Raw genomic sequence first — 72,089 nt, forward strand, 5'->3', positions numbered from 1 at the left:
TTGGTGTAAAATGCTGTAATTTGAAACTCCTGTGTTAAATGTTACTACAGGTTTGAACAGTTGCTACAGTGAGCAAATGTATCGTATGCAGGAGAATCTTTTGAATTAGTACGTTTTTTTAATTGTTCCTAGGACTGAATTTGTTCATTAACTGAAAATGCTGAAACTTATGTATAAATGTTACTGCAGATTTAAGTTTGTGAAGAAAACTGAAAGTTCAGTCTGCAGAAATACTGGAAGGTTATTGCATCATTTTTAATACAGTCGAACAATTAAGCAATGACAATGGTGTAATGTTTTTATTTTTTATCATTTACTGAGGCAATACAGTATTTTAGAGTGCAGCTTTACTGTAAGACAAATGGACAATGAATTACAAATATTTTTTTTTTTAAAGAAATACATTACTGGAGAAAATAATGTCATAATAGTGTTTTACAGTTAAAAATACTTTACTGTAAATACATTTACAGTAATATAAACTGGTACTGTAAATATTAATACAGCATTCTTGCTGTATGTTTAATTTACAGTAAGTTACTGGCGAACTGCTGCCAGTAAATTACTGTAAATTCTACAGGAAATTTTTAACAGTGTATGCCTACTAATCAAGGGCGTAGATTTGCTCTGGACATTGGTGGGGACCTATGACTCCACCCCCCCCCCCCCATCCCCTTCCCCACCCACCAACCCCACCACCCCAACTCCGTCCACGGAATGCATGTTTTTTTAATATGCTGCAAAATGCAAAATCACTTTACATTAATACTAGCAATGCTTCGATTGATATTAATCCACTTGAAATGCAATTCATTAAGTTAAATTAAGGAATAGTGTAATGTCAAAGGAATGGAACCACTTAAGGAGTAAATAGTGAGTAAAGTTTTTTTGGTGGCTGGACAATGCCTTTAATAGGCCTCACCTTTGACCCTAACTCTTCCCCTCTGACTGCACTAGTACCTGACAGGATTGCCACCTGATGAAATAGCGTGACAAAAAAGTGAGACATGTGAGTTCAAAACTTTTGCCAAAAACACTAATGAATCACTTACATCCTCAGCCTATCACTCCTCATAATGTTAAATATTAGTATAATCAACATGTATAATACACACACACATATTATAATGTTATATATAATCAACATTCAGATTCACCTCCTGTGACCTTGCCTCTTCACCTAAACTACAACATGGCTGATCTGCTTCTGTCCCCTAATAAAAAAACATTGAGGGATTCCTTATGAGCATTGACAGAGAACGCCTCAGCTTATTATTGGTAACATTGTTAAATCTCAGGACAACTAGGTATAATAATATCAAGTCATCGTTCAACATCACCTGTGACCCCTTCTCTCCATCACTGTCTGATGCACAGCACAGTTGTTTAGGTTCTGTCACCTGACAAAACAGGATAAACACATGCCATTTAAACAGCAATCATTTTATTTCACTTTTTCTGAGTCTTTGCGTGCAAATCTCGAATCAAATCATTAATGTTTGCCAAGTCAGTGAATGCATTATAAAAACTATTTGTGCGAAGTGGATTGTCTATTGGTGAACTGTCAATAAAATTCTAGCCATGGCAATATTAGTATGTAGCATATCAATTTCTTTCACAAGACTGATTTCTGACAAATAGTCGTCATTAGATTAGGAGAACTGACAGGGATCATATTTATACTTTTACATTTAGCTGTTTAATCTGCTGTTAGTTTTAAGTCCGTATTCACAGACTATAGCCTGCCCTGCTATAATGAATGTGCGTCAAAGCGGTAAAAAAAAACCCTACTAGCATTAACGTTAACTGTTGTCGTTACTTTGATGGACTTTGATGGATTCATTAGCGAACTTGAAGTGACTTACACTTTTCTTTGAAAAAAAGCTCCTTATGTCCAGCTTCTTTTTTTTTTGCTGCCGCCATCCTCACATGTGTCACCCAACACACCTTCTTGCACGGGGAAAAAAATCCACTGCATTTGGCGCTGCTTGTATCTGAACGCAGCCACAGCCTCTCAGATGATAGCAGGGAAATGCACAGCCAATCAAAATGTTCATATGTGTTTTGGGGGCGGGAGGACTCAAGGAGAGAACGTGATTTATCCCTTTCTGCGTGTCTAGGTTAATGTTGACAGCACGGTTGTTTTTTTTTTTTAAGTGGATTAAATTATTTGTGGGGACATTTCAATGGTCGGAGGATATTGGTGGGGACACATCCCCTCCGTCCACCCTAAATCTACGCCCCTGCTACTAATATTGACACTCATGTTTTGTTCGGTTGCGTTAAAACAGATTATGTTTTCTACTTTAATTGGTTTGCTGATTTGTTCACCTCACCGAGTTCAAGTAACATTTTTTGATATTACTGACACCTATATATTGTATTTACTGTACCTGTGTATCATAGTGTATTATTATAATTAACGATAATGACCGAAGGAAAAATATTGTCATGTCGCATGAATTCATGTCGCTTCACCTCTGTCGCGACCATAAACACGGACTGTATAATTCACCCTTAATGCCAAAGAAACAGTTTGGAGCATAAAAAAAATGGAAAATGAGTTCATGGTGTTACTTAATTGTTGACTCTCCAGTTTGATTTGTTTAGACGTTGAGACATAGTTTTGGTAGACATAGTTTTCATATTACTCTCGGCCTCAAACACAGAGTAAATTATCTTGTGCGCACAGAATAACTTGAGCACAAGAAAATAACTTGTGCCACACGATTTAAAAAAAAAAATCACCCTATGGGACTTCGAGGGCTCCGTATTAAAGTGAGAATTTCACACGTACCGAAATAATAAAAATAACATGCTATTAACATCCCTTCTTGTAGAATTAAAATACATTATTAACGTCCGTTTCCAATGTTAATAATATAATTTTAATCGATCACCAAAATAATAAGTATATACTTTAAAAGACTCGATTTCTGTTCGGTCGAGTTAAAGTCCGGGCTGTGTGTGACAATTATGTGATATCTCGTACCATCTCCATGCATGTTTGCATAACATCATGTTCGGATCGCTTGTGGAGATCACGTGTTTCCGTCCCTCTAGTGGAGATCCTCCTGGTGGAAGTCTGCAGCCAGACCCTTCTCCATTTTCTGGCACTTCTTTATTACTCATGCGTAATGTACACTTCCACAGGCTCGATACTGCGCATGTATTCACATTTTACTGCAGACCGTAATTGCGTGATTCAGGACGTGGATGTACTGTATCATCATTCATTGGTCACGTATTGTGAGATGGGTCATTGATGTTTATATTTGTAGTTCAGCCGTCACTTTATTGTGGTATTTAAACCATTTTGCTTTGCAGATTGTAATATTTGCATCTGTGTGCGCGTTGCTTTTAGTGCCTGACAGTAATCTTACATATAGTTTTTCCCAATGGTATTGCTGAATAGATGCCTTTTCTTTAGAAAACGTAATAAAATTGGGGTGTATATCAATCTTGTGTACCCATATTTTAATCCTTTTTTTAAAAAAAAAAAAAGTCTTAACCTGTGTACTTCAATTCTTAACCTGTCCGTTGTTCCTTGTGTTTCAAGAGGGAATTCATTTTCCTTTGCCTGCTGGGCTAAAATGAAGGGAAAGGAAGCTAAAAAAAATGTTAGTTAAAAATCTTAGTTATGGACATGGGCATTATTTACCCTACTTCCTGCACATTTGGTTAATGTTTTTTTTTATTATACATTAGGTCATTTTATAGCTTACTTTACTTATCAAGGGGTTGTGATATATGTACAGCATTTTCTAAAAAACATCACACCAAAATAATACTTAAGAACTTTTATTTGCACAACATAAACAACCAAATGCATCCCAGATAGCAAAAATGACTCCGCGCCGGATCCGCGCCAGACGTATCACGAGCTCCGGAACAGATCCGCACAACAGGTCCGGAACAGAGTCCACTTGCACAACGGGACGGATCCGGAACAGCTAAAAATCACGGATTCAAACCGGATCCGGTACAGACTCGCCCCATATCCGCCAATATATTGATTCATTTAAAAAATGAGACTTCAAATTGTACAAACATAATTTATTTAAGAATCAGAACTTCATATTTAAACATATATAACATAGCTTTATTTTAACAACAAAAACCATCACTGGGCACTCAGACATTTTGAGGCACAGGCACAGTCTTCCTATTCATTTTATCTAAAAGAAATATACAACACAAAAGACATGTTCATGTTGTACGTCAAGGAATGCTGGCAGCACCGTTTGATATATTTCAGGCTAATGTGCTAAATCACGACCAGTTTACCACACTGTACGTAAATTAACTTACATTTTTAAACAAATTTTAAATCAAAAAGTCGCGTTCAGTTGTTTAATTATTACCGCCACAATCTGTGGCTGATCCCATGCAGTTTCGGAGCGGTCACGATACCCAATTCCTCCTCACAGAGATTCAGCTACCCCCCCCTTAGCCAATTATGTTAGCGTTAACGTACCTGTCTGATAATGTAGCGGCCCGTTTACCAATTTGAGCTTTAAAAATGTATTTTAATGAAGTTGATGTTACGTTTAGTTAAGTTATTTAAGTAATAATTAAGTAACTTTAAGTATATTTAACGGCATTTACTTCACTGCGTTTGTGCCTGCAGATGAATCTTCAGCGAAGCTTCAAAATGAAAAACGCGCGTTAAGGTGCTTTCAGACCGAACGCGGCATGCGCTGCGCTCGCCGCGAGGTTTGCGCCTCCTCTCAAAAAACAGCGAGTTGCGCTCAACGCGCCGCGCTTGCCGCGGAGCTCAGCGCAAAAAGTAGGCGTGGTTTTCTAAACTCTCCTGTTTTGTTGTCCCGGCCATGTTGTCAGTCACGACAATGTATAGAAGAAAAGCACTAGCACTAGCTCTATTAGCACGTAGGAAGAATAGGATGTGGGTCCATGAGACCCTCCTATCCAGAGAGCAGCTTGGGGAATTCAGGCTGGTAAAGGAGCTCCGTTTTCACAGCGACCGGTTCCAGGTCTACTTTCGGCTCAGCGTGGAGCAGTTCGACAGCCTGCTAAGCAGAGTGGGACCTAGCATCACGAAGATGCAGACAAATTACCGAGAGCCAATTCCTCCAACGGAGCGTCTGGCAATTTGCTTGAGGTTGGTATTTTAGTTGAAAAAAAAAAAGATATCAGTACAGTATCTAATTGAATTGCATTAATAATGCTTTGAATTAAATTGGCGGCATTCAGATTTCCCGCCGAAATACTGTCCACTTTTGTTTATGGGTATGCTATATATGTTAGCATAAAGTGATCTAAATGTAGTAATGGTTTTCACTACAGACATGCCTATAGCTTGCAACAAAGGTCGTGGGTTTAAATCCCAGGAAGCACACATTAAAATGGAAAAATAGTAAACCTCTGCTGTAAGTCACTTTGGATAAAAGCCTCAGCTAAATGACATGTAATAATAAATATGTAAAGATGAAAAAATGCTCCATGCAATTTAAAAAATCGTTTGGATGCATAGCTAAATTATCTGACGTCATTCATTTCAGATACCTTGCAACCGGTGACTCCTACACCACCATTGCCTCCAGTTACCGGGTGGGCATCTCCACTGTGGCAGAGATTGTGCCAGATGTGTCCAAAGCCATTTGGGACAGCCTGGTACATGAATATCTGCCAGTACCATCTGCTTCTGATTGGCAGGAGATTGCTCATGGCTTCAAGGAGAGGTGGAACTTCCCCAATTGTGTGGGGGCAATGGATGGGAAGCATGTGGTAGTACAAGCACCACATAATTCTGGTTCCCAGTATTTTAATTACAAGGGAACATACTCGATTGTACTTCTGGCGGTTGTGGATGCAAGGTATCTTTTTAGGGTGGTGGATGTTGGAGCTTTTGGTCGGAGCAGTGATGGAGGGACCCTTGCTGCCTCCACCTTTGGAGAAGCCCTACGTGAAGGGAGGCTGGATTTGCCTGAGGATTCTCCTCTCCCAGGTGCTGACCACCTAGGACCCATGCCTCATGTTTTTGTGGGAGATGAGGCTTTTCCCCTCAGGTAATTGTTGGTCATGACCTGTACTCATGCACTTTCTTGATGGTGTATATTGTTAAATTTTAATCTGTCCTTCTTATTCTCATTTTATTACAAGGAGGAATGTTTTGAGGCCCTATCCCGGAAGAAACCTCCCCGAGCCAAAGAGGATTTTCAACTACCGCCTCTCACGTGCCAGGAGAGTTGTTGAAAATGCCTTTGGCATTCTTGCTGCACAGTGGAGGATCTACCACCGGGTAATTGGAGTGGGCCCTGTAAATGTGGATGCCATTGTGAAAGCAACTGTGGCCCTTCAAAACTTCCAGAGGTGGAATTGTGTAACAGAAGCTCGCATCTCACAAGAAGAAGAGAAGATCCCTTCACTTCAACCTGTGAGAAGAGTGGGCACCAACAACTCCACCCAAGAGGCCATAGCTGTACGGGAGGCCTTCAAGGGCTACTTCTCCTCAGCCGCTGGAGGGGTGCCCTGGCAAAACACTACAGCCTGATATGCAACCCCCACTTGCTGCTGCTGCTCATCCTCTTCACAATAAAACAAAGGCTCTTTTAAGAGCCACTTACTTACTCATATAAAGGGCTGGTCAAGAAGACTATCTTTTGCATTCATAGTTAAAGGAAGTTCATCCCTACTGTATGTAATCTCATTTTGATCTCAACTAAGTTAGTAAAAATCACCTCACCAGAAGAATGCAACATGGATTGTCTGCTACACCACCTTTTAATAATAACCATAATAATAATGTTGCTGATGCACATTACATCTAAATAATCAAAATATATAAAAAAAAATAATGAACTCATTTCTTTCAACAATTAACATGAACATCAATCATGAACATGAATAAATAACAATAACAATGATAAACACTCAAGAACAAATTTACTTTAGGAACTCACTTTGAAAACTCTGCCCTGTGTAAAATTGTAAGGAACTCTATTTTTACTTCACTTCTCCTTTCTGGTGGCAGGTTTCTCAAACGAGGGGCTAGGCTTAAAAGAAATAGCTCGTCCTCATCTGTGGGCTGTTCAATAGCTTTCAAAAGTTTGTCCTCAAACTCATCCCTCTTCCTTTTCATTCTTTGCCTTGACCCCAAAATAGAGGGTGCTGTGGAAGCCCTTGGGGTGCAGGGGGATGGGCCAGGCTTCTGGGATGCAGCAGGGGCCAGAAATAAAGGCTCAGGTGCCAACTCAGCCAGAGGTGAAGAGGTAGTCTGGGTGGTGGGGAGCACTTCAGTCAAATAAAGACTGAAAGGTTCATCAGAAGGGGTACCATCTGATGATGCTGGCAAAGGAGCTGAGGTGGCCTGGGGACTGGAGGGTCTACTTTCTGAGGGTGGGGACATATTGGAGGAGGTGGCCCTCTCCCTAACATAAGGCTCCAGGAAGCTCATGATCAGGAAGAACTTCCAGGTTGTTTTATGTTCTGCCCCTGCACCACTCTTCTTCTCCCTGACTTTCTTCCTCTCCTTTATATACCTGTCCCTGAGATTCTTCCAAGTCTTTTTACATTTGTCCTCTATTAAAGTGGAGAAAATATGTCAAGTTTAAAGATAAAATATGTTTTAAGACATTTCAAACAGCAAAGGGTCATTTCAAGGAGGTAAGCCCTATACCTATGAAAACCATACCTCATTATTTCAATTAATAAACCTAAATTAGCCTGTAGACATCACATGCTATTTCAGTCATATATACTGCTAACAATAAGCAACAAAACACACCTGGCATGCCTATATCTAGAGAAATCTTTCTCCAACATATTATCTTCCTCCCCACATCCCGGTAAGACGAGAGTGTGGTATCGTATATTTCTGGACACTCAGACACTGGTAAAATCAGTTTTTCCTCCATCGTGTGTGTATGTGTGTGTGTGTGTGCTTCGAAGGGGCAGACCGAACACTAGCCCGCGTTTAAAACAATAAAAAAAAAAAAAAACTAGCCCACGTTTATGCTTTGATTCTATTGGTCGCGCGAAAATGCGCCACGGCGCGCAGCGGTCAAAGTTCAACAAATTTCAACTTTGACCGCGGTGCGCGCACAAGGGCGCCGAGTGGCGCGCAGCGGCGCGCTGCGCCACGCTTGCGCTTTGCTCGGCGCAGCGCCGCGCCGCTCTTGCGCCGCGCAAGCCATAGAAAATAATGGGTTTCAGAGCAAAGCGCAGCGCATGCCGCGTTCGGTCTGAAAGCACCTTTAGGCGTGTGGATCCGCCCAGCCTCTGTAACGAGTCCGTGTTTGGACTGGGTGTTTTCTGTGGGCGGGGCCTCACTCTGGCAGGTTAATAAAATTGAATGCGACTGTCAGGCGGATCTGCCGACTTGAGGGCGGATCCGCCCCGCAGTCCGCTGCTATCTGGGATTCATGAACAAATTCAGTCATAAGAACAATATTTAAAACTTGAACATTCAAAAAAAGTTGAGTTTTGCCATACAGAGACAAATGAGGATTTCTGGATTGAGGGTTCAGGCCAGGAGGTTCAAGCACATGAGGGTTTAGTTCTTTCTTCGTACTTCAAAAAAAATCTTGCCTGAATAGAATGTATTTGCTCTTTGTAGCTTAATAGTTCTGCCAGCTGAAATCCAAGAACTCCTTAATGAAGGAGGACACATGAGGGTTCAGGCCTGAGTTCTTTCTTTGAACAATCCTCCCACTTCTTTTGCTGACTTGGAACCTTGAGGAGCACTTGCTGTTGTCTGGGTTTATCCTCACAAAGAACCTTCACATTAAAGAAATAAGTAATTACATCATTTGATATGTTATCATCAAGAAGAAGAAAAAAAAAATATATTTTCTCTTTTCTTTTTTCATCTATCCATCCATTCAAACCAAATTCTTAAGTGTTAGAAGCATAAAAGTCATCCTTATGATTTGAGAGGTTTAAAGGCCAAAGTATACTTCACTTTTTATGCATACGCGAGGGACTGCGCACTGTGCGCATGATGCAAATTTCGTCATTATTTATCATACTAGTGTGCTTGAATACTTAACCAGTAAGTGTGTTTGTGGTCAAAAATGACCAACCCTCCCCCTCCTCAGTCATTTTTGAGCAATATAAGCTCAGAGGCCTATGATCAGTTTGTTTAAAAAAAAAAAAAAACCTTTGGACAAAGAAAAGAAAAGAAAAAAAGATTAAATCCTGTATTACGCCCTATGGCACATTTTGAACTGCGAGAGGCATTAAACATTCTTCCGAAGCCAAATACAGAACGCAGTCCAGCAGAGGCTGGATGTTTTCTTTTAAACATGGATATTTTTCTTTAACTCATTGCACAGATATGACTGTGATTGGCTACAATTACCAGCGCTTCATGCTTCTCACTGAGCTCTCACACAGCAGCACAACTGGAGCACTTGAAAGCCACGTCTGTCAGTGGATCCATCTATATGCAGATGTATTAGGGATCCTCTGACAGATGCTGCTTTCAAACGCTGTCATTGTGCTCCTGTGTGAGCGCTTGGTCAGGAGTGTGAAGCTCTGCTCATTGTAGCCAATTACAGACCTATCTATTGCGCATGTGAACACTATGGCCAATCAGCAATGTTTAAGAATCGGTTCAACAGCATTCAAATGTGAGTGGGAAATGGACGTTTTTAAAAATTCTGTATTGTGTGGTACCGAATCAGTACTTTTGATAACATTACTGAAGTATAACCAAATGTTATAGAATACTATAAGATGTACTTACCTCTGTATAAACTCCAAAGTAGTGGCTGCTTCCACTTGGTACTCAAGGTTAAGCACATAATAGGAACCAAAAAGAACAGCAAACGCAGAAGACAAATCTGGTAGGTCAGACTCAGGAATAAAGACTTTGCCTTCAACTGACAGCATCCATTTTTTGCTGCATAGAACCGAACCCCCTACCAAAAACAAAACAAATGTAATAATAAAAAAATATTATTATTATTATTATTATTATATATAAACATTTTACATTTGATTTCATTACAGTAACAATATGTTGGAGCTTTTCATTAATTTAAAGCAGGGATGTGGAACCTTAATCCTGGTGGAACGTTTAGCTCCATACCTAATACTGTTATAATAAAAAAAATATTATAATTATTTATTACAATTTAAAAAAAAAATGAAATAATAATAATAATACCTACCTGTTTCTTGAAAACCTTAATTAGATTGTTTAGGTGTGTTGGATTAGGGTTGGAGCTAAAATCAATGTTCCCAGCCCCTGATTTAATGGGATAGTTCTCACAAAAATTAAAATTAACCCATGATTTATTCACCCTCAAGCATCTTAAGATATGTATTTAATAATGTATCTTAAGAATGTATTTGACTTTCTTCTTTCAGACAAATACAATTAGAGTTAATATGAAATTTTAAGTGGCTCTTCCAAGCATTATAATGGGAGTGAATGAAAGATCAGATTTTGAAGCTCAGAAAGCAAAAGTGCTTCCATCTATCCATCCATCCATCATAAAACTACTCTACATAGCTCTGGGGGTTACTAACATTTTGTAAGAGAAATTTCCAAATCTAAAACTTAAAACAAAACATCCAGCTTCTGGCAGATTCCAACTTACAAAAAATGCGTAACGCCTCTCTGAGTTCAAAACCAATGCAACGCATGACGCTGGACATGGCGTAAGCATTTTGAACTGTGAGAGACGTTACACAATCTTTGTAAGTTACGGTCCGCCAGAAGCTGGATGTTTTGCTTTATAATTTTAAATATGGATATTTTTTTTCCCCATCGATTCACTTCAGAAGACCTTTAGTAAGGAGCCGTGTAGAGCTGTTTTATGGTGAATGGATAGACTTTTTTTTTGAGCTTCAAAATATCATCTTCCATTCACTCCCATTATAAAGCTTGGAAGAGCCGGGATACATTTTATTATAACTCAGACTGTGTTCATCTGAAAGAATAAAGTCATATACATCTAGGATGGCTTGAAGTAAATCATGGGGTAATTTTCATTTTTGGGAGAATTATCCCTTTAAGGGTACGTTTACCAAAGAAATGACAATCATTTACTTATCCTTGTTTTTTAAAACTTTTTGATGAGATGTTAAGCAAAATGTTACACATGGAGAGCTATGGACCATCCCTTAAATGTTGCTAAATCATGAATTAAAGTATCTTACCAAGCATGATCAACCTTGGAGCATAAGGAAGTGAAAGCCTGGTCTCTGCATCTGCTGGAGTTGTTGTGACCTAAACACACAGAAACACAGTTTTTGTAACTGTCAGTTATTTCAATTATATACATGAAAAACAACAACGAAAAAACACAATAATAATAAAAATAATAATAATAATATACTTACATCAGCTGAAAGGAACAGCGATTCCTCCTTTTCTTTGAAGTGGGCCATCATCAACAGTACAGCTGCCAGGCCTTGGTCAACATCTCTGCCTTCTCTGTCAATCTCTCTGAGGACAGTTCGAACTTCTTTTCCCCACCTGGAACTTTGATTTTTGAAGAAGCACAGAATCCTTTCCCCTTTGGTACAAAGGGATTCCTTTAATCTGAGGTCAAGATCAATCCCAGTCAGTTCCTTGAAATGAGCGCATAAGAATCTCTTCATGAAGAGAAAAGGCCACCTTGCCTGAAGATCTGAAATACTGGATGGAGGGCTGGCATTAATGCTGTGGCGTTGTGCAACAAATGTCAATTTCATTAATTCTTGGACCTTGTTGCGCTCAGCTGCACGAGGTCCTTCTTGGGAAAAGAGACTAAGCATCTCATTTCTCTTTAACTCTAAAGACTCAAGATGTTCTCCTTCAGGAAATTCAGCAGGGTTCCAGTTCACACAACCATAGCTATCCAGTTTAGCCGATTTAGATGTTGAGGGCTGGCTATCATCCATTTCACCTTCTGTTCGTTTAGGTTTTCTAAGTCGAGCCATTGTATTGTTCCGGTTAAGATGTTCCACCCTTGTCTTCAGCTGACACAGCAAAGAGTAGTAACCACACCCGATTAACTCCCCCTCTTCTGTTTTGTCACTAAAACTGTGTGGATACTTTTGGATGACTGACTGTGCAATTTGTGAACATTGCTGCTTGCTTGGATTTAAACACACCTCTCTGATAGAATCCACAATCACCCTAACCATGTGTCTTCTATCTGAGGCTTCAGGTCGCTTTCCTTGAGCAAGACATGTCTGTAAATTTGGTGTCATCTTACCCCAGGGTATCTGAAAATCTGACAACCATGTTGCACTTTGAACTGGGACTGGAATGAATGTGGGACTCTGACTGGTAACTGAACTGGATCCATGACACTGCACAGTGAATGTTGAAGGGTTGGGAGTAGCTAGAACATTTTCGTTACCTAAATGAAATATTGAACAAAAATATTGATTAACAGAAAAAAAAAAAAAATGACAAAGTATTTAATAACAGCACATTAATGATTTGAAAAATGTACATATTTCTTCTTCATTGATCATGGGCATGCCTTAAAGCCCACATAATCTATTTTTAATACTGTTTGTTACATATATAAAATACTAACACCTGCATTTGAACAAATTAATTATTCTCCTGCAATCTATAGGTATTTTACATATATACAAATGACTAACCTCTGTTTCTGAAGTAATTAATTACTTTCCTGCAATCTATTGGTATATTACATATATAGTTGTGCTCATAAGTTTACATATTCCATGCAGACTATAAAAACTGTTAATCATTAAAAAAATAAATAAATAAAAGGGATCACAGAAATTGCATATTTTTATTCAGTACTGTCCCAAATAAGCCATTTCACATAACAAACGTTTATATAGATTCCACAAGACAACAGGACTTGATTTTACAAAAACTACCCCATTCAAAAGTTTACATACCCTTGAATCATAATATAGTGTGTTGTTTTCTGGATGATCTATGATTATTTTTGTGATTGTTGTTCATCGTGACTCCCTTAAGCAGTTCATCTGCCTGCTCTTCTTTAGAAAAATCCCCCAGAACCTGCAAATTCTTTGGTTTTCCAGCATTTGCATATTTGAACCCTTTCCAAAAGTGAATGTATGATTTTGAATTCTATCTTTTCACAATGAGAACAAATGAGGGACACATATATAACTAATACAAAAGATGAAAACATTCACTGATGGTCATGAAAGGAACACAAACTTTTTGAATTGAATGATCATTGTAAATTGTACTTATATTGTCTACTGGCAGACATGTTAATATATATGTAGTTTCTGAAGTGCAATACTAAATGAGGAACATAATCTGTAAACATAATGAGAAAAACTGCTTTTAATGCATTGTGTTGCCTTCTTAAGAATCTGTAAATGTTTTCATGTTTTGTAATACTTATGTACGAGTTCCTCAATTTTTCTCAGTGTTAAAAGATGGATCTAAAAATCATACATTCGCTTTTGGAAAGTGTTCACATATGCAGAAGATGCTGGAAAACCAAATAATGTGCAGGAGCTGAAGGATTTTTCTGAAGAACAGCAGGCAGATGACCTGCCCAGGACAAACAAGCGACTCATGAACAATACACAAAAGACAAAAACAGTTGTGGATCATTCAGGAAACGACACACAGTATTAAGATTCAAAAGTATGTGAACTTTTGAATGGGGTCATTTATATAAATTCAGTTAAAATTTTGTCTTGTGGAGAATATATGAACATCTCTGATGTTAAATAGTTTATTCAGGACAGTACTAAATAAATAAAAATACATACAGCTTTCGAGTTTCCTTTTTATTTTGTTAAAATTATTAACATTTAGTATATTATGCAAGGGTACGTAAACTTATGGGCACAACTGTATACAAATGACTAACCTCTGCTTTTGAAGAAATTAATTAGTTTCCTGCAATCTATTGGTGAAAGGAAGTCTTTGACGTCATCTAATGTGACATATTGGAGGTCATCATCTGTTTTCACACCAATTCTTCTTAATTCTGATGTCAAGTCATTCAGTTGATCTTTATCCAGCATTGGGAGGGCACTTCTAATGACAGCTTCCATCTTTTACCTTTTTACCCTAGACAAACAGAATGGTGAAGTGCAACAAAATTAGCATCAAATCGTTTGTACACTGGCAGGGGGTAATAGTCAGCTAGATTCTCTACGTTTACACACAAATATTCAGGATTTGACTCTTGCTGCAGACAATGCAGACCCAGCTCAATAACTGTTACTGATTTACACTTTTCAACAACAAAGAATAAGTCTGAGAAGTGTATCAGAATCATTTCAATTTTCCCAAATGTGTACACATCATCTGTGTGATCTACCACAACAACCGTCGACGTTTTGTATGTGGTTCCTTTGTATGTAGCAGTTGATGTGACAAATGTGGAGTCAAGAAGGCCTTGCATCCTTACAGCTGCTTGAATGCAGGTGTTGTATACATGACTGTGAAACTCATCTGCTTCACCTACTTGCATATTTGGGGAAAAGATGGAGCTAGCACTCAAATAGGCTTGCAATAATTGATGTCCGTCAGCTAGCGAACTCCCTAGGTTTTTAAAATTTCGCAATTTTCTGGCACACTGTTTAAAATAGCTGTGCTTGCTTTCGAATCGTAAACTCCATAGCCTAACCAGTGGTCCGAGTTCAGCGTAGTGAAGCAAATAATGATGCTTTGGTTTAAGTGGTGCATCTGGAAACAAAGCAGCTCTTAAGTGCACATATTCTTCAATTAGACATTTCATATAGGCTATTTGATCATGATGGATTTTCGGTGCACATATGATTTCAACAAGCTCTCTCAACTTCAAGCACAACTGCCAAATTTCATCATCAAGTGGATTTTTAATTCGATCCCCAATTAATAATGGAAGTAATCGAAGCAGACACCAGTTCTGGGCTGCATGTCCTGACAACTTTGAACCATCAGGTTTTACTTCACATGGCTTATTGTTCATGTCACTTCCACTGTACTTGAAGCTCGATATGTTCCTGTTTAGCTGGACATAGCTAAAATGCTTACCTACAGTGACAAGTTGTTTTATATATAAAGCCAGATCTGATGACACGACCCCCTCAAAAAGATTGTGTGCCAAGCATGGAGGAAGCCCAGGATCACACACATGAAAGTGTTTTAGGCAGTTGAACGCAGAGTCAAACTTGACACCATCACAAATTTCTTGTCCTTCAGACACTGACAAACTGTCTTTGTAACTCTGTTTTGTTCTTGTTGGACGTAATTCTGTGCCTTTGCTTTTAAACATGTCTCTGTTTACAAGACAGTAACGACAGAAATGTGTACTTTTACTAAAATTTTCAGTGAAACCACCGATGCAGTGCGACCCCAAGTTATCGCCAACGATGATTTTGAATTCTATCACTGTTCCCCTGACTGTCTCTCCATCCTCCAGTACAACTCCAAATTCCTCCATGTCCTTGAGATCACTCAAAAGAGGACTGAAAACTTGTTGCTGCCCAAAAAACTTAAAATCTTCCTCTCTGCAAAGCATGACCAACTGCATAGGATCAATAGACGATCTATTATGAGGACAGATTTCTGAAAGTGTCATGTACATAGCAACCAGCTTGTGCTTTTTTCTTCCAGAGCCAAGGGGATTAACTACCTCAAATGCGTCTTGATATAAAATCAGAGACACAACTGATGAATACTCTTTGTAAAGAGTATTTTCTTGAAATTTTCTCCCATCCCTTATATCCTGCAGTAAATGAGGATTTTGTGGTGTGTGCCCCTTGGCCTCATCATACTGTTCTTTAACAGATCCATTGTTCAGAAATGCCTTCAGAGTTTTATTTACTGGTACGTACTGGAAATAGCGCTCCTTCCCAGATGCATCACAGCCTAGGTACACTTGCACAGGCTCTACATAATTGAAATGTTTTTTGAAAAAGGACTTCCGTGTCTGATCTGATTTAAAATATCCCTCATTATACATCTTAAGTAAGTTTTCTTTAGATAACCCACTTATTATTTCATTTATTTGAGAGTCTGGAATTTTTAGCTTTGCCAATTCTACATGAACTTTGGACAAGACGTGTGTCATGCTATTTGTATGCACCTCCATGAACTCATCAATTAAAATCTGAATTGTTGTGGCTGGCAGAATCATTTTTGATTGCATCCTCAAATAAAATAAAGCCAAATTAGTCAGAAATGTGTCTTTGTCAAGCTGAATGGCTGGACCATCTTGAAATTCCACATCATCAAAGCCTTCCCTAAGATCATTCACATCTGGCACAGCAACAGAGATCTCAGTAATATTTGCACAGACGGATTTCTGAAAATCACATTTATGCTTTCTACTGAGGTGTGCTGAAAATGATGACTTGACTCTAAAATACTTTTTACAGCCAATCATCGGACATTCAACTTTTTTACCATCTCGAATGTGCCACTTCAGGTGTTCACAAAGCCTGGCGAATTTAGTCGTCACGAATGTACAACCTTCAACGCTGCATTGAGAATTTAAATCATGTTGTTCAGATCTGTTCTTTATTTTTGCGGCCTTTCTGTGTTTGCGGTACATATGCGACTGAAGTGCAGAGAGGCTTTGAAACGTGCATGGGCATTCAGAAACTGCACACGAAAACCTGAAGTTCGCCATGTTTTTGTGCCCTTTTGCATGATTAATAAAGGCGTATAATGTCTCCACAGAGACGCCACAGTGTTTGCATAAGAACATCGCGGGTTTTATGCTAGCAATAAATGCATGCTGTACATTTGTATGGGGAAATAAGTTAACAAGCGATCATATCACAAACTAAACCCACAAAAGCTTGGTCTGTCAGCTAAAGTTAATAACGTTAGATGAACACTCACCTGCACCCAACGTGGTCAAACGTAGGACAGAGACCGTTTATGCTTATATTTCAATGCTGATTTATTCCTTAAAAAGGAAAAAAAATAAAGAAATGTTCATTTATTTCACAGAAGTTAAGTTTTCTTCAATTTAAATCGCGTTTCCGCCACAAAGTTGTTTAACGTTAGCTCTCTGAGCTCGCCTCTACACCATAGTCTGAGGTAACGTTACTGTGCGTCATTAAGTGACGCACAGACGCAAGTTTTGATCTGTTTTAATTTACTTTTTAATTAATTAAACCCAAAAATATAGACGAAATCTAGAAGAAACACAGGAATATTTCTGCACACCTTTGCAGCTGTCAGGTCCTTGCATCTGTGTCTTGGTGTTCTTCTTCCAGGCAGTAATAAAGGCCTTTCTGTGATTGGTCAGGTTTCGCGCTCTTTTGGTCAGGTTTCGCGCTCTTTTTACAGTAAATAAAAAAATACTGTATTTTAATGGTGCCAAGGGGATATTTCCCATAATGCAACTTTAAAATACAGTAGCATACTGTATAGCTGTCCTACAGTAAAATACAGTTCATTTTACAGTTAAATACTGTGAAATTTACAGAAATCGCTAACAGTGTAACCCTATATTCCGTCAATTTGCGAATCATATTCAAATAATCAAAAGTACTACATAATAACTTATATAACTTGGTCACAATTTATTGCACGCAGGCTATATTTTGTGCATCTTTAATATTGATGTTTGGTTCGGTTGCATCAAGACATAGCCTACTATGTTTACCACTTTACTCGGTTTGTTGATTTGTTCGCCTCACCAAGTTCCCCTAACATTTCTTGTCATTACTGACACCTATTTATTGTATTTATTTTACCTGTTTATACCTGTTTTATTATTGACTACCGATAATGAAAGAAAAAAATATTGTTCATATCGCTTCACCTCTGTCACGACCATTCATATGGACTGTATACCTCTGCCTTAATGTCAAAGTAGTACGCGGCAGCATTATATTTACTCTTTCCAGTAATATTAATTACAAGGCTGTTGTAAGAACATAAGAACATAAGAAATTTACAAACGAGAGGAGGCCATTCGGCCCATCAAGCTCGTTTGGGGAGAACTTAACTAATAGCTCAGAGTTGTTAAAATCTTATCTAGCTCTGATTTAAAGGAAGCCATGGTTTTAGCTTCCACTACACTAGCAGGAAGACTATTCCATACTCTAACTACACGCTGTGTAAAGAAGTGCTTCCTCAAATTTGTTTTAAAATGTTCTCCCGCTAATTTCCACTTATGGCCACGAGTTCTAGTATTTAGACTAATATTGAAATAGTCATTTGGCTGAACAGCATCCAGACCCGTTAGAATCTTATAGACCTGAATCATATCCCCCCTTAGTCTCCTTTGCTCAAGGCTAAACAGATTCAGTTCCGCTAACCTCTCCTCATAAGACATTCCTCTAAGACCAGGAATCATTCTCGTAGCTCTTCGTTGCACCTTTTCTAAAGCAGCAATGTCCTTCTTGAGGTATGGTGACCAAACCTGCACACAGTATTCTAGGTGGGGTCTTACCAAGGAATTATATAAGTGTAATATCACCTCCCTTGACTTAAACTCCACACACCTAGAGATATAACCCAACATTCTATTGGCCTTTTTTATTGCTTCCCCACACTGGCGAGAGTGGGACATGGAAGCATCAACATACATACCTAGATCTTTCTCGTAATCAGCTACCTTTATTTCAGTGGAACCCATAAAATATTTGTACTTTATATTTCTGCTCCCTGCATGGATTACCTTACATTTATCTGTGTTAAATTTCATCTGCCAAGTATCAGCCCATTCGCTAATTAAATCCAGATCCCTTTGAAGCCTCTCTGCTGCTAGATCAGTATCTGCTACACCGCCCACCTTGGTGTCGTCTGCAAATTTAACCAATTTACTGTATGTATTTGTGTCAATATCATTAATGCCAGGTCTAGCAAACGTAGTACGGCGTCCTGAAATAAACCTCTTATAACATGACAGCTATACGCAGCTAATCTATTCCTTGAAAAAAAATAACTTGTGCGCACAAGACAAATATTTATAAATTTATTTATAATTTTATAAATATTTTTTCTTTTTCAGTAGACAGTCAGTCTTACCTTAAGTAACCAATTTAAAGCTAAATTTGGAGAAAAAAAACATAACGTCGTGCATAACGTCATGTCCGTAATCACTTGTGGAGATCCTCCTGGTGGAGATCTGCAGCCAGATGCTCTTGGGGCCAGATGCTCCTGCGGAAAATGTGGTTTCGTGGACGCATGCGTGATGAATGTGCGCATGCGTAGTAGCGTAAGTTACATTTTCGGTAGGTTTGGGCCCAATCCCAAACTATACCCTCGATACTCCGCCTTCATTTCGAGTCACACTCCCGCCGAGTCACCCTCACAACACGCCCTATGCACTTAAACTGAAGGAAACTGTCACAAGAAAGATTTGAGACAGACTTGCCCTCGCAGCGCGTTTTTACAGTCTTCTTTACCGGAAAGAGGAAATGCATTACGTAGTGATTTGACGAAATGGATCCGTCAAGAAGCTGTATTGTATTTTCTTTAATGACATATCAGTTATTTTAAAAAAGCACAAAGTTTATCTAATGCGAGAAGACGACGGCTACATCGTCTTATTGCAACGAGCAATTTTAAGTATGTACACATGTCATATTGACGATTGTACAATTTCTACCATGAGTGTAAACTTAATTAGTTTACACGCATAAAACATTACGCATTACTTCTGTACCAAATACCAGATCCAGAGCTGTAGAGGAAAAAACAGGCAAATATGAAACATAAATTGTTATTGCTGGTGTGATGTTGATCGAGTTTGCGTACGAATGTTTCTTCGCGTGGTTTCTAGTTTGATAAGTACACAAAATCTCTCGTAATCGGATCACGATAAAATCTATCTGTACTGACCAGCTATAAATAACTGCTTTCCTAATTTTTTTTCTGCAGCGATGAATTATAACATGTAACATAGACTTTCTATATGTTTTTCACAGTGCTGTTAGAATCCAATTATTAAATTATCGCGCTGTTCTGTTTCCTGTGCGCTAGGAATTGTGGGATATGGAAGTGGTAGTGGAATCGCGCGAGCCACCATCGTTGCTGACTCGCTAAAGGAGGGCATAATCGACCACTCCCCCATAGCCCTTGATGCTTTGAGACACACTTCAACATGGCGACGGGTCTCGGGAACGCGCAAACGAAGGCGGAGTGGTGAGGCGGAGTGTGTAGGGACCAGTTTGGGATTGGGCCGTACAGTCACAGTTTCGAAGCCAGAAGTGACGACATGCGCGCTCCCGTTTCTCGGACAGCACAGAGCATCCCGACTCCCCGAGTTCAGAATCCAAGATGGCTGCGCCCTTTATCAACAGACGGGAAAGTTGTAGTTTTATGCTGTTTAAGCACTACTTCTCATTTGTGGCTCATTAAGTCGGTCGCACACACTATACCGTCCTACTTATCTGTGGAAGTGTTGCTACGGAGTTTTATACGTGAAGCACCGCGCGTAATGTGCTATCAAGTGATATGGTGCGTTCCATTTGCCCTGGGAACTCGGATTCCGAGTTGGATTCCGAGTTTCAAAGCCGGAAGTGACGACATGCGCGCTCCCGTTTCTCGGAGATCCGAGAATGATCTCGGATAACGCAGAGGATCCCGAGTTCAGAATCGAAGATGGCTGCGCCCTTTATCAACAGAAGGGAAAGTTGTAGTTTTATCCTGTTTAAGCACTACTTCTCATTTCTGGCTCATTAAATCGGTCGCACACACTATACCGTCCAACTTATCTGTGGACGTGTTGCTACGGAGTTTTATACGTGAAGCACCGCGCGTAATGTGTTATCAATTGATATGGCTAACAATGGCTACCAATTAACCGGTCTAGAATTTGATTTCATGATTAGTCGGATTATTTGTCGGATTTAAGGTAGTTCGGGCTAATTGTAAGTGAACGAAAATAAAGGCCATTTAAACTGAGGTACCTTAAATCCGACAAGTTGTCCGGCTAAGCAAAAAATCTTGCTTTTTCATATGGGTCGATGGTATTGCTACTTCTTTGGCAAATGGAACGTATCCAACTCGGTTTTTCCGAGTTTTTACCGGATGTGACGTAATCTCGGATTCCGAAAATCGGAATCCGAGGCAAATGGAATGCACGAATAGACTGCTGTGGCGGAGTACGCTATTGCAGAATCGTAAATGATCAGATTCTAAGCGGGAAATAAGCCGCGGGAACGGAAAAGAACTACCATGTAATATTGCGCAATATTGGAATAAGACTTTTCTGGCAGTTGACTCATTTGTCTTATTTCATTTATTTTATTTACTCTATTTTTGCGTTATTTGTTCGTATTTTACAGTTGTTGCTCCTATCTTGTTTGATGTTTTTTGTTTATTTCTGTTATATGTGCTATTAAGCTTTTTAGTTTTTGTTTTTATTTGATTCTGTACAGCACTTTGGTCCAGTGTGGGTTTGTAAAGTGCTTTATAAATAAAGTTGGTATGGTATGGTATGGTATGGTATAGTAGTCTCAGGGCTGTCAACTTTTGTCTGCCGGCTGGCGTGAGATTTTCGATTTCAGACAAGTCCGCACACGCATTTACACCTATGTGACAGTTTTATTACCTTGTAAATAGTCTGTAGGGTTTGCAAACTACCCCACCGTTTTTGATGCAGCTAATTTTAGGTTTATAATGTAATAATATAAATTTGCCGTAAGATTTCTTGCGCGAGCGTGAGAGTCCGAAAGCGTGACTGTCACGCCAGATGCGTGAGAGTTGGCAGTCCTGTAATCTTGATGGAATATCCACCTAATCACGAAAAGACATATTTCCGGTTTGCACTACACTCTGCACTAAAACATCGCATGCGCAGTATAGCATTACCCGCCATGATGTTAAGGATTTTACGCATGCGCATTTTTTAGTGGGCTGGGTTAGCATATTAGCTGTTGATAATGCTTGATGTTTTTAATAGGTGTTTTATGCACCTTATTTTACTTAAACGTTTTGCACAATCTGAGTAGTTTTTTATTGCACCAGTTCTACCTTTTTCTATCTGTAAAGTAACGAAAAGCGACAGTTTGCACTCTTAGAAGCAGATCGAAGTTGCATTCACCTGCGGCTTTTAACATGAAACTGAAGACTGGAAAAAGAGGGAGTCAGTGTCTCAGCACTGGATGGAAAATATCTCGCCATTTCTCAACCCGAGACTAAAGAAGGGGGCGTTTACCTTCCCTGTCGTCTATAGTAACTGGCTGTCGGGTGATTCGATGAGGGTGGTGCCAAGCAGGCAGAAGACGTACGATAAGCCTCCATAGGGACTTTGTTGCATTAGCCAACCTCTGTTTGCCGGGTATAACCGAGAGTAATAAAGCACCAGTCTGAAAGATTCCCTCACACTCATTCCCTCTCGTTAAAGTGATGTTATAACTACACCCGCCTCGTCTCTTGCATGCCACAGCGGAGCACAGTTTTCAGAAATACAAAGACGAGGAGAAACCGCAGTATGGAAACGGAGATCCACGTGCCTGTTGGTTCGCCGGCAATCAGAAAAATCCCAGTTTTTGTTGATGAGCATAACGTTACAAATGGAGCAATGAAATTGATTCAGCAGCTTCGACCATCATGGGACATCAGTTTCATCAGAACCAAGGTAGGCTCATAATTTTGTGGCTTCACACTGATGCGTCGGTATGCCAACATTCGAAGCCGGCATGTCGTTTCTACTGCATTCATGTAATTTTCAGCCCAGCTAAAGTAATACAGTTTATTTATCCTCATGTATTCGAATATCATCCTCTAAAACATAGTTAATGTCGCAGCCTGCCGCCTTGTGCCAGTTATGGAAACCATGAACAGTACCTTTATTACAGCATTTTGTTTCCTTTTATTTGTACTTAATGTCAATATAAATATCGTTTATACGTTTGCCCACCAAGCAAAATGTAGTTTAATCGGAAAAATATTTTCTGTTAAATCAGCCTCTTACAGATACCTTGCCTTTCGGCAGCATCTACGTCAGAACTCAAATGGTAACGATGTGATGTTAGGGTTCAGAGGTGATACATATAGGTAATCGAATTATATATATATATATATATATATATATAGTCTATTCGCATAAGAAGTAAGCTAACGTGTTTAAACTACGCCCTAAAGAAAATAATGTCTTCAAAATTTGTGCGTTTCTTTTTTTATTATCGGTCCGGTGCATTTTTACAAATAGATGTGATAACTACTGTAAATAGAGAATTTATGTATTTATTTTTCACTATTGTCATCTTATATTATTTGATTATTTATTCACGTATTTTGTTATTTCTTTACCCTAACCAGTTTCATTAGCGTGCACCGAATTATCACGTTACTGGCCTGCATATTGAATGTCCTACTTGTGTTACTTGTAGAATGATGTCTGCAGTAGGCTAATTTGGCTAAATATGTGAACATGCCCTGTCCTGAACCTGTGCTTTACTTGTAAAAAAATATATATTGTATTCTAGACTGACCTAGCTAGATACAATTCGTCTGTTGTGAGATGCAATTTCAGTAGTTACTGAAAATGGTTAACATCTAGCCTAATATTCTGACCTTTTAAGTGTAAACTCTCTCAAATATACATTTTTGTTATATTTTCTATTATTCATTTCTATTTTGCCATCATTATTCACTTCCCTATACCTCTAACTCAGGGGTACCCAATCTTATCCGCAAAGGGCCGGTGTGTATGCGGGATTTCGCTGCAACTCCCTGATTAGATTACTAATTAGAGGACCGATTGGCTGAAAAAGTCTTCACACCTGGGTTTGAACAGCTGTCCTACAGGTTATTCCAAAAACCTGCATACACACCGGCCCTTTGCGGATAAGATTGAGTACCCCTGCTCTAACTGAAGAGGTAAGTTCCCAAAATTTCTTGCAAAGACTTTTAATTCACACAATTAAAAATTAATTTTAAATTCACATGAGCAATCATTAAATGAATAATAAGTATGAATTTTGCAGTGCAGATGTAAATAGCTCAGGTTTCTTAAAGTGGCATTTGTATGTATAAACAGTACTGCTTTTGTCTGTCACGTTAGTGTTTAGAGCCTTTGCTTGATCAGCTTCCATGATTCCTGTGCTGTAAATGGGGGCTGAGCCACTGTTGCAGAGCGCGGCCAGTCTACATTAGAGCTCTGTGTCATATTACAATAGGACTATCTGTATTTCAGCAGGATTAAAGTTACCTGCATGAGAGACAGGGACAGTCTGTTACACCACAGCTCAAGAAGGTGTGATTCGGCAAAGGAAAAAGCCACTGTAAATGCTAAGCTTAGATAGTACCATTCCAAAATAGTTTCTCCTGGAAGGTCACACTCCCATCCCTCTCTGTCTCAGCTTTGATTTTAGAAATGTTTTAAAAATATATAAATGATGAAACATACCAGCTTGGCTGAAAAATACCTGTTGTTGAATATTTTTCCAACATTTTTTCCATATGATTTAAATGATGAAGGAAAATGTAATATTTATTGTCATCTTGAGAATACTGTACTTGTTAATTGAGTAAAATTGTTTTGAATACATAAAGAGTTGTTCAAAGATTACATGTAATATCTACTTTTCTGAATAAATGTGTGAAAAGCTTAACCATATTGTATTTGTTCAGTTTTAGTATTAAAATTATAAATAAAAAGCCAACAAAGAAGGTATTGTCTAATTGAGGCTGGGTTCGTGGACCTGCCTACATGGTGACTGCCTCATTTTTGCATTCTTGGCATGAAAATATTTGTGTTCCTTACAAGAAATAGTTTATTGGTTTGAGTATATGGGAGTTATTATCCCATTTGGAGGAAGTCTCAGATTGCAGTTAAAATACAATTGTTTTTTGGGAGGGGGAAGGGTGTTTATAAGGAACAGCAAGCTTTTGCATGCATGGAATTTTATGTTGACCCTAACCACCTATTTCAGTGCCTTATGATGAAATCTAAGGCATTTTTGTTAATCAGCAGTTTGTTTATATAAACATTAGCTGATCTAAACACAATACATAGGTAAGATTTTATTGAGAACAGGTGTGGACTTTTGCCCTTTTTTGAATTTAGTCTGGTGATAAAGTCTAAGTATCTAGGAAAATGGCACTCGCTACCAATTAGTGGTAAAATATGGCTAGGCAAGTCTGTTACAGATATTAGTACACCCAAGCCTCCTCTGGAAGTAACCTGACCTGTCCTTTCTTATAGAGTGCTTCTGTGGTTTTTGCTCTGTCCAGTTTATTATTGAGATCCACTTCTAGGTATTTGTAGATAGGCACCACCTCTCCATCTTCTCCCTGTATTATTATTGGACAGAGGGCCTTACCAGTACAATGGATCTTCTTTGTCTTCCTGATGTTATGTCCAGCTTATTGTTCACAGCAACAAAGTCCTTCATCATGTTCTTAGAGAGTGAACAGGCAGGGTGAAGCAATAGTTTTTTCGGGCTAGCCATATGCTGCTGACAGCCATCTTTGATGCAGACTTGTAGTCTCACCGACTGTGATCAGCCAGTCTGGTAGTGATGGATGAGGGCACAGGTGAGGGGGGAAGGGGAGAAGTAGTTTGCACATCAGCTAAATGTGAGGATGAAGGGAGTGAAACTCATCATGCTGGTGATAAGATGTGCTGGATGGGGAGGCAGTCAAGAGGCTATCGTTTGAAGGCTGTCAGAATTGAATTGGAATTTGAAATAAAACACTGGCCTTAACTCATTAGCTCTATTCAGTGTTCCCCCTAGTTCAAGACCACGTGTAAACTGTGATTGTCATGCTTTGCAGCTCCCTGGTATTGTTCTGATGGCATTTTTGATGCAGATTTGTGTTTTGCTCAATTACGCCCAGACTACTATTGTTTTCCAGCTCTTTACCGATGGGACCACCAATAAGCTTGTTGGCTGCTTCTTGGAAGAATCCCCAGAGGACATGGTCCTCGTACGGGTCTATGGCAACAAGACTGAGCTTATAGTGGACAGAGACAATGAACTGAAGAGTTTCCAGGTGCTTCATGCCAATGGCTGTGCTCCCCGCCTATACTGCACTTTCCAGAATGGCATTTGTTATGAATTCATGGAGGGAGATGCGCTGGGGACGCAGGATGTGAGGGACCCTGTGCTACTCCGGTAAGACGGCAGGGTACAGAGGTACCATTAAACTTCTTGGCTTTTGAATAGGGGGATTACATCCTAAAATGAACACTCTGATATTGTTAAATCCTGATGTACAGCTGACTTTTTACTGTTTTTCTCTTTTTATGTTTTTGTGATAGCATTATGGAAGCATGGGGTGTATAGTTTTCAATTTTCCACTTCTTGCACATATGAGCAAAAATAATTTTGATTTAAAAAAAAAAAAATTGCACACTCTGCACATTTTATATGTAGAACTGAAACTAAAATAGTATTATTAATAATGGGTGTGAGGTGGTTGTAACTAGGGATGTCCCAGTCCACTTTTCTGGTGCCTTTATCCAGTCCGATCTATTCAATATTTATATCTGCCGACTCAGAATACTGATTCCATCTTATAAATATTTTAAACTACATGCACATACAGTAGGTGTCAGTACCTTCATCTGAATAAGCCTTGTGATTTCGCAATATTCTTCCCTATGATGTTTATGCAAGTATTTCATTAGATTTGTCATATGAAACAACAGTCTGTTGCTACCTCCTCTCGAAAGGATGGCATTGCAAACTTTGCAGGTAGCTGTTGGGCTACTTTGACTTTCCAGTTTAATGAATTTCCACATGACTTGCATCTCGATAGTTTGTAGTTTCCAGCCATGTGCCTCAGGCTATGGGAAGTATTTTCTGCAAAAAAAAAAGAAAAGAAAATTAAAGCAATTAAATGTGAAAGTACAGTCTCCACTTTGCCGTTTTCAAATTCTATGCACAACAAATCCTGCCAAAATGAAAATTAAATTGAAATAACACCATTTGTGTTTTAATTTTCCACTCATGTATGAGTTAGATGTGAAAAATTAAAAAATAAATTTGAAAAACCTTTTTGTCTTTTCATTTTCCAGTTCACAACATGCAAATGTACACTCACCTAAAGGATTATTAGGAACACCTGTTCAATTTCTCATTAATGCAATTATCTAATCAACCAATCACATGGCAGTTGCTTCAATGCATTTAGGGGTGTGGTCCTGGTCAAGACAATCTCCTGAACTCCAAACTTAATGTCAGAATGGGAAAGAGAGGTGATTTAAGCAATTTTGAGCATGGCATGGTTGTTGGCGCCAGACGGGCCGGTCTGAGTATTTCACAATCTGCTCAGTTACTGGGATTTTCATGCACAACCATTTCTAGGGTTTACAAAGAATGGTGTGCAAAGGGAAAAACATCCAGTATGCGGCAGTCCTGTGGGCAAAAATGCCTTGTTGATGCTAGAGGTCAGAGGAGAATGGGCCGACTGATTCAAGCTGATAGAAGAGCAACTTTGACTGAAATAACCACTCGTTACAACCGAGGTATGCAGCAAAGCATTTGTGAAGCCACAACAGGCACAACCTTGAGGCGGATGGGCTACAACAGCAGAAGACCCCACTGGGTACCACTCATCTCCACTACAAATAGGAAAAAGAGGCTACAATTTGCACGAGCTCACCAAAATTGGACAGTTGAAGACTGGAAAAATGTTGCCTGGTTTGATGAGTCTCGATTTCTGTTGAGACATTCAAATGGTAGAGTCAGAATTTGGCATAAACAGAATGAGAACATGGATCCATCATGCCTTGTTACCACTGTGCAGGCTGGTGGTGGTGGTGTAATGGTGTGGGGGATGTTTCCTTGGCACACTTTAGGCCCCTTAGTGCCAATTGGGCATCGTTTAAATGCCATGGCCTACCTGAGCATTGTTTCTGACCATGTCCATCCCTTTATGACCACCATGTACCCATCCTCTGATGGCTACTTCCAGCAGAATAATGCACCATGTCACAAAGCTCGAATCATTTCAAATTGGTTTCTTGAACATGATAATGAGTTCACTGTACTAAAATGGCCCCCACAGTCACCAGATCTCAACCCAATAGAGCATCTTTGGGATGTGGTGGAACGGGAGCTTCGTGCCCTGGATGTGCATCCCACAAATCTCCATCAACTGCAAGATGCTATCCTATCAATATGGGCCAACATTTCTAAAGAATGCTTTCAGCACCTTGTTGAATCAATGCCACGTAGAATTAAGGCAGTTCTGAAGGCGAAAGGGGGTCAAGTGCCGTATTAGTATGGTGTTCCTAATAATCCTTTAGGTGAGTGTATGTTAATTGGAATGGAGCAGTGGGCAGAGTTATAGATCACTGTTGCGCTTTCTCGGTGCGTTTGCCAATTCTGTTGTCCTGGTGTTCCTTACACATGATCGCCCATGTTATCCGAACTAAAGTCACATGTGACCTTAGTTAGCTACTCATCTAGCTTCTTATTCATAGCTTCTTATTTTATGGCTTAAGTTATTCCCAACTTTCTTAGAGTGTTCACAGTGGCACATGCTACACAGTTTATGATTGACATTTTGAAAATATGAATTGAATTTTTAAACTGTAGCTCACAGTTATGCAGGTATGCCATTGTAAGGAATCACTGAAATTAGCCTCATGCAGACTGCCATGTTTCCAGTTAGGTAGCCTATAAGACCTGGCCCAGGCTAATTTCTGGAGAGTGGCGTCCCTGCTGTGTACTATGCATTTCATATTTGCCTTACCCAAGATGAATAAGACCTCCACGTTTCATTTGGAAATGTGGCTTCTTATTCAATCAATGTCTACAATTGCTCAAAGTTTCATGCATTCATTTTTGTCCATAGACTTTGAAAACTAAATGGCAAAGTGGAGATTGTATTTTCATTTTATGATTTGCATTTTTCTTTTATTTTTTTCGCAGAACATACGTCCCAGTCAGGCTCTTGCAGTCCATCTGCACAACTAATGTAAATTATACGGATGTGGGAAAGTAAATAGATCCAGATTTGGATCAGGTTTTGGTAGCTTATATGGATCAATTAAAAAAAGTCCTGGATTGGCCCTGATTCTGATATTTGACAAGGCTTGGGACATCACTTGTTGTAGCCCAGAGTGTTTTCACTCAGCCCAAGAAAGAGGTGAACCTGGGTTATGGCTAAAAAAGTGTGCTTCTTCAGGATGATGATTCAGCTGATATGTTGGGCATAATGATACATTACAGGTGAAGGTAGGGGTTAAGCATTATGTACCTCCTTTACCTCTTGATAGGTTGATTGCAGCAGAGATGGCTCGCATCCATGCCATTCATGCCCACAATGGCTGCATCCCAAAACCTAACCTATGGATAAAGATGCGCAAGTATTTCTCCCTCGTGGCTACTGAGTTCATAGAGCACACTTCAAACACCAGGTAACTATTATTATGTGCCAAAATGTTTCCAATTTTTCAGCTGCACTTTCAAAATGTGTCATCAAATCTGAAGAGATATTTTAATAAAAAATACTTGGTCACATGCAGCTTTAGTCATTTCAGTGTCCTCTATGCTCAAGACCACAATGGGTCCCTTTGCACAGGGGATTCTGCAGGTATTAAATTCATATACAGCACAAAATTTATAACACTATAGAACATAGATTTGTTTCTGTTGAAAAATAAAGTTTAGCTAAGGAAATAAATAAAAATAAATACATTTAGAACATTTTCCCCTCATACCCTTGTGATGTAAAGCTTGCAATGATTTTATATATTGATTGATTAGTAAATTTTCCAGATGGTTTCAGCTAGTGTAGAGCAACACTTGGATAGACCTAGAGCCCCCTTTGAAACTATTGAACATGCAGAGATAGTTCAACACTCCCAACATTTTTGGAAAAACAGATGTGAGCATTCTAATGACACTTTTTATTTGTGCCACTTTAAGCATAAATTATATATTTTTCTGTGTCATGTAGAATTAAACAGGAATTGCCAGATAAAGCTGTACTGGAACAGGAAATGGCCTGGATGAAAGAGCACCTTTCTCAGTTGGGGTCCCCTGTTGTTCTCTGTCACAATGACCTACTGTGCAAAAATATAATTCACAATGCTAAGGAAGGTAAGCAAATTCATCTTAAATCTCTTTTGTTTTCATACTACTGTATAATTGTGCCACGAAGGTGATAGTGATTGCTTCTTTCATTTAAGGTCATGTTAGGTTTATAGACTATGAATACTCAAGTTACAACTATCAGGCATTTGACATTGGGAACCATTTCAATGAGTTTGCAGGTATGTGAAAATAAACTACAGATAGCAATATTTTACATTATGAATACTATGATTTTTTATATTCAGTCACTGACCACATGCAATATGCATCCAATATGTGGATGTCTTCCCCATGTCAGGTATGAGCAAGCTGGATTATCGCCTGTACCCCAACAGGGAAATGCAGCTGGAGTGGTTGAACACTTACTTGCATGCCTATAAGCACTTTACCAAGAAGCGGGAGGCAGTGACAGACTGTGAGCTGGAAACACTCTTTGTCCAAGTTAACAAATTTGCCTTGGTGAGTGCATGATTGCCAATAAAGATCTAATATGTCTGATTAGTCATTAGGGCATCTCATATGCTTCTTTGATATCGTAAATTTTTGTGTGATCTGTCTTCTATATATACAGATTTCATATCACTGCCATTCATACCAGGTGTCCTCATGTTTTAAGTTGGCTATTTATATTTACTGGTTTTTTTATCAAGTTGCTTTTTGTTAGTTGAGTATTAAAATTGTTTCCACTGAGTGTTTTTGCAAGATGGTTCAAGGAATTGAAGGAAATCAATTAGTATTTGGTATTAATTACTTTGTTTGCAGAAATACTTTGGCAAAGAGAAAATAGAAAATATTACCGGGCTAGTGTGTCCCATTTTTCTTTTCAATAACAGAATGAAGGCAACTGAAAATTTAAATTTATTGATTTTTTTTTATTCTCTCTTTGCAGGCATCTCATTTCTTTTGGGGATTTTGGGCTGTCATCCAGGCCAAGTATTCCACTATTGATTTTGACTTCCTTGGGTAAGGGTCTTGCCTTCTGTGTTTAACTGTATTCCCCAGACAGGGAATACATGTGGTTTTGGGATCAGACTGCCACAGCTGCCACAGACATTTATTTTATTAGCATGAATGACTCAAAACATTTTCACAGATTTTTTTCAAACTTTGCAAACATTGTATGGATGAAGATCTGGATCTTTGAGACTTAAGGCAAATGGCACCAAAATTGTAGTGACACTGTTTAGTGGCAGCAATAAACATTGTATTCCCTGGGTCAACGTCAACTCTTTGGTTCATCATTAAAAAGAAAGAACATACTGGTGAACTCAGAACTACTACATGAGCTTCTTTCATTTAAGGCCAGTTCCCACTTGACTTTTCCACATGCGCTTTTGGTCAGTGCAGGGTTGAGTGATAAGAGGTAAACCAAGAAAACGCAGAGGAAGAATACTTGTTGTAACAGTTATGATGTGCAGATGTATGAGGAGGTGCAGAGGGTACCCACTTATCTATTTTTTTGTTCTCTCTAGACATTATACCACAATAAACAGTATTGTCAAAAGCAGCACTATTCTGGCATTTTAAAATCTTGGTGATAAAACCAAGTTGGGGGTCAGGTCCCGGCTAATTTTGTCTGAAGGATTTCAAAATGCCATGGTTTGCTGTATTACCTTAATACCACCCAAGCCTTTCAAAAAAGTTTACCTGTTTCACTAGTCTACTTGTATTTCTGTTTTTTGCAATGCATCTGCCCTCTCCTGATGCCTGTTTCAGAAAGAAGGATTTCTTACTTAACTTTATAACTTGTTGGATTTAAGATACCCCAGTTTAAATAGACTTTATCTTCCTTCACTTACATTTAGCCCAGCCTACCTTACATCAGACAAGTTATTCAACTAAGCAAGAAATCCTGCTTTCTGAAACAGGTCCCCAGTCTGCGGGAATGTCACTGTTGTATGCATGTGCCGACCGCAGCCAATAGCATCCACGGCCAAATGTACAATCAGCATAGGCTTCCGTCAGTCAGATGCGCACTATGGGTGGAGAAACACCATCATATGGGTGTGTCATGTATAATTGACCCATATGCACATTCTACCAGTGACTTAAGTGCTTCTAAGCACATTTCCAGCTACATGCTCTGGTGGGTTGTATCAAGTCAAGTACCTCTATATAGCCAAATGCAATATTGCATTTTTAAATTTTTTTTTTTTTAGAAAACAAAGCTTTTTGCATTTATAATACACCTAGAAATAAATGATTCAATCCAGCATGCATGTAAATAATTATATAATTATATTGAATTAATGTATTAGTATATACAAATATACTACCATTAGGCTAGATTCAAGTGTCAACACGCCTAGTAGGTGAATCGGTGTAAAAAAAAAAAAAAAAAAAAAAAAAAAAACACTAAAAACTTTATGTAAAAAATAATTTTCAATTAAAAATAGTTAAAACATAGGTGCATGTACAATACATGTACTTGTGCTTCTGCAAGAGTGGAACAGATGGAGAAGGGTGCAAAGACAAAAACAACGAAGAATATTTCATCCTCAGTTGACTGACACTGAATTCGTTTCCAGATTGTGAAATGCAAATCTTTGGGCGCTTTCACACCACAGGAAGTTTTTTCAGGAACTAGATCCTTTTCCCAAACCAGGAGTTTTTCTTGTGTTCACACCACAGGAACTTTGTCTGATTGTAGTTTCTTGGAGGCAGTTCTTTTTTTAGTCCCTGTTTCATAGCAGGTACTTTTTGTTTGAACACTAACTATTCTAACTACTGGGTAGATGCTTATAGCAATGAACTTGCTGTTTCGTTGACCACAAGCACCGACATTAATTGGAAGGTACATGGAGATGTGGGGAAAAGAGATAGACATAGCAGAGCAAAAAAACCAATGGAATTATTTTTGTACCTCAATTACGTCATTTAAACATTTAATAAATATTTTGCTTATCTCCATATTTCTGGTCCAAAAATTCGATCAATAACCAATACACTTTTGTCTAATATCACCAGTGCCAACGGTGAAACTTGGCAGCACTTATTAGCAGAAAAAAGTTACGTGTATATAGTATTTTAATCTGTGGAAAACGAAAGCTCGATCTGCTGGCCAGATTTAATAAGAATTATAAAAATGTTGTATAACTAAAATGTTGTCATGTAACAAAAATGACCATGTCCCAATGATTACCCCAGTAACTAACAAATAACAAAACGATTTGTTCATCCTCCATTGTTTTGGGGTAGCAATGTAATTTCATATGAATTTATGTACGTATGAAGTAGGGCTGGGCGATATCATATCCATATTATATCGCGCATGCGCAATAATCACCGCCCTGGTCAGATGACAGACGAAGCATTTGGCCGGACGCCAGCTTTTCGGTGCTATACGGACATTAATTTATGCCCATAATTTGGTAAGAGGATTAGTAGTATGGCTTAAATATTAATGAAATGCTTTTTGTGATACCCAAAAGTTAGTAATCTGTATAAACTTTGTTTCTTAAATTCAAATGCGAGCACCCCACATAATACTGTTTTGCTATACTACGGTTTGGTATAACTCAGTGCAATATGCACTGAAGTCGCGGTGAAGAAGAGCAGCCACAACATCTTTTAAAAGAGGAGATCTTGCGGATAAACAACATACTGTAAAAAGATGTCGGCAGTGTGGTGGTACTTTTTGCAGTTCAAAGTCTGACTCATTTATTAAACATAAGGATATGCCGTATTTATGCTTATAATGACTTTTGGACGTCATACAAAGCCTCATTAATATTTTAGCCATACTACTGAACTGCTTAAATAAATGTCCGTATAGCACTGAAAAGCTGGCGCATGGCCAAATGTTACGCCTGTCATCTGAAGCCCTAGTGATTATTGCGCATGCGCGATATAATATCGATATGATATCGCCCAGCCCTAGTATGAAGTTTATCCTGCAAGCTTTTTGCATCTCCCATGCTTATTTAGTATAAAGGTCACAGTTCCTGTTGTGCAGTGTGAAAGCGACATATGAAAGTGGCTGGAAGCTATAATAGTCACCAGCTGAGATGACCAAGAACCAAGTTACAGAACTTAAGTGTGAAAACACCTAAAAGACTCCATTTTGAACCATTAACACTGGGTATGATTTGTCCTGTATTTTAGTGCACATTGTTTCATACAGACGCTAGGTCAGGGGTCCCCAGTGAAACTAAGTGACCAGGATACTTGCCTAATTGGTAACCATTCTACACATAATGGTGTCAATGTGTGGGTTTTGGTGGCATTGACTAGTGGTTTAGAATAATACATCACAGCCTATGGTGTAGCATATTAGCTTGTCTCGGCTAGGCAATTGATTGCATTTTTTTTATCAGCAATGTATTCTAAACTGTCAGTCCATGGTACTAATAATAGTAACATTTACACCTCATGTATTAGTTAAACATATTTTGTTATTTACAAAGTTGTTTTGATTAAAGAGGAAAGCCAAAGCGGAAAATGTATATGGATTTGTCGTTAGATACAGTCTGGATCATTCTCACAGACTCATTGACGTAACATATCAATGTTGCTTTCAAGAAAGACTTATAAAGCCTCATTGTCTAAAACAGGGGTGTCAAACTCCAGTCCTGGTGGGCCGGAGCCCTGCACAGGGTTTGGTTTCTCCTTGTTTAACACACCTGATTCAACTCCTTGTGCTAATTACCACACAGCTTTTGAGTTGAATCATTTGTGGTAGAACAGGAAAGAACTAAGCTACACAGGCCTCCAGCCCCCCATGACTGGAGTTTGACACCCCTGGTCTAAAACGTCGGTTTTGCTTCTGAGGTAGTTAGTTTAATTATATTACTATTTATTTCTGTAATAAACAAAAGCATTTAAATGGTCCAGGGCCAGAGAATAAAATGAAACAATTGAGCAGAAAAAAAATATACACCATACAAATTGAGTACCACTTTACAGTAAGACTAATCAGGTTATTAATTAGGTTGTATCACCATATAAATCATTAATAGACAATTATAAACAAGTTAAAATACACCTTTTTTTTTTTTTTATTAATGAGTTACTTCCATTTGTAAGTGGCAATAGGGAGCCTTATTGTAAAAGTGATACCACAAATTGTTTGTTGTGGGTTGCATGTAATACAGTTAAGATTTAAAAACATTTTATCTAGTTTTGGGGTGTTTGATCTTAACACTATTATGATTTTTGGCTATATATTTGGGGAACATGGTTTGAAAATCATTAAATCATACTCATGTCTTCATTCGCCCTGTCATGCAGGTATGCAGCACTGCGGTTTAACCAGTACTTCAAGATCAAGCCAGAAGTCATGGCTCTGAAAATTCCGGAATAAAAAGCAAGGATGTCTGACAGTGGTAGCAGATGCATTTTCTGTAAGAAGCGGATATGGATGGGCCTTTATGAGGGGAATGTTTTTAAGAGAAGTATGGGTGAAGTAAGAGATTATTAGTGAGATAACTGAGGAGGAATAACTGGGAGGAGCAGTGTGGTTGGGGTGTTTCTTTAATCAAGTTTGTCCACCTAAACATACTCATTTTTCTTAGTAGACCCCAGCTCAGTTATCTACTGAGAAGAGATTGTTGTTCAGGCCTTTTCTCTTCCCACCATAAATAGGTATGCAGCCTTGAAAATTCCCACATTTTCAAATACAGGCCAGGGTTTTGCTGTAAGAAGAGAGACTTATCATTTGGTAATTTTCCTTAGAGGATTTTCAGATTTTAGAGCAATCTTGAAGGAAGAGAGTGGAATGATGCCCCCAATCCAATTGTAGCTTTGCGCTTTGTAATTATGTGTTGTTTGGTTCTTAAGTCAAGGAGCTCGTTGTAGAAGCTGAGGTCACACCAATTTTTTGAAAAGTCATGCATAAGACGCATGTGCATCTCCAGTAAAAATGTCCTCTAGAAACTCAGCACAGCATCCTTGCTTTCTTAGTAACAGCAATTGGACATCTGTACTTTATTTTAGAAATTGGATAAATATATGATTAGAAACACATTTCCACCCATGAATATACCTAGCACTTACTTTCACCATAATGACAACCACTTTACTTTTGGAGGAAATATTAATTCAAAATGTGCAACTGCATATCTGATGTCTTTACCAGTTTGCTGTCTGTGAATGATTTTTTTTTTGGGGGGGGGGTCAAATGACTAATGTACACTAACTGCAGTGGAACTTCCACTTATTTATTTAATATACTTTTTTGATTATTAAACCAAATTTTATTTGCAATTAACACATGTCATGTCCTCAGTTATCTGGCTGGTGAATTACTTTACTGGTATTTTGTCAAGTCCAGCTTGAGCTCTACTCAAGTTGGTCCCTTCACAGGCCTCTGATTGGTTGAATAATTAATTATAAACGTTGTGGGCCGTGTAAATAAAATCATTGACTGATAATGCAAAATCAAAAGCTCATCATTAATCATATCCCTTGGGTACTCCCAGTTGCAAGACACCCTTCTTGGGATGCATTAATTTTCTTCATTTATTGCCATGAACTCAACTATGTTGTGGTTAAGAACTCAAGGTACCTCTGACTGTTCTTCCTTATTTTGATTGCTAAGGTTTTTGTGCTTGTGTGCGCGTGTGTATGAAAGAATACCCCTTATGTACAGTCGTACCTCGGTTCTCGAACTCACTAGAACTCGAATTTCTTGAAAGTCGAACAAACCAGTTTGACCTAGAACTCGATCAGAATATCAGAAGTCGAACCGTGAACGCTGACCTAATATAAATTGTACGCGCCAGGAAATGAGTCATACTACAATGCAATTCTTACTTGAATGCCTTCTTCACAGACTCGACGATTAACCAAATAAAGCAGCGCAACATTACAGTAACTAACAATAAACAAACCACTACAGGGTATCCGCGGGGTTTTAAAAAGTATTACAAGTTAGTAAATCACATAAGCAAAAATTAAAGCCATTAAAAAGTATTAAAAGGTATTACACGCAAATTTACGAGGTATTAAATTTTAGATTTTTTTTTTTAACTACAAATTGTCCATTTGTGTTTTTTTTTTAAATTTTTTTTTATAACTTTTTATTTTTATTTTCATCAAACAGACAACATAAACAGCATACAACAAAAACAAAGACAGGGCCTGCAGTTAAGAAAAAGTAAAGGAAAGAGAGCAATCTGTCCAAAACCATTCAATCAATCATCCCTCTCTTCAGCCACTTATCCCAGTCGTCCTCAAACATTTCTTCCTTCATTCTTATCCTGTAAGTTAGTCTTTCCATGTCTTTTATTTCATCCACTATCCCCTCCCATTGGTCCTGTGTAGGGGTGTCTACCCTAAGCCATTTCCTAGTGATGGCTTTCTTTCCAGCAGCAAGCAGGATTCTAGTCAAATAATGGTCCCCCTTAACCACCACTCCATGAATATGACCTAAGTACAACACTTTACAAGTTGATGGAATCTGGTATCCTAAGACCTTGCAAAGCGCTGAATGGAATCCACTCCAGAAAGGACGAATGTTTCTACAATTCCAAAAAATATGTGTATGGTCTGGGTTTGTGTGACCACATAATCTCCAGCATTGCTGATCTATCTTTGTTCGTTTACTTGTAATTTTAGGTGTAATAAAGAATCTAATTTGATTTTTCCAAATAAACTGCCTCCATTCTTGTGAATGTGTTGTATTAAGCTGGTCTTTCCACATGTGATCCCACATGTCCTCTGGGATTTTTTCACCCAGCTCCTTCTCCCATTTGGTCCTCACATAGAGGGTGAAGTGATTATTCGATTGTAACAAACTTTTATACAAAGTAGACATTATTCTAGGTAAGACCCTATTATATGCCTGCATAAACACTTTAATAATTGGATTAATGTCCTCCTCTCCCTTCTTGATTTCTTTATTATAATAGTCTCTCATTTGTAGATATCTAAATAGATCCTGATTCCTTAAATGGTATGTGTCTTTCATGTCCTGAAAGCTAATCATTTCCCCATTCTTTATTATTTTGCATGAAGCTGCCATACCCCTTCCTGCCCACTGCTTAAAAGTGTTATCTAATCTTCCTGAATCAAATTCATCATCCCATCCAACCCATCTCAATAAGCCAAGTTCCTTTCCCACGTCTAGTCGTTTGCAAGTGGTTTGCCAATTTTCTAAGGTAAAATATGTAATGGGGTCTAATTCTAGGTTTTCTTTTTCTATACAGGGCAAAATCTTTTTTTCCCCTATCAGTGTTTGAATGGGGTATTTATTACTGGATAATTCAATATTTTTCCAATGAGTTACATACCCCGGGTTGCACCATTGAATTAGTGGACACACCTGCGCTGCATTATAGTATTCCTTTAAGTTAGGAAGAGACCTTCCCCCTTTTTCTTTAGGTAGGGTTGAGTAACGTATCCTAGGTTTTTTACCCTCCCAAACAAATCTAGAGATAAGTTTATCCCATCTAACAAATTGTGAATTCGGAATGTTAATTGGAAGGGACCGAAACAGAAATAAAAGATGAGGTAGAATATTCATTTTTATCACATTGATCCTATCATACAACCCCATTGGATACGTGGACCATCTGTCAATGTCTTTTCTTATGAGTAGATCTATCCATCCATCCATCCTCCAACCCGCTTATCCTACTGGGTCGCGGGGGGTCCGGAGCCTATCCCGGAAGCAACGGGCACGAGGCAGGGAACAACCCTGGATGGGGGGCCAGCCCATCGCAGGGCACACTCACACACCAGCCACCCACACATGCACACCTAAGGGCAATTTAGCAACGCCAATTAGCCTCAGCATGTCTTTGGACTGTGGGGGGAAACCGGAGTACCCGGAGGAAACCCCACGACGACACGGGGAGAACATGCAAACTCCACGCACATGCGACCCAGGCGGAGACTCGAACCCAGGTCCCAGAGGTGCGAGGCAACAGCGCTAACCACTGCACCACCATGCCGCCCCCTGAGTAGATCTAGTTCTTCATAATTATATTTATATAAATTTATTAAGTTTTTAGGTATTTTTATTCCTAGGTAGGTTAATGTCTTAGCTCCCCATTTTATTTTAAATTCTTTAAGATTTGTGGTTGGGGAGCAATTAAACATAAGAACCTGAGTCTTTTGTAAATTCAGTTTATAACCGGAGTAAGAGCCAAACTGTTCTAGAATTTCCATTAGGTGTGTAAAAGTTTTAGCTGGATTGTCTAGGTAAACTAAAACATCAGCTGCGAAGAGACTTATTACATGTTTTCGTTCTTTTATGTTTATTCCTGTTATTGTGGTATCCTGCCTGATCATCTGTGCCAGAGGTTCTATATATAACGCAAATAACGAAGGACTAAGGCAACAACCTTGTCTTGTTCCTCTCTCCAGTTCAAATCTTTCTGATAAGGATCCATTCACTTTGACATGAGCCGTGGGTGATTTATAAATTGATTTAAAGCAATCAATTAATTTAGCGTTAAAGCCGAATTTCTCCAGACGCTAGGTCTTCATTTTCCCTGTCAAATGCCTTTTCTGCATCAAGGCTTATCAATGCTGAAGGTATATTATTTTTATGTATTCTGTGTATAATATGCAACGTTCTTCTAATATTGTCGTGTTTGTCTACCCACCACAAAGCCAGATTGATCCTCATCTACCAGATCGGGTATAAGTGATTTAATTCTATTTGATATAATGGAGGTATATAGTTTGTAGTCTGTATTTAAAATCGATATCGGTCTATAATTTTGGCAAAATTCTTTCTCTTTTGATGGCTTAGGTATTACTGTAATTATCGCCTCCTGCCAGGAGGGGGGAGTTATGTTATTTGCAAGAATCCAATTGAAAGTAGTATGAAATAGCGGCAGGAAATCGTTTGCAAGCTTTTTATACCATTCTGAAGGGAATCCATCACTTCCCGGAGTTTTATTTGTTTTTAATTTCCCTATTGCTGTTTGGATCTCCTTCTCAGTTATTTGGTTTGTTATACACTTGTTTTGGTCAGTGCCAATTGATGGTAGATCTAAGGTTTCAAGATAAATTTTGATTGCATCTTGACTAGAAGCTGACGTTTGGGTATAAAGTTCTTTATAGTAATCTTTAAAGATGTTTTCTATTTCTCTTGATCTGTATTTCATTTGATTCGTTTTTGGATCCCTCATTTTAGTAATACTGGATTGTACTTGTTGCTTTCTAATACGCCTTGCTAGCAATCTGACTGATTTAGGGCCTGAGTCATAATAATTTTGTTTTAAGTATCTTGCTTTTAGTTCATTTTCTTGTTGGAGTAAGTCATTAATTTTCTTTCTAATTGTAATCATTTGCTTTTGTGTTCTTTGATCCATTTTTCTTTTTTCCCTTTGCTCCAATTGTCTAAGTTCATTTATAAGTGTTTTGTATTCTTTCACCTTTTCTTTCTTAAGACTACTTGTGATCGATATCAATTTCCCTCTTATGACTGCTTTTAATGCATCCCAAACTATAGCTGGGTCCACCTCCCCATTGGCATTTTCCTTTAAATAATTTTGTATTTCCTTCTTAATTTGGGCTACAACATTTTTATTATTCAGTATCCCTATATTCATTCTCCACGTTGTGTCTTTCCGTTCATTGTTCAGTTTTATTTTTAAATAAACTGCACTATGGTCAGATACATCAGACACCCCAATTTGGCAGCTTTGAATTTTGTCTCTATGTTCCTCCTGTATATAAAAATAATCAATCCTTGAGTAGACTTTATAAGTTGCTGAGTAATGACTATAGTCTCTCCGCAGAGGATTCCGTTCCCGCCATATATCTATTAGTCCTGTTTCTTGCATAATGTTTTTAACTAATTTTGTCAGTGATTTTTTGTGTTTCTTTGTACTTGCTGTGTCCAAATCATGATCCATGATGAGATTAAAGTCCCCTCCACATATACACACCCCCTCTGTTTCTACCGCTATAAGATCCAAGAGTGATTTAAAAAATTGTTTATCACTTTCTGGGGGGGGCATATACATTTACCAAAGTGACAACTTCCTGTTCTAGCAATCCCTTTATAATAACATAACGTCCCTCCTTATCTTTTATTTCCTTTCGGCATTCAAATTTTATCGAATTAGACATAAGAATGGCAACCCCTCTTTTACGACTATTGGTATGTGAGCTATAATAAGTATTTTTGAATCCAAATTTCTTTAACTTTTCATGTTCTGCTCGCGAAAGGTGTGTTTCTTGTAGGAAGCTAATTTGAATCTTCTCTTTTTTAATCTTTGTCATAATTTTTGCTCTTTTGACTGGGTAACCAAGACCGTTAACATTTAAAGATATAATCTTTACTCCCTGTCGATTACTCTCCATTTATAGTTATGAGTGTTCGCTCTGCAGTTCTCCTGCAGGTCAACAATAACACATTCCCCTGTCAACGGCTTCACAGAAACAAACTCAAAATACATAACAATAACAAACCTAGGTAACTTCCAGTAGGAGATGTCAACAAACGTTAACTCTCTCCTCAGTCTTTTAGAGGTAAACCTTCCTGAGAGGAAGGGCCTCCGACTAGTTGTGAGTTTTAACATTACACAATTCCCTCCACTCACACTAGCTAACCCATAATATCCCCTTTTGTTCCTCTTGTGCCATCCATCCATCATCTGCCGCTTGTCCGGGGTTCGGGTCGCGTGGGTAGCAGCTTCAGTAGAGGCACCCAGACCTCCCTCTCCCCAGCTAACCCCACCAGCTCCTCGGGGGGGACACCGAGGCGTTCCCAGGCCAGCCGAGAGATATAATCCCTCCTGCGAGTCCTGGGCCTGCCCCGGGGCCTCCTCCCTGTAGGACATGCACGGAAAACCTCTCCGGGTAGCCGCCCAGGAGGCATCCGCACCAGATGTCCAAACCTCCTCAACTGGCTCCTTTCGACGTGAAGAAGCAGCGGTTCTACTCTGAGGCCCTCCCGGATATCCGAACTTCTCACCCTATCCCTAAGGGAGAGCCCAGACACCCTGCGGAGAAACCTCATTTCGGCCGCTTGTATTCGCGATCTCGTTCTTTCGGTCATTACCCATAGCTCATGACCATAGGTGAGGGTAGGGACAAAGATGGACCAATAGATCGAGAGCTTGGCTTTTTGGCTCAGTTCTTTCTTAGCCACGACGGACCGGTTAAGCGCCTGCAGAACTGCAGACGCCGCTCCGATCCGTCTATCCAGCTCCCGATCTCGCCTACCCTCACTCGTGAACAAGACCCCGAGATTCTTAAACTCCTCCACTTGAGGCAGTACGTCTTCCCCAACCCGAAGAGGGCAAACCACCCGTTTCCGGCTGACAACCATGGTCTCGGACTTGGAGGTGCTAATCCTCATCCCTGCCGCTTCGCACTCGGCTGCGAACCGCCCCAGTGCCTGCTGGAGATCCCCAGCAGATGAAGCCAGCAGGACGACATCGTCTGCAAAAAGCAGCGAGGCAATCCTGAGGTCACCAAACTGGACACCCTCGACGCCTTGGCTGCGCCTAGAAATCCTGTCCATAAATATGATAAACAGGACCGATGACAAAGGGCAGCCCTGGCGGAGCCCAACACGCACCTGGAACATGTCCGACTTATTGCCGGCAATGCGGACCAAGCTTCTGCTCCGTTCGTACAGGGACTGGATCGCCCACAACAGTGGACCCCGGACCCCATACTCTCGAAGCACCCCCCACAGAGCACCTCGGGGAACCCGGTCGTAAGCCTTTTCCAAATCCACAAAACACATGTAGACTGGATAGGCAAACTCCCAGGCCCCCTCCAGTACCCTTGCAAGGGTATAAAGCTGGTCCAGCATTCCACGACCAGGACGAAAACCGCATTGTTCCTCCTGAATCTGAGATTCGACTATCGATCTCACCCTCCTCTCCAGTACCCCGGAATAGACTTTCCCAGGGAGGCTGAGAAGTGTGATCCCCCTGTAGTTGGAACACACCCTCCGGTCCCCTTTCTTAAATAAGGGGACCACCACCCCGGTCTGCCAATCCAGCGGCACTGCCCCTGACCTCCACGCACTGTTGAGAAGGCGTGTCAGCCACGACAGCCCCACAACATCTAGAGCCTTCAGGTACTCCGGGCGGATCTCGTCCACCCCCGGGGCCCGGCCACCACGGAGTTGTTTAACCACCCCGGCCACAGTGATGGGCAAGCACCCTCGGGCTCTGTGCCCTCAGATGTCTCAAAGGCAGTATGCGTAGATGTATCTGAGGCAGGGTTGAGGAGGTCCTCAAAGTATTCCTTCCACCTCCGGATGATGTCCCCAGGTGAGGTCAACAGCCCCCCCCCCCCCACTATAAATAGTAGGAACCAGGAGCTGCTTCCCCCTCCTGATACTCCGTATGGTTTGCCAGAACCTTTTTGAGGCCGACCGAAAGTCACTTTCCATGGCCTCACCGAACTCCTCCCACGCCCGGGTATTTGCTTCTGCGACCGCCCGAGCCGCGTTCCGCCTGGCCCGCCGGTACCCGTCAGCTGCCTCCGGAGACCCCCGGGCTAATAATTCCCGGTAAGCCTCCTTCTTCAGCTTCACGGCCCCCCTCACCTCTGGTGTCCACCATCGGGTACGGGGGTTACCGCCACGACAGGCACCGACCACCCTGCAGCCACAGCTCCGTACGGCCGCTTCCACAATGGAGGTCCGGAACAGTGTCCATTCAGACTCGATGTCCCCTACCTCCCCCGGCATGCAGTCGGAATTCTGCCGGAGGCACGAGTTAAAGCTCCAGCGAACAGGAGCCTCTGCCAGACGTTCCCAGCAGACCCTCACTATGCGCTTGGGCCTACCAGGTCTGACCGGCTTCCTCCCCCGCCACCTGAGCCAACTCATCACCAGGTGGTGATCAGTTGACAGCTCTGCCCCTCTCTTTACCCGAGTGTCCAAGACGGAGGGCCGCAGATCAGTTGATACGATTATAAAATCGATCATCGACCTGTAGCCCCGGGCATGTTCGTACCATGTCCACTTATGGACACCCTTATGCTCGAACATGGTGTTCGTTATGGACAAACCATGCATTGCACAGAAGTCCAATAACAGAACACCACTCGGATTCAGATCAGGGAGGCCGTTCCTCCCAATCACCCCCTTCCAGGTCACACTGTCATTGCCCACGTGAGCGTTGAAGTCCCCCAGCAAAACGATGGAATCCCCCCGCGGCACGCCAAATAGCATACCGCTAAGGGAATCCAAGAAGGCCGGGTACTCCGAACTGACATTCGGCGCATAAGCGCAGATGACAGTCAGAGACCTATCCCCGACCCGAAGGCGCAGGGAAACAGCCCTCTCGTTCACCGGGGTAAACTCCGGTGTTAATGCACCGAGCTGTGGGGCCACCAATAGCCCCACCCCAGCCCGGCGTCGCTCACCCGCCGCAACTCCAGAGTAAAAGAGCGTCCAGCCCCTCTCCAGGAGATTGGTTCCAGAACCCAAGCTATGCGTTGAGGTGAGCCCGACTATATCTAGTCGATACCTCTCAACCTCACGCACAAGCTCAGGCTCCTTCCCCACCAGAGAGGTGACATTCCATGTCCCGAAAGCCAGTTTTGTCAGCCGGGGATCGGACAATTTCAGTGGTTTAAAATACGATCCGATATTCAACCCTCTACATCCGGAACTAGCAGGATGAGCCATAGATTGCCGATAGAGTTCTCTTCGGGAACCGCGATCAAAATGGAGCAAGCGATCAGTACAAGTACTGATTGACTTGGCAGCAGATTTTTGTTGATTGTGTTATTTATGTTTCTTGTCGTTTACTGGTCAATACGATAACTTATTGCAACCCCAACTAGTAGGTTTTTATGTAAGTAATTCACTAGCTGCATTATCACCAAACTTATCTTGCTAACGTAAGATGCCTGCAGGCAACTACAAGGTTAACACACCAAGAGTTTAAATCATCGTGATAAATTTATGATAATGACAGTCAGCGCTCTCTTTTCGCATATGCGATGCACAACTCATAAATCAGGAATGCATGGATGAGAGCAGTTAGTCAACTGGTGCAAATCGACAAACTCATTGAAGAAAAAGCCAAACAATTAAGGCACTTGCCATGAATAGCCTAGTGGATAAAGATATGGACTTGTGACTGAAGAAGTTAAATGCAAGATGTTTTCAAAATCACAGTCACTAAATTTATTCTGTTGACCCATGTTTCTTTAAATCAGTTTGAAACTTGTTTAAAAACGGTTGCAACTCAATGCCGTGCGGGTTTTAAAAAATATTGAGAAAGCATCAAAAAAGGTATTAAAAAGTGTTAAATTTAACCTCTGGATTTCTGTATATACCCTGCACTAACTTCCGTGTACTATTAGAGCATTTATGTCATTTATTTAAACTTTATTTTACCAGATAAATTAACTGAAAACCAGTTCTCAGTGCTTTACGTGATATTCGGGGAAAAATAACAGATTACACATCGGAACTGCCTGGGATACAAACATCATGCGTGTAACTAAACTCTTCAGCCAATAAGGGCAAAGGTGTGTTGTCACGGAGGTGGTTCCAGTTTGTGCAGCCGGGTGAGAGGTCGCAATGCATCTAACCGTAATGCATTGCGTCAGGATCAGAATGCGTTGCTTTAAGCCAGCGCTGTAAGCAAGTCGAACGCGCTCAATCACCGGACTGGGGAAACAAACTGAAACATGGACTTAATACAGAGGACTAATGACAACAACCAGAAACAGCTGATCACATGGGGATTCCACACGAGGTAAATGTTTCTGACCGTGGCACACGGAAGGAGCAGATGATTGGGGCAGGACAGGGGTAATGTTGGGATAAGATCTTTATCGTTTTGGAAGCCATTAAGAAAAAAATGCTCTTGTTTTATCCTGTTCATTTTGTGTTTAAATGCTTTATAAAAAAAAAAAACATATTTAGATGTAATTTTGGGGGGCCGGGAACCAATTAATTGGTTTTCCATTATTTCTTATGGGAAAAATTCGATCAGAACTCGAATTTTTTAGGATTCGATCTGGAGTCCGGAACGGATTAAGTTCGAGAACCGGGGTACCACTGTACTTGATTTATACTGATGTAAGCCCTGGAACAGACCACTGTGATAAAGCACTTATGTAGGAACTAGATTAATTAGCCACTGAAATGAGCAAAGCATCTGGAGACTAGCCTCACCTGGCTGAAGTAATCAGCTGCTATTTTCACTTGATGCTTCCTCTGTTTGTAGTGTCCACTATGGAGAAAAGATTAACCTCTGCACTTTAGTTGGCCAGTTCTTGTTAATAATTTATTAAATGTTAATAATTTAGTATCATAAGCCACAAGTGATGATTGTGTCTCCACAAATGAATAATGTAAAAAGTGCTGCTTTACAAGTAAACCTGAATGCTTTCCATCCTGCTTCAGTCATTTTTCGATATATGGTGAGATGGTCCCCACAAAGATCTGAGAATGTAATCAAAAAGTTAAAAATGCCAAAAGTGTCACATTTTGTTTGGTTGCTTAAGGTTAAAGTTAGGGCTTTGTACAGGTTAAGGTCATCATGTTGGAATTAGGGTTTTCCCCATAGGAATGAATGGAGAGTCCCCACAAAGATATAATTGTAAACCTGTGTCTGTGTGTATACATGCATACATACACACATACTCGCCTAAAGGATTATTAGGAACACCTGTTCAATTTCTCATTAATGCAATTATCTAATCAACCAATCACATGGCAGTTGCTTCAATGCATTTAGGGGTGTGGTCCTGGTCAAGACAATCTCCTGAACTCCAAACTGAATGTCAGAATGGGAAAGAAAGGTGATTTAAGCAATTTTGAGCGTGGCATTGTTGTTGGTGCCAGACGGGCCGGTCTGAGTATTTCACAATCTGCTCAGTTACTGGGATTTTCACGCACAACCATTTCTAGGGTTTACAAAGAATGGTGTGCAAAGGGAAAAACATCCAGTATGTGGCAGTTCTGTGGGCGAAAATGCCTTGTTGCAGGGCTTGTCCTTTGAAAAATGCAGGCGCACACAAATTTGTGCACCTAAAAAGTGCTAGGTGCACAATTTTACCTTTTTTGTGCGCCTAAAATGTGGTTGGACTTTGGTGCAATGGGTCAAAATGTACTTGTATTTGTACATATTTCTGTTTTTTGTAGTCCTAGTGTTAGTTGAGAATTTTGTCCTAGTTTTAATGCTTTAACATATTTTGTAGAAACCCATTTAAAGTGAATCGCTTTTTATTGGTGAATAAAATTTGCAATCGGTCTTTGTCAGTCACGTGTCTGCACTGTCTGACACGCCCCCATTTGCCATTTTGAAGGTATTCGCGGACGCAAACACTAGGAAGAATGGAGAAGAAAAAGCAGAATGAGAAAATTCCTTACAGAGAAAAACTTACAAATGACGGCAGGGATCGGTATTTGGCTAAATTGTCAACAATCAACAATATACAATCACCTAAAGGATTATTAGGAACACCTGTTCAATTTCGCATTAATGCAATTATCTAATCAACCAATCACATGGCAGTTGCTTCAATGCATTTAGGGGTGTGGTCCTGGTCAAGACAATCTCCTGAACTCCAAACTGAATGTCAGAATGGGAAAGAAAGGTGAAGCAATTTTGAGCGTGGCATGGTTGTTGGTGCCAGACGGGCCGGTCTGAGTATTTCACAATCTGCTCAGTTACTGGGATTTGCACGCACAACCATTTCTAGGGTTTACAAAGAATGGTGTGCAAAGGGAAAAACATCCAGTATGCGGCAGTCCTGTGGGCGAAAATGCCTTGTTGATGCTAGAGGTCAGAGGAGAATGGGCCGACTGAATCAAGCTGATAGAAGAGCAACTTTGACTGAAATAACCACTCGTTACAACCGAGGTATGCAGCAAAGCATTTGTGAAGCCACAACACGCACAACCTTGAGGCGGATGGGCTACAACAGCAGAAGACCCCACCGGGTACCACTCATCTCCACTACAAATAGGAAAAAGAGGCTACAATTTGCACGAGCTCACCAAAATTGGACAGTTGAAGACTGGAAAAATGTTGCCTGGTCTGATGAGTCTCGATTTCTGTTGAGACATAAGAACATAAGAACTATACAAACGAGAGGAGGCCATTCGGCCCATCGAGCTCGCTTGGGGAGAACTTAACTAATAGCTCAGAGTTGTTAAAATCTTATCTAGCTCTGATTTAAAGGAACCCAAGGATTCAGCTTGCACTACGTTATCAGGAAGACTATTCCATACTCTGACTACACGCTGTGTAAAGAAGTGCTTCCTTAAATCCAGTTTGAAATGTTCTCCCGCTACTTTCCACCTATGGCCACGAGTTCTTTTATTTGAACTAATGCTGAAGTAACTATTCGGTTGAACAGCACCCAAACCTGTTAGAATCTTATAGACCTGGATCATGTCCCCCCTCAGTCTCCTTTGCTTGAGGCTGAACAGATTTAGCTCAAATAACCTTTCCTCGTATGACATTCCTCTAAGACCAGGAATCATTCTTGAGGCCCTACGCTGCACCTTTTCTAAGGCCGCTATGTCCTTTTTAAGATATGGTGACCAAACCTGTACACAATATTCTAGGTGAGGTCTCACCAAGGAATTGTATAATCTTAGCATTACCTCCCTTGACTTAAACTCCACACACCTGGAGATATACCCCAACATCCTATTGGCCTTTTTTATTGCTTCCCCGCACTGGCGAGAATGAGACATGGAAGCATCAACATACACACCAAGGTCTTTCTCATAATCAGCTACCTTTAATTCAGTAGGTCCCATAAAATACCTGTACTTTATATTTCTGCTCCCTACATGGAGTACCTTACATTTGTCTACATTCAAATGGTAGAGTCAGAATTTGGCGTAAACAGAATGAGAACATGGATCCATCATGCCTTGTTACCACTGTGCAGGCTGGTGGTGGTGGTGTAATGGTGTGGGGGATGTTTTCTTGGCACACTTTAGGCCCCTTAGTGCCAATTGGGCATCGTTTAAATGCCACGGCCTACCTGAGCATTGTTTCTGACCATGTCCATCCCTTTATGACCACCATGTACCCATCTTCTGATGGCTACTTCCAGCAGGATAATGCACCATGTCACAAAGCTCGAATCATTTCAAATTGGTTTCTTGAACATGACAATGAGTTCACTGTACTAAAATGGCCCCCACAGTCACCAGATCTCAACCCAATAGAGCATCTTTGGGATGTGGTGGAACGGGAGCTTCGTGCCCTGGATGTGCATCCCACAAATCTCCATCAACTACAAGATGCTATCCTATTAATATGGGCCAACATTTCTAAAGAATGCTTTCAGCACCTTGTTGAATCAATGCCACGTAGAATTAAGGCAGTTCTGAAGGCGAAAGGGGGTCAAACACTGTATTAGTATGGTGTTCCTAATAATCCTTTAGGTGAGTGTACATACATATGTATCATGTATATCTGAGTGTGTGTGCAGGCATGATAGCTTTATGCAAGTCCAGTGGAATTGTTTTGGAGTAGTACTGTTACAGGCACTTAACTTATTTAAGTTTGTATTAAATTGATATGAAATAATATATAGTTCCAAATTTTTAGTAGCAAATGCATTTCAATTAGAAACCTTTTTTGCTTTGTTTTATAAGGACATTCCTAAGACATTTATCTTAGGACTTAAGAATATTGAATGTACTGAACCAATTTTATTTGAAAAACTGTACAGATAATTTGATTTCTTTTATTTGTATTTAAATATTTATAAATGCCTTTGACTGTGTTAACTCTTCCAAAGAATGGTGTGTTGCAATATGAACAGAATGCCTCACGCATGTGCAACATTTACTGTGAAACATAAACCTGTAGAATGATCTTCCTTTGTATACGGAACATAGTTCCTAATGTAAGGAATATCTTATCTGGGTTTTGTGCGTTTTATTTTTTTTGGCCACCTCCTTTGGAATGCATAATTTGGAGCATATTTTGACATTAAGATGTTTGCTTTTACTTTTTAGATAATTCCTTATATAACCTCTAGATAACATTTACAGTGCATTAATGCTTGTATGACTCTGGCTTGCAAATGTTTTACAAGTCCAGAAATTTCCCTCTTTATGAAAATGTTTAATGCCCATTTATTATTTTATTATGTAAGTAATACCTTAATGTCAAAAAAATGGGCAAGCCTAAGGATCTAAGAAACTTTGACTAGGGTCACGTTGTGACAGCTGGACTAATGGGTCTTTTCTGCTTAATTCAGTAGATAGAAATAACTAAGAATAAAGAACGCAGTGCCATTATAAATTAGGCAAGTGAACAGTCACTTAAAAACTGATGCATCGGAAGCAGGAAAAATGGGCATGCGTAAGGATCTGAGCCACTTTAACAAGGACCAAGTTGTCAGTACCTACCAAAACTGGTCCAAGGAAAGCCAACCCAAGGCACCAAAGGCTCATTTATGTGCATGGGAAGTGAAGGCTAGCCCATGTAGTGTGATCCCACAGGAGCTACTGTAGCACAAATTGCTTTAAAAATTCATGCTGGCTCTGATAGAAAGGTGTCAGAACACACAGTGCATTGCAGCTTGCTGTGTATTAGGCTGCATAGCCACAGACTGGTGAAGGTGTCCATACTGACCCCTGTCCACCACTGAAAGTATTTACAATGGGTACATGAGTATCACGACTGGACCAGGCAGCAATGAAAGAAGGTGGCCTGGTCTGATGAGTCATATTTTCTGTTACATCATGTAGACAGCATCATCATTTTCCTGGGGAAGAGATGGCACCAGGATGCACTATGGGAAGAAGGAAAACTGGTAAAGGCAGTGTAATGCTCTGGACAGTGTTCTGCTGGGAAATCTTGGGTCCTGGAATTCATGTAGTTGTTATTTTGACACATACCCCCTACCTAAACCAGACTATGTTCACCCCTTCAGCGTAACAGTATTCCCTGTAGCAGTGGCCTCTTTCAATAGAATAGTGCACCCTGCCACACTGTAAATATTTTACAGAATTGGTTTGAGGAACATGGGGAAAAAAAAGTTAAATATGTTGACTTGGCCTCCAAATTCCTCAGATCTCAATCTGATGGAGCATCTGTGGGATGTGCTGGAGAAATAAGTCCAATCCATGGTGGCCCTGTCTTACAAATTACAGGACTTGAAGGATCTGCTGCTAACCACATGAGGAGGACCCACACAATATTAGGCAGGTGGTCTCAATGTTATGACTGATTGGTGTATATGCGGAGACTTCTCTAGGGTAAGGCGCTCAAACAGGGGGGCGTGGCTGACATACTTTTTGTTGACTGGGGAGAGGTCCTCCTAAATTTTTGTGATCCCACACGGAGATTTTGTGTGTTCATCGGTTACACTGGTCAGCAAACTTTTACAAAAGTCATGTTATTGAAATAAAATTAGTCATTTCTTTAGTCATAAATTTTTATGTACTCCACGAATATAACAGTCAAAATGCAACATTGGCTCTAGTTTTTTTGTAATCTGCAATAATTATTGTTTACATCACGAAATGCATGCCAATACTAATATGCCTATGGTTAATACCTGTAAAAAATCAAGTCATAGACTACTTAGATTTCCTTGCCTGTCTCTTGTACAGCTATTCGGGAGCATCTCTGGGGAGTGTCCAGCAGTAGTCAGCCAGCATGGTAGTGGGCCATTTTCCCTGGTATCTTTGTTCCATTGTTGGAGTCTTGAACCTAGCAATTCTGCCTTGTTCTTGGATAAGTCCAAATCACGAAACAGGTCATTTAGTTCCTCCTGTGTTATTCTGTGTGGGGTTGTAACTAGGGATGAGACATGATTTTCGAATACTCGAATATTCGATATACGTTCGAATATCGAATAGTTATTTCGAATACCGTTATCTCACTTAAGGGACTCCGAAAAAAAACACGGAACAGAAATGAGGACGTTTCCTCACCAATACGTCATGTAACGCATTAATTCAGCCTGAGGGTGTCGCTAACAGTAAAGCTCCCTACAGGCACGGGAGACTAGGTCTACTAGCCCATAGGCTACTCCAGAAGAAGAAAGCTGAATTTTACCGTGCGGCGTGAATAATGCAGAGACCTAAGGCTAGTAAAATTCCGTATGGGACTCGTTTACGTTAAATGGCAATGAGGTTCAGTGCAAACTGTGTCATATGAAACTGGCGTACCACAGATCAACCACTACCATGCACAGTCATCTGAGAGCGAAGCACCCCGAAGGAGTGACTTCAGGCCAACAGTCAGTTGCCAGTTTCATGGTGAGGCCATCTAAGTTGGATGCCAGGCGTTCCGAACAGATAACTACGCTCCTCACTAAGATGATAGCAAATGATATGCTGCCTGTTAGCTTCGTGGAAGGAGACGGATTTCGAGAGTTTCTCAACTTTCTTGCCTGAATACACAGTTCCCTGTCGAAAAACAATCAATAGCAGATTGGAAAAACTTTATGATGAAAATGCAAGAAACCTACGCAGTAATTTAGCGAGTGCTGATAAAGTGTCGCTGACCACAGATTCTTGGACGGCACTAACGTCTGAATCCTATGTAACAATCACTTGCCATTACATACATGACTGGGAGATGCAGAGCGCTGTTCTGCAGACCAAAGCCATGCCGGAGCGGCATACAGCTGAAAATCTGGCAAAGGTCCTGTCTAATGCTAGGGATCACTGGGGTCTCACTGGAAAAGTCACTGCGTGCGTGCATGACAAGGCCAGTAACATGGTTCTAGCTAATACCGACGATGGACTTGGATGGGACTCGCAGCCTTGTTTCGCACACACCCTTCAACTGGCTACGAATGAGGGTTTCAAACTGCAAAATATAAACAACGTAGTAAAAGCTGCCAATCATCTAGTGTCTCATTTCCATCACAGCACGGTTGCAACAGAGGCATTGAAGCAAAAGCAACAACTCCAAAACTTGCCTCCGCATTAGTTAGTGCAAAGCTGCCGGACAAGATGGAATTCCATACATGACATGTTCAAGCGCTTGTTAGAACAGAGATGGGCTGTGTGTGCTGTCTTGTCAGACAGGACTGTCACTAAACTATCAGATGCGCGTACCATAGAACTGGCCGATGATAGTTGGGGTGTGATGGAGGAACTTTTACCCGTGCTATACTCACTCAAATGTGCCACCACTGCCTTATGTGGAGAATCTAATGTGTCGCTCTCTATGATTTACCCAGTGGTTGCAAACTTACTGTCTAAACATCTCAAAGAAACCCCAGATGAGTCTTCCAAAGTCACGAATTTCAAAAAAACTGCGTCTGCCTCATTGAAAGAGCGACTTGCACCTGCAGATGGTAGTAGCGCACGTAGGCTTGCGTACATTGCCTCATTTTTGGATCCGAGGCACAAGCATCTAAGGTTTGCAACAGATGAGGTTAGAAGCACTGTGCAGGCTGAGGTGAGAGCCCTCCTGTCTAGCTCTGATACTGCTGAAGAGACAGGAGACGCAGCAGAATCAGATGATGGACCCACCGAACCACCTATCAAAAATCCACGAAATGATGGCCTGTCTGCAGCAGCAATCGCGGTCCTGTTCGGCGAGGATTACAGAGAAGAGAGGGGAACATGCACAACTGAACTGACTCAGTACTGTCAGGATATATGCCCACCGCTCCACACTGACCCCATGACGTGGTGGAAAGCCAACCAACAGAAATACCCCCGCCTGGCAAAGTTAGCGAGTGCTTACTTAGTGTGCCTGCGACGTCCGTGTGATCGGAGCGAGTGTTCTCCGCAGCTGGATTAATTGTCAATAGACTGCGCACCCGTCTCCACCCTGAACATGTGGTTAATTTTTTTGAACAAAAATATGGCATAGGTCTATTAGGCTATGAGTGCTTGTTTAAACGTGTTATATATTGTTGCCGACAGTTCAGGCCGTTTCATCGGATTTAGCCTTATTGGCTAGGCAGTTCTAAATGTGGTTAGTGATGCATTTTTAAAATTGAGATAATCTAAAATATAGTTTAATGGGTGAGTTGCTCTTGTTCATTTACTGCACTGTGATTTGTAACAGTTTGTGTCGTGTGATTAAACAGTAAAAAATACCTTTTTCACCCTCTCTGTCGTCGTGTGTTTGTGCGCATGCGCACATGTGTGCGGGCGGGGGGGGGGGGGTCGATTTTCAAAAATTTTTCGAAGTTCTCCTCAATTTTCGAATAGTGTTTTTGCCAAAAAGTCACATCCCTAGTTGTAACTGGTCTCAATGCAGACGGAATGTTGGGGCAGACTATTCTCAACTTCTTTTGCTTCGTTATCCTGCTGGAAAGAGAAGGAACCAAGCAGAAGTAACAGTCATTTGTGTGGTTGCTTGGCTCTCTCCACACCATGGAGACTGCAAACGGCATTGATGGTCTTTTGCCATTCAACCACTATGAAAGCTGTGTTGTACACGTAGCATGGCATATATGCGGGGCCCAAGGCTTGTCTTGGTCGCCAATCTTGCATCCAAAGTAAAGATGATATGCCTTTTTCACTTGAAAAGTGATACTTTTCTGAGTTAGCAAATGTCACTTCCTCACAAATACAGTCCAACTTCGTAACAACGTACCTCGGAGGACATTAAGAATTTGTACGTTATAACCATAGTACGTTGTAACCAAGTCCCTCAAAATGAATGATAGAACACAAAATGTATATAAAAAACTTTTATAAAACACCCCTCAAGTTGACACTATGACATACAGCTTGTGTAGTTTGAAGAATATAGTTCCTATTCTGAATAGGAACTATATTCTTCAAACTAGGTTAATATCAGTTACTCAGACAGCCGACATAACGCAAAATCCACTGCCGGCTTATCGTTCAAATCGCCTTACTGGAACCTAATGTCAAACCGAAATTATGCACCTGTATGATTCAATTGGCTGAAATAAATTTCAATACCATGACACCATGCAAAACCATGAAAAAACGGGGGCTGCATGCAAGGAGTCCGGCCGGCGTGGAATGCTTCGTGAGGATAGGTTCATACAGTTAGGCGTTGCTAAGCGATGTAGATGGCCGGCAACGATTCTGAATTGTGCGCGCGCTTGGAAGATGAGGCTGTACGTTGTAACGAAGGTCAGTTTGCCTATTTTCTCTGAAAATCATACGTTATATCGAAGTTTACGCTGTAAAGGTGTAAAAAAAAAGTTAGTTGGCAGTATGGGCAGAGCTTAAAGCTCTCTCCCATCTGTGACGTCATAAGTGGGAGGTGGGCGTATCCTTTGTTCTGATTGGTCGGGGGGAGGGGGGTTTTGGCCAAATGGTATACATGCTTATGCCACGTGTTGCCGATAGGGGGTCGTATGGTTTGGTGGTTGTTAAACTTTAATACAATAAAAATACATTACATGTATTTTATTAATGTGTTATTTTTAATTGTGTTTTTAAGGAATAATAAAACATATAGCAGGATGAACGTAAGCTAGGGCAAAACTTTAGTGATACATTTAAAAGAAAGAAAAGCAGGCGGAATTTAAACAAGTAGAGACATGTCCGAAACACTGACAAGATAAAACACCGTGTTTTAAGCACAAACGACACAAGGCCCAAACTTTTAACTTTTAAACAAGCACAAAAGAGCAAATGCGAAACAAGCACAAACATTTTAAACCATTACATTTAACCAACGTGTTTAAAGAAGAACAAGAAAAACTTTTAGCGATATTTACCAGTGTTAGGTTGAAGAAAACATTTAACCAGCAAACATTTCAGCCCCGCAACGGAGCGAAGCCGGCATGCAGCCAGCCAGTTTGAAACTTGCGGGTCAATTGAAGAAAGGTTGCGGGCAGCACGCGTGACGCAGGCGCCCTGACGCAGACACACATTCAAAATGGCGACCTAGATGCATTTACTAGTATTGTGTTAGTTTTATTTAAACAAGATGCCCGATTTTATTTAAATACATTTAATAGCTGTAGGAACTGGTGAACGGTATTTAGCAACATACCATGTTAGAATATGGCAATGGGTATATTATTTTTAAGGGCTAAAACATCAAACGTGTCTGTCAAGCATAACACGGGAGTTCGCTCCTGCGGAGGAAACATGGGGGTAGAATCAAACTGTCTTTGAGATAGACTGATCATCCGTTCACAAGCCATTAAGCATGGGTAGAATTATCCGCTCCCAGGCTATTAGACATATGGTGTAGTCATAAAAAATCGCAGATGTTTACACGAATCCATGCATCAAACAAAGAATAATGGTTCGTAAGACAACCATTTCAAAATGGTAACAACAAATGGAGCGAACGCTATTTCAAATAAGCCCCTTAAACGTGACGTTTTTTAAAGTAATGAAGCACTTTTCGGCCAATGTGAAAAATAAAGTAAAGTGCCCTAAGCATTTCGACAACAAAAATCAAGGAATAACGGCATTACCCCAGAAGCGGTGGTGGCTAAAAGATGGCCTGCCGCTAGTTTTAAACTAGAAATTATTCTCTTTAACATGAATGTGCTGTTTTAATGCAATGTTTAATACAATGTATGTGAACAGCCTAGGCGCTAAGTTTTAGGGAATGAATCTATGTGTTTTTAACATAAATTTAGAAGCATGGGTGTGGTATGGCCTCAGCACATATCGCTAGGTGGGGCTGTCTACTTTTTTTTTTTGTTTTTTTGTTAAAGGGTTCACACCAGGGGCAATGAAACAGCGGGGGGGGCACGCACCTGTTGAAGCCTAGGTCGGAATAGACCGGTCATCCGTTCACAAGCCATTAAACATGGGGGGTAGAATCATCCGTTCCCAGGCAATTATCCATTTGTCGTGATGTCATAAAACGTCGCTAATGTTTTTCCCGAAACGGCACATCAAACAAAGAATATTGATTGGTAAACCAGATGACAAGTATACCCCCACCAAGCTGGAGGCCTATTAAGGGGGCGAGTGCTAGGTTCACATTAACACTCACGTCAAGGAGCGAAAGAAGCGGACACTTCATTTTTCTGAGCTGCGACATATCAACGTTGGAAAATGGAACTCTCGAGGTAAGCTACATTTTCATTTAAAAGTATTTTACAATTGCTGGTATAGATTTTTTCTGCTGTGAAAACATATTATTGTTATTTTGATCAAGAATTTTCCATGCTGTAAAGATCCTGGCAACACTGTGATACAGAGGATTGGAATAGCGATAAGTTTTCGAACATAGCTATGGATTTTACTGATTAAATGTGACAAAAGACTGAAAGTGTTTTTGCTCACAGTTGCAGCGACACTGAACGACGTGAACTGCTATGCATGCCAATGGTTATTTTCAGAGATAATCGTGAAGGGCCCGGACCCCGGCAAGTTAGCCATAAACGGAAAAGAGCGGATAGTTTTAACGGTACGTTGGCCTATATCGCTTACCCCGTATCATTGTTTTTTCGGTATGAAATGCTTAACAGTGACTGTTCTTTAATAGACACGGCTGGCGATGAATTGCTGGTCGCTGCGGCCGAAAAAATTGAAGCGGAGCTAGCAGCGGAAAGCGTGCAGAACCAGCCGACTGGACAACTGGAATTTGAGCGACCTGGGGCTTCACAAAGTGCACCATCGGACCAAGGAGGATCTGCGTGTGGTGTTCCAGCATCCTCGCACCGTGCCTTACCGGAGCCACCGCTGTGGTCGCAAGATACCTCACCCTTAACACCTCGGCAATTACCTGTTGTAAATTCCCCAGCCGGAGCAGATTCCCGAAAGGAGCGTTTGAAGGCGCTCAAACTAGCATTCTTCCTTTTTCAGGATCAGATGTGTGATTTTTTGGTGGATCTGTCTGACCAGATCTAAAGAATAAGCAGGGGACATGTCTGAAAAACGGTGGATGTATAGTTTTGATGGGGCTGGGGGGTCTAGAAGGATGCATGTAAATGACGACGACGACGGAGAAGCAACGATTAACCCTGATCTTCAACTGATGATTTATGAACTGAATCACGGACCCCAGGGTGAGGTTAACCCCCTTTTGCTTGCCATGATAAATGAATTAAACTCACCAAATGACCATGTGCCTATGGGTATGGAAATGGGGGACGGGGACGCGACCGAGCCTGGTGTTAGGTGCGACAACGGACTGGACACAGATATTGAAATGCATGATGTAGATGAAGGTGTGGCCATGCACTCTCAACTGCATCAGATGCTAACAGAGTTGAATGGCGAGAACCCGGGTGAATTTAACTCCATCTTACAAAACTTATTAAATGATTTAAATGATGATGGGACAGAGGAGGTGGATCCAGAAAATATGGATGTTGATAATGGGTTGCAACAAGGTGGGGGTGTAGCTAATGGTGATGCAAATGTTAATGTGATACGCAGGCCGCAGTTTAACAACACTGAAATAAGGCAGCGTTTTCATTTTGATGGAATCCAGCATGATGACATCGTAGACGTTTACAGGTCTGTTATAAAGACATTCCAAAATTTGGTGGACAGAGTGAACAATTTAGCGGGGGATGGGGATATAATACAGTTGGAACTGCAAGGGGCGTCAGTAACCAATAACACAGCTATACATGTTCGAGGCGAGATCGATCTAAATGATCTGCTATCGATGATAGACAACCTTTCACAGAGCAACGCCGAGGTTTTCAGCGATGATACGCTGGAATTGGTCGTACAAATTATTCATAATCGAAATGGTGGGGCAGCCGAACGACAGAAATTAACAAAGCTTTTAAAGTCTGACATTCTGCAAAAGAAGCTCAGATGGCTTATCGTTTCTGAAAACTCTGGCAATAATCTATGCTTTGCTTACTGCGTAGCCCGCCTGTTAAACCCCGACATGCCACATCAGGTTGCTGAGATCGAAGCTAAGCGTTTGCAGGAAGCAGTAGGTCTAACTGAGGCAGACATGGTGTCATTCTCAAACATAGCAGCGTTTGAGCAAATGCTTAGGGTCAAAATTGTTGTGTGGTACCGCTGTGACAAGTCTGACATTTTTAAGAAATTTCAGACAAACCCCAAGCCTTGTGATAAAACAATCTTTCTGTATCTTCAAGATCAACATTTTTTTGGCATAAAAAGCTTAACTGTGATTTTTGGGGTGTCATACGTCTGTGATTATTGTTATACCGCGTACAGCTATAAAACACAACACAAATGCAAGTATCACTGTAATGTATGTCTGAGTCCCGAGTGCCATAAGCACACCACAACGCACATCCATTGTGAGGACTGTGGCTCTTTCTGTCGATCGCGGTATTGCTATGAGCAGCACAAAATCTCAAAGCAACAGCCAGACGGCAGTTTTTATATTTTGTGTGATTCGGTCAAGTATTGTGACAAGTGTTGCCGACGGTACGTCGTCACTAAAAAAAAAAACCCAAAGGCTCATAAATGTACACCTAATACAAGGTGTGTTTTTTGTAAAGAGGACTTGACGCATGGGTGTGAACATCAGTGTTTTATCAAGCCAGTAGCACCTGAGAACCTCTCAGAGCGCTATGTGTTTTATGATTTTGAATGCAGACAAGATGTGGGGGTTCACATTGCAAATTACATCTGTTGCATTGACTATGCAGGCAATTGCTGGTCCGCTAAAGGGGACGGGTGTTGTGGCATTTTTTAAGAAGTACCGCAACTGTAAATACAAGGGGTATACATTCATAGCGCATAACTCTAAAGGCTATGACAGTTACCTGCTTATGAAATATTTAGTTGAAAATGGCGTCACCCCACACATTATCACACAGGGCAGCAAACTGCTATGTGTGACAGACGAGGACTTTAACCAAAGATACATTGACTCACAACTTTGCTTTCTGCCCATGAAGCTGAGCGCATTTCCTGCAGCTCTGGGTTTTGAGAGTGAAAAGAAAGGCTATTTCCCTCATTTTTGGAACACTGTAGAAAATCAAAATTACATCGGCCCCTACCCGCCACCTGAGGCATACGGTGTGCAAACCATGATGGAAAAGGAAAAGAGAGAGTTTATGGCTTGGTACGACACTGTTGTTGGGGGTGTGTTTGATTTTAGGAAAGAAATGGCAGAGTACTGTAAAAATGATGTTGTCATCTTAAGAGAGGGCTGTCTCAGATTCAGGGGTGAGATCATCAACAGTTGTAATCTAGACCCTTTTCAATGTGTGACCATAGCCTCAGTGTGCATGAAACAGTTTTGCATGAGCTTCCTGCCTGAAAATACGGTCGCGCTAACCACTCCGGACAATTATATCAAGCGCCAAAAAGCATATTCCACACCATCTATTCAATGGCTGGAATACATAGCCCATCGCGAACAAATAGAGATTCAGCACGTGCTGTGTAGAGGGGAGGTGAAAATGGGTCCCTACTACCTCGATAGCTATGCCGAAACCGGTGGGGTTCGTACGGCGTACGAATTTGCTGGTTGTTTTTTTCACGGGTGTCCAGAATGCTTTGATTCACACGAAGTGAATTCTGTAACAAAACTGCGTTTTGGGGACATGCATCAACAGTTTCAGGACAAAATCTTTGCCCTTAAAAACACATACAACCTCAATGTATATGTTATTTGGGAGCACCAGTGGAATAAATTGAAGGCTGAAAAGGCTGATGTGCAGGTATTCTTGAGGGAATTTGACTTTCCAGAACGCATCGATCCTCGGGACGCTCTGTTTGGTGGCAGAACTAACGCCTTGCAACTGCACTATAAAGCACAGAGTGATGAACGCATAGATTACTACGACTTTACTAGCCTTTACCCCTCAGTCAACAAGTTTAAGGAGTACCCTGTAGGCCACCCTGTAATCATTTACAGTGATTTTGACAGCATTGAAAACTATTTTGGGGTTATTAAAGCCAAAGTTTACCCACCAAGAGGCCTTTACCTACCGGTTCTGCCTTACAGGTGCGGTGGTAAACTAATGTTCACACTTTGCAGGACATGCTGTGAAACCGAGACGCGGGGGGTCTGTAATCATACAGATGAGCAGAGAGCTCTGCTCGGCACGTGGTGCAGTGTCGAAATCAACAAAGCTGTTGAAAAGGGCTACAAAATCGTAAAGATTTATGAGGTCTGGCATTTCCCCGACCGGACAAACACACTTTTTGCTGGCTATATTAATAATCATTTAAAGGGAAAACAGGAGGCTTCCGGATATCCCTCTTGGGCAACGACTGCTGAGGATAAAGAGAGATACATTCAGACTTCCTTTGAGAAGGAGGGTATCCGTTTGAACCCCGAGAACATCGGGGTTAACAAAGTGAAACGCCAAATTTCCAAATTGTTTCTAAACAGTCTTTGGGGAAAGTTTGGTCAGAGAATAAATCAGGCGAGCACAACGCTCATCAAAGATCCCGATGAGTTTCTCACCTTCCTTTTTTCAAAGCTGGTCAATGTGTCTCACTTTTCCTTCCTGAATGACAATGTGGCCATGGTCCAATGGCGCCACATAAAGGTGTCCCCTAGCATGCCGCGGCACGTCAATGTTTTTATTGCCGCTTTCACTACAGCTTATGCCAGGCTTGAGCTGTACAATCTCATGGACTGCTTGGGACGGTGCACGCTGTACCATGATACAGACTCTGTCATTTTTGTCAGCAAGCCGGGTGACTGGGCGCCCCCTCTGGGCGATTTTCTCGGTGAACTAACAAGCGAGCTGGACCCAGATGATCACATTGTGGAATTTATCTCAGGGGGACCCAAAACTTATGGGTACAGAACGGCAAAGGGCAAAACGAGCATGAAAGTGAAGGGGATCACATTGCATAACACCAATTCAAAAGTTGTCAATATTGCATCTCTGACAGGATTGGTTCAGGTCTATGTGAGTAACCCACGTGACACCCCTAGAGAGATCAGGACATCCACGCAGCAGATTGTGCGGGATAAAAGGGGTTTCCATTTAAAAAATAAGACAGTCAGCAAGTGTTTCAAGGTCGTGTACACTAAGCGGCAGCTTCAGTCTGACTACACGACCTTACCTTATGGCTACTAGTGAAGGGTTCGACAATAGACTTCAGCATCCGTTCCCTTGTATTATATCGGCACCGAGTAACTCTGGCAAGTCATATTTCATTAAAAGACTGTTGGAAAATGTGGATTGTACATTATCCAGAGTTCCTGAAAATGTTGTATGGTGCTATTCTTGCTGGCAACCGCTGTATGATGAATTGCTGTGCAAAATAAAGAACATTAAATTTGTGGAAGGAATTCCGGAGTCTCTGTGTGACGATGAACTTTTGCCTCCAAATAAAATCAACCTAATCATAACTGACGGAAAAAGCCTGCGACAATAACGAAGTCGAAAAAGTTTTCACCAAGTACACGCATCACAGAAATCTGAGTGTTATTTATCTGGTGCAGAATCTCTTCTTCCAAGGTAAGAAAAGTCGGACCATCAATCTGAATGCCAATTACATCGTATTATTTAAAAACCCCAGAGATAAATTACAGACGAGCGTACTTGCACGTCAGATGTACCCGCGGCATTCAAAGTTTTTTCTAGAAGCTTTCGAAGACGCCACAAAAGCCCCTTATGGGTACCTGCTCGTGGATTTAAAAGCCGTGACACCCGAGGACTACAGACTCAGATCTGGTTTACTTCGACCGGAGATGCCTGTTGCTTACGTTCTCAAGAAAAAATATTAACGATGTCGGCTCGTATAAAAAGAAACTGGAGTGCCCTGAAAGCTTTATTTGACAGTAACGCCAGACAGAGAAAGAAAATTTTAAAGATGGCATCGCCGGGTTTGCTGAACACTCTTTGTGAAATAGCTTTGAACGTACTGTGCGGTAACATCCCGCTAACCAAATCACAGACTGCAAGACTTAAAAAGCAAAAAAACGGTATTAAACTACTTGCGAGCAAACGGGCATCGTTAAAAAGAAAGAAGAAGGCTATTAACCAGACCGGTGGGGGGTTCATTCTCCCACTTTTAAGCATCGCCATACCGTTTCTCACCAGTCTTTTTCATCGGGGTTAAGTAAAATGGATTACGCTAGGAAAATGTATCTGGTCCCGAAGTCACAACTTGAAAAACTGCATGATGCCACAGCGCCTAAAGATACGATAAGGCAGACTGCTGAAAGCGAGCTGGACATTGCAATACGCAACATTTTATCAAGAACGGATGTTGCTGATCACGAAAAGGTCCGCTTGTATACAGAGGTGATACAGAGATATTTGAATCTGGCCAGGCAAGGTGATAATGAGCCGTTATCTTTGACACTTCCCACTGAAGAGACGGCACGCGCCACTGAAGAGACAGCACGCGCCACTGTTGATGCTGGGGATACAGTCATAGATGATGTGAAAAATGCAGCCCCGCGTAACAAGAAAAAGGTTGAATATATGATGGGTAAAATGCTTGAAAACTCTGCCGTCACCGCGTGGAAACCGCGCGGGGAGTTTGTTTTTAATGGAAAGACTATTGCGGGGTCGCACATGCTCGATTTGCTTAAAAACATTACCAACCCTCGTAATGTTGGCGATGCGAGAAGACCTGTGGGATGGGGCGAGTTTCTACAAGGACTGGCAAGGCTCAACATGCCTTGCTCCCTCATCCCTAACCAAGATGTCTGCCGTCTCATAGAAGCGATCAAGAATCCCACTGATGTGTCGCGTGACAGTACCCCCAAAAGTTTTTGTCATTCTCCACGGATCCGTAGCACCCCGCGGAAATTCTTAAAACCAGACTGGCTTATGTTTTAAAAATGTTTTTTGTGCTTACTTAATAAAACACTGAAACGTGATATTTTGTCTTTGTGGTTTTTATTTAACATACAGTCTTTTTCAAAGCCTCACAACAACATCTTACCGTTTGCATTCTGGTAAACACATTTTTCACACGATTGGTGTATTTAAATTTAGAAACAAAATGAGAAACCATGGCATCTTTCTTTTTAAAATCATTGCTATAAAACGATAGAATTTTAGAAAAAGAAAAGCCTCTACAGCGGTTAATTAAATAAAAAAGGCAATGTTGGCCGCACGTCACGCTGAGATCGTCTTGAAGCTGCTTTGCGTTGTAAACAAGCCGGTCACAGTTCCTTGTCATGAATGTCTTTATGATTCTCGGAAAGTTGGAGTGATCAGGTGGATTCCCGTACGAGTCGAAAAACTCTGCGGAGCTGTCATTGTTCATAAAGAGCGCCAGCCAGTGTTCTCCGGGGGCAGAACTAGGATGTGTATTGACGATGAAGATTGCGGGTAATTTATCAAGCTTTACTTCCTCCAGCTCATCACAAGCTAAAACACCATAAAAATGTCTCGCGGTCCATCGGTTTCTACTAAGGATATTAGATAGCTCCAGGGTATTCATGACTAGTAGTAATCATACAAAATGTTTCTCCTTTGGTTAACCTCGATTATATTGTCGAAGGTCGCGTAAACTATCAGTGTGACAGTCCTGGTCAGAGGTTGACGGAATCTCATCTCTAGGCGCATGTTTCCGCTTTTAACCATAGACAGGTGTTGATTGCATCCTTCGTCCGGTGACAAGTTAAAGGCGTACAAAGTGTAGCCGCTTATGTACTCGTTTCTGTCAACAGCTACAGGATCGTTTTTCAAATGTCTCCCCGTGGCCAGAACCAAGCTGTAATACTCACGGGCAATATTACCCCTGTTAAAATCAGGCTGAAACGGTTTTGCAGGGAATTGCTGACCGTCGACATAAAGCGCTACAAATTCAGCATCGTAATGTTGAAAATTGAAAGGGTTTCGATCGTAAGCTCCCATAAATCCCATGTTGTCCACTAGCCCGATGACAACGGTTTTAGGCAACTGGCCTAGAAACAGATTTTCTTGCGCGCAGACCCGGCTGCCTGCAGCAACGCTGAATGTTTTCATGCAGACTCTCTCGATCGGGTATTTCGCATTGGCTGTCAGCAAGGCACTGGCGTGCCCCAGTTTGACAGCCGTCGGCACAGAAACTTTCATAACAAACAGGGAAGCCGATACGATTTTGAGCGAGTACTGTTCAGCATCTCCGCTCATGAGGCAAAACTCATCTCTGTTTCGAACCATTTTAATTTTGGCATCGACCCCATTTAGCATTAACCTCTCTTGAAAAAATATGTCAGAGTGTATGGGGCCAATCAAATCGAAAACGCCGCTTCTTGCTGAAAATGCTGCTCTTTTCTCTAAGCCCTTGTTATCGCCATCAGGGTCTGTATCTTCCATAGCACCAGAACTGTCTTTATAAAACAGCCTGCAGGTAAACTGCCTGGATAGTGTTCCGGCGCTGTAATTAAGCAGGCACTCTATCATGGCTCTGTAAGGGTACGTATTGCTAGACTGGCTTACTAGCCTGTCACCCAAGGATACATCTACCTGTGAGAAAATTGAGGCGATAGGGTAATTTATGACCCCCACCTTCGCGGCTGGGTCAATGTTTGTCCCATTAGCTTTTGTGATTCGGCACCGCAGGTGCAGTAGCGTGTTGTTGAGATCTAGGTAATCTTCCCCATTACCGGCGATGAAAAACTCCAGGGGGCCATTATCTGTTAAAGCTGAGAGTGGCGGCACTTCCACGTATATGTTCTTATCGATGCTTGCTTGTGTGTATGGCACTGCAAAAATATCCAATTCTGATTTCATGCACTCCTCTGACAGGCTGTGTATGAGGGCCATAGTTTTAGAAAATGTATCTTCTTCTCTGTACTTTTGTGGACGCCTTCTTCTTCTCTCGCTTCTTTTTGCCTACTGAGCTTTTCTTGGTCGACACCTTGTGTTTTTTAGATGCTGTAATTCGAGCCCCGGGGGGTCTTTGACGCTTACCACGCGCCAACACCATGAGCCCGGAGCCCTCTTGCTGTCGTGTTGTTAATTGCCCCGTAATCGCACCGGAAATTATATCCTTTGCAATATTTTGCGCTGCCGATTTTAAATGCGGCTTCGCCATATTGAAAGACCTTTTCAGAAATGGTACGGCCATTCTCAGGAGCCCTCGAAAAAGGCCCCCCAGACCCCCTCCGTACATGACGGGTGCTCCGTTGTATCCAGGGAGTCCGTTACCAGCTTGGTTTCTGTAGTATTCCACATATCTATGTGGATCTGAAAAACCGTCAGCGCTGTACATTATTATTATTATTTCGGGTAGTGCTTAGCCGGCCTGAAATGCAGCTTCAGGATCGTTTTTCCGTACCGGAAGGGTATCGCCTTGTTCTGGTCAGACTTTAACTCGATTACAATATTATCAATGTGATTCTTGCAGAGCGACACGTAATGGATCCTGTCGTACGATATTGTGACCATCGAGTTGTGAGTCCCCGTAATATGTACCCCCCGTAATAGAGGAACGAAACTGTCACCCACTCTTTGGTGCTCGACAATGTCTGAATACACGTAAATTGTGTAAAATCCGACGCATGTGTCTGCTGGATGGTCTATCACCAATCTTTTGAAATACCCCAGGAACAAAACCCAGCATCCTTGCAAGGTTACCTTTCGTTTTTAAAGCCATGTGTGGTGGTCCAACCATATACACTTTGTTTTTTATCGCTCCATAGTCAAGTTTTAGTTTTGACATTCCTAGAGCATCGTTAATTTCACTGATTAGGTTTTCAGTATTTCTGTAATGCCCCGCTTTTAGCTTGTATTGCAGGATTGGCGGTATTGACACCCCTCCGGCCACGTAAAATAATGTGTGTTCTTCCACCAGCGTATCCCACGTTCGCGGGTAGTGGATTTCCGCTAATCCTACTTCCCATTTACCGTTTAGATCGATCGACTTGGCTAGTTTTGTCGTGTAGCTTGATATGGTATTGTGTGGGAAAACATCCATAGATGCGTTGCTAGGGAGCGTAACATAAAAATCGCTTTCCTCCTCCATGGCTGCTTTTGATGTGAATGCATGCCACAGGCACGTACCATCCCAGTTATATGTCGACTATTTGGCTAGCGGGGACCCAGCTGTTAAATTTGTCGGGCCACCCCAGCCATTTCACTAAAAACATTTTTTTGCCCCTTTGCGTTTTTTCCGCGACGATTTTCTCAACTTTGAAGTTTTTGTCAGCAGCGGTTACAGCTCAAAATGTACTGTACTGTTACGTTTTCCATGACAGTGTCACGCACGTAAAGGCAGTGTCTCGTGACTACGCCGGCACTGTCACGGGACAGCGCTGCACTGTACTGTTACGTCTGGCATGCACGTATTGGCAGTGTCTCGTAGTGCAGTCTGACTTGGCGGATTGTCCCGTTGCAGCACAGTTGCCACTGAAGGTATATTCGTCCAAAACAAACCAATATTCAAACATTAGCAATTTAAGTGTCAGTGGGAGTTCTGCTCTTAATCATCACGTTGTCGTATTTATTAGGCTAATGGAAACATAACACGTGGGAAGATGTGAACGTGATTCCTACTGTTACTTAATGACAAAACAAAGAAGTTATGGCAATGAAATGCTATTGTTTTTCATCCAAAGACGCTACCCCTAGTGGTACATGCCAGTTACTTCAGATAGTCACGCTGCGGGGGAAATACGATGTCTGGAAGCGGACTCATAGTCCAACGCTTTGAATAAGCGTATTTTCCACAACACTGTAAGCATTACACTGCTCTACCATTCATTGATTAAAAAAACGATTGAAAACCTGATGTGTAACGAAAGCTATCATAGCTATTCCAAAGACGCTACCCCTAGTGGCACATGCCAGTTACTTCAGATTGTCACGCTGCGGGGGAAATACGATGTCTGGAAGCGGACTCATAGTCCAACGCTTTGAATAAGCGTATTTTCCACAACACTGTAAGCATTACACTGCTCTACCATTCATTGATTAAAAAAACGATTGAAAACCTGATGTGTAACGAAAGCTATCATAGCTATTCCAAAGACGCTACCCCTAGTGGCACATGCCAGTTACTTCAGATTGTCACGCTGCGGGGGAAATACGATGTCTGGAAGCGGACTCATAGTCCAACGCTTTGAATAAGCGTATTTTCCACAACACTGTAAGCATTACACTGCTCTACCATTCATTGATTAAAAAAACGATTGAAAACCTGATGTGTAACGAAAGCTATCATAGCTATTCCAAAAACGCTCCCCCTAGTGGCACATGCCAGTTACTTCAGATTGTCATGTTGTTTTAAGAAATGGGTCGTCCAGTTGGCAAATATAATGCAGTATAACATAAACAATATGGCAATATGCATATGAATTTCAATTAAATTTTATATGGCGTGTTTTACAATAGTCGTCACAAGGCGCTTGACATGGATGTGTTGTAATACATTAATACATTACAACATCATTTGACAGAGTAATACATAACGGCAAGTACTGTGTCATTGTGTGTGTGTGTGTGTGTGTGTGTGTGTGTACACATCTGTCCCTACACTGACAGCCACAGTAAAATTTGCTGTACTAGCTTGACACAATAGCTTTGACACATGCTAGTGATGCCTGTTAGAAGCTAAGAAAACACTGATTAAAATAATATGACTTTACAATGCTTCACGCAAACAATTTAGACAGTATGACAAAAACTCTGATTGTCATAAAATTGACTTTTTTTACTCTTAAAAGTATTTTTTTGCAGAAGGAATGGTCTTATGTGGCTCCCTTCTTCCAGGAAGAAGGAGGGGCTCACTGACTGTGTGCAGTGTGAATAACTGGGCAACCTCTGCTAGGAGGATCTCCACTGTGGGGCCGCATATGACATTAGGCAAATTTCAGGAACACTGGGCTAAATTATAGGATATTATTATTGTCATTAATAATAATAATAATAATAATAATCACTCCTGGCATTCAAACCAGCAACTTTCTGATTGCTGGCACAGAACCCTAGCCTCAGAGCCACAGAGAGAAAAAAAATTACCAATGTTTGAATATTGGTTTGTTTTGGACGAATATACCTTCAGTGGCAACTGTGCTGCAACGGGACAATCCGCCAAGTCAGACTGCACTACGAGACACTGCCAATACGTGCATGCCAGACGTAACAGTACAGTGCAGCGCTGTCCCGTGACAGTACAGCGCTGTCCCGTGACAGTGCCGGCGTAGTCACGAGACACTGCCTTTACGTGCGTGACACTGCCATGGAAAACGTAACAGTACAGTACACTTTGTGCTGTAACCCCTTCTCGTTTTTGTCTTTGTCTATTCTGATCTTTTGTAGCTCTTCTGCATAAAATGTGCCGTCTATGATCTCCCCATCATAATCTTTTATCCTGTACACCGGTGGTGATCTAGGCAGACGTTCGGTGACTGTGAAATACTCGTCCGTAAAAGTTTGCTCATATCCTTTGGCACTGGCGTGCACAGATAGAGACGAGGTGGTGCTGAAGCACTTGCCCTTTTGCCCTCAGTCCAAAAAAGTGCCCTTTTGAAAGACGTGATTTTATTTTTTTTTTTAAAGCTGCGCGATTTAAAAAGGTGTGAAAATAATGGCTTGATTTGTGCCCCTTCTTCAAAGACACCCGAACCCTGTCGCTTTTTCACTGTCACCGTGTCACGTGAACACGCTTGCAGTTCATTTGTTGTGAGGCGTGTAGCAGCGGCATGACATAGGACTACTTGGAGTAGGCATAGTAGGCTAACTATAGCGACTGGGAGCCACGGCGGACAACACGGCAGCTCTTTCCCTTCCCAACCAGTCAGGTAACCCATGAATCGAGTGAAATTATTCTGTTTGCCCTCTAAGACCAACCTGCAATTGTTTTGTTGTGAAGTAGCCTGTCAGAAACTGCACATGACAAACTTTGCCAGCTTGCCCCCTCCATCCATCCATATGGATAAACAAAAAAACGACACATTTAAAATGTAACCTAAACCATTTAGGCAACCCCACTCTCCATCAATTCCGACCTTTTTGCATACACTATTGAAAATATCACGTTATGCTATAGGCTACATGCCGTTAGGCAGAGGGCTCTTTTGAGCCCATTTTTCGTTACAAATTTTAGGATGATCTCACGGAAATCTGTGAATAAATACAAAGTTTTCAAACTGAAGTCAGTGACGGGAAGACATCACACTTTTTAGAGATGGAACTGCAGAAAAACCTAAAACCTTGACATGATTATGAATAATAGAATTATGGACGTTTCTCCGTTTTTGTGGATTAGCCTTTCCATAACTAACGTCAACTACTGTCCTACTTTGGTAAGATTGAAATTAATGTCTTTGACTGTCTTTAGTAGGTGTCTCCTGTGAGAAAGTTAGAACACCGTCCAACTGTCTAAAGATGCAGTCTTTAGCCTAACTGGTTGTTACTGACTCAGCGATGCTCGCAGACATTTACGCACTGTGTTGTGACCTGATTGTGACAGAACAGTGACGTTGTTATTGGTAGTTTGAAGGGTACGGTGTTGGGGGTGCATGTTAAAAGTTTTGAGAAGCACAGGTTAGACATGTTAATTTTTTTTGGTGTAACATATTGGCAACATTAACACATTAATTTGCTAAAGGAAAAATAGGCAGTTCCCCATTTAATGGACACTTGAGAATATGTATGTATATAGTTTAGAGTTGGATACAGATTTTATCTTTTTGTGGTGTGATTTTTGATTTTTAGAGAATGTTTTGAAATAAAAGTCAAATTGCATTTAACCTGTGCGTTTTTTTTTATTATAAAAAGAAAAGGTTTTCCACATATGCAAAAAGTACCCTTTTTTCCCCCTGGAGCACTTGCCCCCCAAAATGTCTGTGCACGCCACTGTCCTTTGGTAAATTTCCCCCATGCTTTCGATACCCTGACCACATCATATTATGACCACACCGATATTAAACTTATAACGACGCTTTTCAGCTGCACCAGGCGTCACGCCATATATGTTGTTGAACACCTGTCCGGCGTTCTCCGTATTCACCTCAACCGGCTTCATTTTAATGGTGCTATGGCTGGTGTTCAGTGGTGTAAAGTACTTGAGTAAATGGACTTCGTTACTGTACTTAAGTATTTTTTTGGCTACTTTGTACTTGTACTGAGTATCAAAAATATAAGCAACTTTTACTCTCTACTCCACTACATTTGTGACTGAATATATGTACTCTTTACTCCACTACATTTGAACGGACGCTTACCGTTACTCGCTACATTGTGATTGCGTGCGACAAGTCAGGATCTTTATCTACCACGGCTAATTTCTTCAAGTATGTCTGGCTGCAGCCTGCAGGAGGGCGGGGTTGGACATCCAACCCCGCCCACATCCAACCCGGCCCATTCGTACCGCGAAAGCCACGCCCTTGTCCAACACGTCTTAAAGCGGAAGCCAAAGCGAACTCGCAGAACGGAATCGTTGTAGTACCTGTTATGTCATTAAGTTAAAAATATTTAGTATCCCAGTGTAATAACAGTGCTATCTATTATTTATTATTTTGTTTGTTAATGTTTCTGCTAGACATACTATTGACTGTCAATTACTGCACAAAGATTTTACTGTGGGACCCGCATGGTTGTTTGTGGTTGTTTTGCTGCTGGTTAAACGTTTCCATCAGTTAGCTGACTATCTAGCCGACTCACTACCAAAACTATGGTAACTAGGTAAAGACCTTCTTGCTGATAATATAGCTTCCATGTAGTTAACAAGACTTGACACTTAAAGACTTTGTGCGTCATCAGATATTACTGTCTGCTCAAACGACTGTTCAGCTTGCTTCCTATGGGTTACTAGTTATTAGCTAGTTAGCAAAGCCACTGTGGTAGCATCCATTAAGGCTGTGCGATATAGCAAAAATATTTTTATCATGATCATATCAAACGATATTGATAATTATCATGGTGTAATTCAAGTCATTATTTTATTACTAGGAGTGCTCCATTTTTGCTTGAAATACCCTTAAGAATTGCCCTTAAGAATTGCCCTTAAGACACCATTAAAGTCAGCTCTGAATTTGTTTTTTTATTAGTTTTTTTATTGTTTTATCTTTTTTTTGAACATTTGAGTTTGACTGAGACTGACTTTTTGTTCTATTTTCTTCTTCTGCCATTTTGAAACATTGAGGTGTTCAATTTAATGTCTATATTAGGAAATAAAGCCTCATAAATAAATAGTTCCTTGTTTTCCACATTTCTTGGTGTTCTTTGAGCCTACATTCAGTACGAGTAAAATACTTAAGTTCTTTTAAAATTGGATACTTTACGACTTTTACTCAAGTCTTATTGGAATTGGTGACTTGTAACTTGTAATGGAGTAATTTATACAGTAAGGTATCTGTACTCTTACTCAAGTATGGTTTTCAGGTACTCTTTACACCTCTGCTGGTGTTATTGTAAGCACTCGCCAGATCTTGTACAATATCCACATACCTTCTTGTATTATAAGCCGTAAAAAAGCGCCACATTCGTGTCTTTAAAGTGCGGTTAAATCTTTCTACTATGGATGCCTTAACGTCATTACCGGTTGCAAAATGTATTATCCCGTGTTTCTCCGTAAGCTTATGAAACGATGTGTTAAAAAACTCTGTCCCTCG

At 40.8% G+C, this 72,089-nt stretch overlaps 2 protein-coding genes and 1 long non-coding RNA gene across 4 annotated transcripts; 2 read left to right on the forward strand and 1 right to left on the reverse strand.

The window, feature by feature from the left end:
* Nucleotides 1–8,042: 8,042 nt before the first annotated feature.
* On the reverse strand, nucleotides 8,043–19,045 carry LOC140592215 (uncharacterized). Its single transcript, XM_072714935.1, has 8 exons — nucleotides 18,911–19,045; nucleotides 17,099–17,211; nucleotides 16,769–16,835; nucleotides 13,800–14,002; nucleotides 11,314–12,320; nucleotides 11,131–11,200; nucleotides 9,710–9,884; nucleotides 8,043–8,739 (listed from the first exon to the last, which is right to left on the reverse strand). Exons 4-8 carry the CDS (start codon nucleotides 13,984–13,986, stop codon nucleotides 8,580–8,582), a joined length of 1,599 nt encoding a protein of 532 aa, XP_072571036.1. The 5' UTR covers nucleotides 13,987–14,002; nucleotides 16,769–16,835; nucleotides 17,099–17,211; nucleotides 18,911–19,045; the 3' UTR covers nucleotides 8,043–8,579.
* A 2,672-nt stretch (nucleotides 19,046–21,717) lies between these two features.
* LOC111857811 (ethanolamine kinase 1) lies at nucleotides 21,718–36,094 on the forward strand. Of its 2 annotated transcripts, XM_023838984.2 has the most exons (8): nucleotides 21,720–22,469; nucleotides 25,694–25,953; nucleotides 29,067–29,207; nucleotides 29,750–29,892; nucleotides 29,982–30,065; nucleotides 30,185–30,345; nucleotides 30,776–30,849; nucleotides 35,116–36,094. In XM_023838984.2, the coding sequence occupies exons 1-8, from the start codon at nucleotides 22,269–22,271 to the stop codon at nucleotides 35,186–35,188; spliced, it is 1,137 nt and encodes a 378-aa protein (XP_023694752.1). In that variant the 5' UTR covers nucleotides 21,720–22,268; the 3' UTR covers nucleotides 35,189–36,094. The 2 variants fall into 2 exon arrangements, with proteins under 2 accessions (XP_023694753.1, XP_023694752.1); XM_023838985.2 differs by lacking the exon at nucleotides 25,694–25,953 and having other exon boundaries at nucleotides 21,718–22,469.
* A 20,068-nt stretch (nucleotides 36,095–56,162) lies between these two features.
* Nucleotides 56,163–61,868, forward strand: LOC140592345 (uncharacterized). Its single transcript, XR_011992743.1, has 2 exons — nucleotides 56,163–57,086; nucleotides 57,165–61,868. It is a non-coding gene; the product is annotated as an uncharacterized lncRNA (long non-coding RNA).
* Nucleotides 61,869–72,089: the final 10,221 nt, after the last annotated feature.

Source organism: Paramormyrops kingsleyae, chromosome 8, assembly GCF_048594095.1.
Source record: "Paramormyrops kingsleyae isolate MSU_618 chromosome 8, PKINGS_0.4, whole genome shotgun sequence".
NCBI lineage: Eukaryota > Metazoa > Chordata > Actinopteri > Osteoglossiformes > Mormyridae > Paramormyrops > Paramormyrops kingsleyae.

Bases quoted from the DNA above. Each gene is read 5' to 3' on its own strand.
- LOC140592215 (XM_072714935.1), bottom strand. From the start codon at position 13,986: ATGGAAGCTGTCATTAGAAGTGCCCTCCCAATGCTGGATAAAGATCAA. The intron at 12,321-13,799 runs GTTAGTCATTTG...TATTTCATTTAG, and splicing joins TAATTTCTTCAAAAGCAGAG to GTAACGAAAATGTTCTAGCT. The intron at 11,201-11,313 runs GTAAGTATATTA...CTGTGTGTTTAG, and splicing joins CGCTGTTCCTTTCAGCTGAT to GTCACAACAACTCCAGCAGA.
- LOC111857811 (XM_023838984.2), top strand. From the start codon at position 22,269: ATGCCACAGCGGAGCACAGTTTTCAGAAATACAAAGACGAGGAGAAAC. The intron at 29,208-29,749 runs GTAACTATTATT...TGTGTCATGTAG, and splicing joins GAGCACACTTCAAACACCAG to AATTAAACAGGAATTGCCAG. The intron at 29,893-29,981 runs GTAAGCAAATTC...CTTTCATTTAAG, and splicing joins AATTCACAATGCTAAGGAAG to GTCATGTTAGGTTTATAGAC.